At 40.6% G+C, this 72,089-nt stretch overlaps 1 protein-coding gene and 1 long non-coding RNA gene across 2 annotated transcripts; one reads left to right on the top strand and one right to left on the bottom strand.

Moving 5' to 3' along the window:
* Positions 1–17,234: 17,234 nt before the first annotated feature.
* Positions 17,235–53,478, bottom strand: LOC135263733 (gap junction delta-2 protein-like). Its single transcript, XM_064352073.1, has 2 exons — positions 52,153–53,478; positions 17,235–22,906 (listed from the first exon to the last, which is right to left on the bottom strand). The coding sequence occupies exons 1-2, from the start codon at positions 52,221–52,223 to the stop codon at positions 22,063–22,065; spliced, it is 915 nt and encodes a 304-aa protein (XP_064208143.1). The 5' UTR covers positions 52,224–53,478; the 3' UTR covers positions 17,235–22,062.
* Positions 37,927–40,133, top strand: LOC135263735 (uncharacterized). Its single transcript, XR_010332531.1, has 3 exons — positions 37,927–38,070; positions 39,134–39,277; positions 39,941–40,133. It is a non-coding gene; the product is annotated as an uncharacterized LOC135263735 (long non-coding RNA).
* Positions 53,479–72,089: the final 18,611 nt, after the last annotated feature.

Below are 72,089 nucleotides of genomic sequence, written 5' to 3'. Positions count from 1 at the left end.
TGGAAAGCTGCAGTGTATGAGCAAATCACCTTTCCTGCTCGGGAAAGCAAGCTTCATCCAGAGCAGATGAATTCACAGTCAGCAGACCTTCCCCTTGATCATCACTGATCTCTTCTTAAGAACTAGAACTGTGGCTGCTGTGATTAAAAACCTCAAGCTACTATATGTTCCCATCAATGATGAAACAGATTGAAGAAACTTGTGTGTCCAAGAAATTAGTCACTGGCCCAAAGCGCATCACACCTTGATGCACTGGCTAGGAAATTCTCGTTACTTTACGTAGGAAAGGTTTAATGATTTGAAAGACAAGTAGTGGGTGAAAAATCCCTTCGACTTTGAAACCACAGATTCAAGTACAGATAAATGTAACTCCTGATGAGGCACCCGAAATGCTGCAGATGACCAGTGACAGCATGCTGAAAACTCGCCCCAAACCTGAGGAATTGTCTTTATTCTAGATTAAAACTGTGGTGGTGATATCTGCAAGTTCAGTGGTAACCAACCCTGTTCCTGGGGATCTACCATGCTGTAGGTTTTTATTTCAACCCTAATTTGGTACACCTGACTACTAACTAGCAGCTCACAAGATCTCTAGCTGTTGAATGAAATGTGCTTTGTTAGAGTTGGATCTCCAGGAACAGGGTTGATTACTATTATGCTAGATGAATGTAAAATTTCCCTTGGAGTGTAAAAGGTTGTCCTGTCTCTATGCACCAAAAGATGACATACTGTAGAGTAGCAGTTGGTGATGTGGCCTAAAAATATCACAATATTTTCTGACATTTTGTCGAAAATATACATCAGGCTATGTCCACATTTTCTCACAAAGGCGTTCTAGAATGTGAATTTCGCGCTCTAACCCTTGTCTCTCTAGACCAATGCCTATGGTTTTTATACCACTGAACTCTCATATGGGCATTCATCATTGTAATGAGGGGTTTATGCACTGCAACCCTACTACAATAACCCTCTCTATGTGTGTCAACACAGTCTGAGCACATCCTGCATTGGCATTCTCAATCACTCGAGGAAGGGTTGCTAGCACTAGCCAGTTGAGCAGTCTTTGTGACTGAACTATATGTATATTAACCTATAAAGCGTATTTATTTACAAGATGCTGGTCATGTGAAAATTCCATGTGTATCTAAAATTACAATGGGCAGTGGAGCCTTCTCTCATAGAGCTCCTGTCTTATCTCCCTATTACATGTAGGCTTCAGACACACTCTCTGTCTTAAAACTTACCTTTAGTCAGTTCTTTAGTTAGCAATTCATTTACATTACATTACATTACATTACAGGCATATGGCAGACGCTCTTATCCAGAGCGACGTACAACAATGTGTATAACTATAACCAGGAACAAGTATGTCGAAAACCCTAGAGAGAAGTACCGTTCCAAGTGCAGGGAACAACCGCATAGTTCAACTTGGACCCTGAAGGTTAAATTGATTAACACTAACACAAACGAGAACAGTAACAACGCAGTCTATGCAAAAATACAAGGAGTAGTTAAGACAAGTGCGTTAACTAAGTCACCTAGGAAACAGCTACCTAGTTACAACCCTAAGCTTACAGTTAATTAAGAGATTACAGGGAGGTAGGGAGTGATGGGGACAGGTGCAGCCTGAAGAGGTGAGTCTTCAGTTGTCGCTTGAAGTGGGTCAGTGTCTCAGCTGTTCTGACCTCCACGGGGAGACATGAGGGGCGATATAGCTCAGGAGGTAAGACCGATTGTCTGGCAGTTGGAGGGTTGCCGGTTCAAACCCCGCCCTGGGCATGTCGAAGTGTCCTTGAGCAAGACACCTAACCCCTAACTGCTCTGGCGAATGAGAGGCATCAATTGTAAAGCGCTTTGGATAAAAGCGCTATATAAATGCAGTCCATTTACCATTTACCATTTACATGTTCGGGAAGCGCAGATGCGAAGAGGGGGAGGTGCTAGGCGTCCTGAGGTAGCAGAACGAAGGGGTCTGGCTGGCATGTAGGGTCTGAAGATCTTGTGGAGGTATGCTGGGGCTGATCCCTTGACTGCCTTTCCTATACTCCTCTAAATGGCCAAGTATAATCATGAAGTCTATGAAATTAAACACAGATGTCAGGGCTTGGTAGGGAGCTTAGCATTAAGTGTCAAGCTCGCATCAATAGAGCAGACACGCTAGTTAGCTCAGCCTCAAGTGTAAAGCTGACCTTTTGCAGAGCTGACACACTAGGTAGCTCAGTTTAAGTGTCAAGCTCGCTTTACGAAGAGAACATGCTAGTTACCTTAGCTTCAAGTGTCAAGCTGGTCCTACAGAGTTGACATACTTGGTAGCTTAGCATCAAGTGTCAAGCTTGCCTTAACCTTACCTTCTCTGTTTCTGTTTCCATGGGGCTCCCGCCCCTTATCTCGGCCTAACTTCAAAGACCACTCCAGCCTGTTTGCCCAGCCTGAATCCATGGGATCACTCCAGTCTTGTCCTTTTCTTTATAGTCATGGACTGCTTCAGCCCTGTTCTTTCCCTAGCCCATGCCTTGACACTGTCTGGTGCCCCAGATCCATCATCCGACTCCTCTTAACTGCACTATACCAAGCTATACCATTTGGTTTTCTATTATTCCTGTTACCTTTCACCTCAGCTGTAACCCGGATGACACAAATTGGCATCATTAATCACTACCATTCATTGTCAACAAATATCTCAGTTTTTTCCAAAGCTGAGTCAGTTTACTTTTTTCATCAATGAGGGAGGGTCTGAACTTTGAGTGACATGTATCTGGAGCCAAACTGGTGCTTAACTATGTCAGCAAAACACGCCCAAAAATTTGTGTTGGCAAAGCAATGGATGTGTCACTTGCGGACATAATATACTCATTCATGATACAAAAGGTTGTGAAAGTTTTTTCCCAGTTTGAATTTGTTTTGAAATGGCTCCAATGATGCATTTGAAAATCTGGCTGACATCTCCACCTGGATGGCCAGCCACCATCTGAAGCTCAACCTCAACAAAACAGAGCTGCTCTTCTTCCCGTGCAAGACCTCCTTACTCTGTGAGCTCTCAATCACGGTTGATGGCACCACAGTGACTGCCTCTCACTCTGCCAAGAGCTTGGGGGTGTTCCTGGATGACTAACTGGACCTCAAGGAGCACATCAAGGCAACATCACGGTCCTGCAGATTCCTTCTGTACAACATCAGAAGGATTCGACCATACCTGACGACGCACTCCATGCACTCGTCCAGGCTACGGTGACCTCTCGCCTTGATTACTGCAACTCTCTCCTTGCAAGCCTGCCAGCTTGTGCCATACAGCCACTACAGATGATTCAGAATGCCGCTGCCCGACTCATCTACAACCTTCCCAAATTCTCCCACGTCACTCCTCTGCTGCGATCACTCCACTGGCTACCAGTCGCTGCCAGGATCCGGTTCAAAACCCTGACCCTTGCCTACACTGCAGCCAACAGGACAGCCCCCATCTACTTGCAGGACATGACTTGATTCTAAGTGCCTGCTCGACCACTCCGCTCTGCGGCAGCAGGGCGCCTTGTAACCCCTCCCACCCGCCCAAAGGGATCACAGAGCTTCTCCAGCCTAGCTCCCTCCCCCTTTTTTTCAATGACACTTGCTAAATATTGTCCTATCCCAGCACTTTTTGGTAATTTGTATTTGTCCTAGTACTGTAGCTTATTCTTCTGCCTAGTTGGCTTTGCAGAGGTTAGGTCTGAATAGTGTTCACTGTGTGAACTAAACTGTGTTCTTGGCTAGAAATAGCTGTACAAAATAAGTATTGCACCTTACTGAACCTGTGTTTAGCAGTTGTCTATGACTATGAAATGCACTTTTTGTATGTCGCTTTGGATAAAAGCCAAATAAATGTAATGTAATGTAATGAAAAGAGACATGGATGCTAAAAAAGCTCTTGAAGCTATTCTAACATCCTGTGAGGAGGATTCTGGTTCTGCAAGAGTGCACTTTCTGGGGATGAAGAATTATTTTTCTTTGGCATGGATCCATTTTAAGACGATATCGGGTGAGTTTGTTTATTCTTTAGATCAGTCATTATGCAGAGAAATCGCTTAACCATTTTTATTCATAGTATTTGCGTTTCTCTGCAAAAACAGGAAAATATGCTGGTATAATAAAACAATGATGGTAAATATATATATAGTATGCACCGTAATGTAACAAACTTTCTTGTGTATACAGCAGTGGTTTTTCATTACAATTACTAATATTGAATATAAATATAAGACACAATTTATGCTGTAGTCTGTCAATGTCCAAATAAACAGTACTCAGCGCGCAGCACACAGGTAGCTAGGATGGCGAGTTGATATTTCCCTCGTAGGTAACGGGAGCGACGTCTGCTGCTACTACTCCTAAACCACTGGCTCCCTGGTCTCAGTGGCTCAGAGGAACATACCGGATTCCAGTAAGGATTCAAGGGGATACACACCAGGCTTTGCTGGATTCAGGGTGCAGACAAACCATGATACATCAAAGCCTGGTTCAACCCAAGGCACTGCTAGAAGCGTCATGGGTTTCGATAAGGTGTGTGCATGGGGATGTTCATGATTACTCGGCGGTATCATTAGAAATTTATTTCAATGGAAAAAAGCATAGCGTAAAGCCTGCGGTTAGAGTAGTCTCAGAATAATACTCTTTGCCTTCGATCAAGTGATGGTAATTGATTGTCACCAGGTGCGCCCTGATGCCACAGCAGCTCACCCTTATTTTGCAATTATTAAGGATAAACTATATTGAGTGAGTTGTGACACTCAAACAGGTGAAGAAATAACCCAGTAGTTGGTCCCGAAAAGCCGTGGGGAAATTCTGGTCACCTCTGGGCGAATAAAACACTGAGTGTTTATAGAGAATAGAGATCCCGTTTGAATGTGTGAGTATGGATCTCATCAAGCCATTGGACCAAATTGCAAGGGGTTATCGCTTTGTGTTAGTGTTGGTGGACTATGCAACACTATACCCCAAGGCATTGCCATAGTGCAGCATATCGGCTAACAGTGTTGCACAAGCATTGTTTCTGATACTCTCCTGAGTTGGAATCCCTAAAGAGACTCTAACTGATCAAGGCACTTCCTTTGTCACGCACACTGCGCAAACTGTATGAATTTTTAGGAATTAAATCGATCCGGACATCCATCTACCTTCTGGAAAGGCAGACTGGTGGAATGATTTAATAAAACTTTAAAAACAATGAGCTGTAAGTTCGTACATGAGGATAGTAAAAATTGGGATAAGTGGTTGAACTCTCTATTATTTGGAGTGGGTGAGGTTCTCCAGGCCTCCACAGGATTTTGTCCCTTTGAGATGCTTTTTGGTTGCCGACCATGTGGTATAATGGAGTTGGATAAAGAAAGCTGGGAGGACGGTCCGACCGTGAGTAAAAACAAAATTCAATATAATACGTTCTGGACCTGCGAGCAAAACTCCACACATTGGGACAGTTGTCATGTGAGCGTTTGCTCCAGGCACAAGAACTACAGCAGCACTCATATAATAGAGGGGGTCAACTGAGGCAGTTTGCGCCAGGAGATTAGGTACTTGTATTACTCCCCTCGTCTAGCTCAAAATTACTTGCCAAGTGGCAAGGGCCGTTTGTGGTTACACGGTGAATTGGAGATGTTGATTATGAGGTTGTGCAATCAGACAGGGGTGGTGCAACAAAAATTTACCATCTAAATTTGTTGAAAGCATGGAGAGAGCCGATTCCTGTCTTTCTGGTTACTTCGGAAAGTAGAGAGAGATGAGTTGGGGCCTGAGGTAACAAAAGCAGCCAACTCCAACTCAGTCCTTTTTGACAACCATATCTTGTCAAACCAGAGAGCAGATGTGGCCTTGTTGCATAAACGCTTTTCTGATGTGTTCTTGCCTGAGCATGAAAAGAAAATTGTGCAGGCTGGATTAGAGACTATGTTAGAAATGGGAGTAGTAGAAGAATCAACCAGTGCATGGTGCAACCCCATTGTGTTAGTACGTAAGCAGGATGGGTCTGTACGGTTCAATGTTTATTATTGCAAGGTGAATGAGATCTCACATTTTGAAGCTTATCTCATGCCTGGGGTCGATGACCTCCTGGATCGGTTGGGCACTGCTCATTTTTTCACAATGCTGGATTTGACCAAGGGCTACTGGCAGATCCCCTTGTCTCTGGAGTCAAAGGAAAAAATGGGCTTCTCCACTCTGTATGGTATATACCAATTTGTCACACTTCCTTTCGGGCTGTTCGGGGAACCTGCTACATTTCAACACCAGATGGACTGGGTATTACGCCCTCACTCTGCATATGCTGTGGCCTACCTGGATGATGTGATCATCCATAGTGACACCTGGGAGCAGCATGTGGAGCAGGTGGGGGCGGTGCTCAAATCTCTCAGGTGTGTATAGCTAACCCGAAGAAGTGTGCACTTGGATGGAGGGAGGTACGGTATCTGTAGGACCACTTGGGTGGTGGCCAGGTGCGTCTCCAGGTGGATAAGATGGCAGCAATTGCGGCCTGCCCACGGCCTAAGACAAAAAAGAGGTGAGACGGTTCTTGGGGCTGGCAGGCTATTATAGGAGATTTATTCCAGCTTTCTCTGAGCGGACCAGTCCCCTGACCAATCTGGCCCAAAAGGGTGCCTCAGATCCGGTCCAGTGGACGGAACAATGGAGAAGGAGTGTCTGGACATCAAGTGGGTGGTCGGCACTCTCCGTTATTAACTCCTGGGGTGCTCTTTCACCTTCTGCTCGGATCACGCTCCCCTTCAGTGACTCCACCCGATGAAAGATTAAAACACGCGGATCACTCGTTGGTATCTAGCATTACAACCCTATAAATTTACGGTGATCTATAGGCTGGGAACGCAGATGGTGGTGGTGGACTTCTTCTCCCAGTTGGGGGGGCGGGAATCTGTTATTGTATGGATGGCTCCCCAGGATGGTTGTAGTGCCAGCTGCAGGCGGAGAGATGGGGGAGTGGTTTAGCCTGCTGGCAGTCGCAGCTGTGGGCAGTTACGTGATTAGTGTTCACCTTTATCTGTGCTGTCTGCAGTGAGACTGGTGTTGACCACAGATGCACATGGTCACGTATAGGAACTGCAACAGCAACAATGACAACTACAACAACTGCAACGGTAACGGTGACCATGACATTGACAGTGTTGTGGTTTGCTGAATCAATAAACATGTGCATCGTACCCTGTCGATGCCTGTGTGGTTCTATGGGACTAATAATAATAATAATAATGATAATAATAATAATAAGTGAAATAAACTAATCTTAACTTAAATGCGTTGATATATATGTGCTTAGTGATATAACTTTTTTCACTACTTATTTGAAGCGCTTTTTTCTTTTTGACAGTTTCCCTATCACAGATTATGTGCCAGGAAAACAAACTTCTGTTGTGACCTGTAGCAGGTGACAATGTTGCCAACAGTGCTAAAAGCTCTCTGAGAAGGAGAACTTGTGGCCGAAATAAAGAGGTACTTCAGAAGACTGCTCAGGCGGGTACTAAGTGCCAAGTTTTCTTGTCGGCACCAAGGACCTGTTTTTGCTGCATCGTTATTTTGTTGCAAAGTTGTGCAGAGTCCATAGGACTAGTTTGGGATTTGTAACAGTGTTACTTTGCTTGATATGATTTTGCGTCCGGTCGGTAGTTCTAGATTGGTGTGTCACTTTGAGGTGCGCTACTTTTTAAATTTTGTAGCATTTGTCCACGTACCACCTACTCGTGACTTTCTGTTAATCACAGACTACTATAAAATCGATGTGGTCTGCTCTGAGACAAAACTGGTCATTAAAGCTAAGGTAACGGAGGGGTTGCTCGAACCACAGATACGGTCTGTGAAAATTAACCCTTGGGAATCAACCCTTATTATGTCAGAGAGCCATGAATCTACGTAGTCTATTACTTAAAATATTGCTTTATTTAACAAAATGCAAAAATGTATCTGTAAAATTTCATTTTTTGGAAATCTCAAATTTGCTCTTTTCTACTGACACACTAATGCAGAAAACAAAAAATAAACATCTAAGACCAAATATATACTATATATTGTATTTAAAAATTTAGGGTGCCTAAGACATTTGCACAGTACTGTAGGTTTTATTGACCATTTTAATTTGTTTTGGAACTGCTCTTCCTTTTTTAGATTTGACGGAGCCCACCCCAACAGGCTGGGTAGCCGAATGCTAGCTGCTAATTTGCAGCACGCTGTTCAAACCCATCAACATGACTGACTGTTTACATTCCACACACGCCCCCTGGAATTTCCATCTTCTTCTCCGGTTACATCTGAGGTCACTGTTTTCAGTGCTAGCCCCCCCTACTGTCACCCCCTGTGATTAACACATCTTGTGTCCACGGACAGCTGGCACTGAGACTCACCAACTGCCCATTGCTCCCCCTGTCGGTCGTCTTCCGCCTCTAAAATTCCACTCATCTACAACAATAGGCCGTATTATTATGGATGGCCTCGGCGGGGAGCTAATATCGGCAACCTACGTCGGATCAGCTGTGTTCCAAGTAATCTTCGGCTGGACATTAGTATAAACATAGCACTTTTAAATGTGAGATCTTTATCAAACAAGAGTTTCTTAATTAATGGTTTTATTTCTGAGAGGAAGTTACATTATATATTTCTCACCAAAACCTGGCTAAAAATTGACGGCATTGCAACTCTTGTTGAACCTTGTCCTCCCAACTACGATTTTTTTCAATCAGTGAGACAGGAGAAGAGAGGTGGGGGAATAGCTGCAATTTTTTCTGATCAGTTTAGCTGCACTAAAATTGATTTGGGTAAATTCTCTTCATTTGAATATCTTGCCATTGTGCTAAAAGCTGAATCAAACGTGCTTATTTTAACATCATACAGACCACCAAAGCAATTGGCAGTATTTCTTTCTGAATTCTCCGAGATTATGTCTACCATCATTATTAGCTATGATTGAATAATTCTTAATGGAGACATGAACATTCATCTTAATAATAGCTGACTTGAAGGCCATGGAATTTATAAATCTCCTAGACAACCTAGGATTGACACAACATATAACGGAAGCTACCCACCAACGGGGAAATACACTTGATCTGGTAGCATCGCATGGAATAACCATTCACAAAGTCTCAGTGTCTGACATTGCTGTTTCCGACCATTACTGTGTGCTCTTTGACACTATGTTAAGTAGGACTACACATAGTAACAAAAGAGAATTTATAGTCAAAAGTACTGTACGCAGCAGACGAAGTTTACAACTTTGACCAGTGAGCACTTGAAATGTGATGCCTTAACAATAACTAGAAATGCTGACGTGTGCTCCGAAAAATTCGTGAATACATACGATTAAATATGTAAAGGGAACGGATAGGGGAACTAATTAGAGATCACTCATCATTAAGAGAGATATATTATAACAAGCTATTCGCGAAGAAAACCCACTTGAAGATTGGATATAGCAGAATTAGGAGTTTAATGATCGATTATAATCCCGACGACCCAATCTTAGCCGACCTTATGTCAAAATGAGTAATTTGACATTTTAAGTAATACACATAGAGCATGAGAATCTATATCACAAAGCTTTAACAATCCGCACAGATTCGACAGAATTATAGCACAGTGTAAATCGTCAACCTGCTGCCTCGACCCTGTCCCTACAAAATTTTTTAAAAAAGTTGTTAATAGTTTCCACGTCAGTTCTAAAGATAATTAACACATCTCTCGAGACTGAAATTTTTCCCAACGCATTCAAAACTGCTGTTTTGAAACCGCTACTGAAGAAACCAAATTTAGACTACAATGTCCTAAGTAATTACAGGTATCCAGTTTACCCTACATGAGCAAGATATTTGAGAAAGTAGTCTTTAATCAACTAAACAACTTTTTAAATGAGAATGATACTTTGGAGATATTCCAATCTGGTTGTAGATTTAACCACAGCACAGAGACTGCACTAACCAAAATAGTTAGCGATCTTAGACTCAGTGTTGCCGCAAACAAGGTCTCGGTTCTCATTCTTTTAGATTTGAGTGCAGCTTTGGACTCCATCGACCATAGCATCCTGTTAGACCTTCTCGAAAAGTGGGTTGGCCTCTCTGAACGTGTCCTAAACTGGTTCCGAACATACCTTACAGAGAGGCAATTCTGTATTAGTTTAGGAGGCTACGAGTCAGAGAGATATGACGTCTCTTTCGGGTTTGCACAAGGAAGCTGTCTTGGCCCCCTCCTTTCTTCAATATGCATGCTGCCCTTAGGTAGTATTATCAGAGAACACAATGTCAGCTTTCACAGCTATGCTGATGATACGCAATTGTACATTTACGTGGAGCCGAACGATCTGAGCGCCTTATGCTCCCTGACTGCCTGTCTATCTGCAATCAATCAATGGATGAACAATAACTTTCTGAAACTAAATGAGGATAAGACAGAGATTATCCTGGTTGGCCCCAAGAACAAAAGAGATATGGTAAATGGTAAATGGACTGCATTTATATAGCGCTTTTATCCAAAGCGCTTTACAATTGATGCCTCTCATTTGCCAGAGCAGTTAGGGGTTAGGGGTTAGGTGTCTTGCTCAAGGACACTTCGACACGCCCAGGGCGGGGTATAATCTCAAAAGTCTAGGAAATCTTGCCCATCAGATGAAATCGGAAGTAACAAGCCTCGGGATATATCTGGATGCTGACTTAAGTTTTAAATCCAACATAAATAAGGTGACCAAGATAGCATTCTTCCACCAATATTCCAGCTAATTAATGCTTTTATATCAAGCAGACTTGATTACTGTAATGCTATTTTTACTGGCCTTCCTGAATATACAATTGAGAAGCTGCAGCCAATTCAGAACTCTTCAGCTAGGCTATTGATGAAAACAAGGAAGAGAGAGCATATAACCCCTGTCTTGGCTGCACTGCACTGGCTCCCTGTGTCTTTCAGAATTGATTTTAAAATTTTGTCACTTGTTTTTAAGGCTCTTAATGGCTTAGCACCCCCATACATTTTAGAGTCCCTGGTGTCCTATGTCCCCTCACAAGCCCTTAAGTCCTCTGAGACAGGTCTTTTAAATGTAACAAAGGTTCCCCAAAAGAAAATTGGGGAAGCCGCCTTCATCCACTACGTGCCTAAATTGTGGAACCTCCTGCCAAAAGGTATCTTTTTAACCTGGCATACAATTAATGATACCCTTTTCTACTCCTTTTAATTATTTATTTATTTATTTATTTGTTTTTTTTTGTTGTTGTTTTATTCATTGTTGTGATATAGTTCATTGTGATTTGGTGATATGGTTTTATCTGATATTCTGATATTTATCTGGCTTTTTCTGATATTGTGGTATGACTGTGTTGATCTGTCAAAGCAGTATGAGCTACATACTCTGTATGAAAGGTGCTATATAAATAAAATTATTATTATTATTATTATTATTATTATTTACAGATGTTCCGAGTTAGAAACTGGGGTAATCGCTGTCTGTCACTACAATATGCACTTTCTACAACTAAAAAGTAACACGAAGGCCACTATTAGTAACTTAACATGTTATAGAAGAGCTTGTTAAGAAGTTGCAGACAACAGACAACATGGACTATAGGCAGTAGGCAACTCCAAGCTGTAGGCCAAGACTAACCAAGACTAAGACTAACCAAGGCTAACTTAAAAAGATGCACATCATAAATATATAGTCCGGCATCTTTCTAATATCGCTACTCTGTGATGGTCCCGGCATTCTCATAACAGGCATCCTTTAGAATGGTTGCCAAGCGATGGCGTGCGTCATCTCTCGGGTCCATCATTGGACTGGCATCTCTGCGACGGGACCGTGACGGCATTATCTATATCTGTAGGGGAGACAGAAACAAACCTGGCAACAACAAAATATAAAGCACAAAAGGCACGGGGACGTAACAGTATTAACATGTACTAAAGTGATGGAAAGCGAAAAATGTGGAGAAAGATAGGAACTGCTCATTATCCAAAGCACTTCACCTTATTATTGAAACACAATGGAGGTAGTGTTATGGCTTGAGAGGAAAAAGTGCACTGTTCTTGACTGGCCAAGTCAACCACTCAACCTGAATCTAAGTCAACCAAACAGGGCTGACATTAACACTTTCCACCCACAAATTTTGGCTGGTGAAAATGCTGAGTGGCTAGTGACTTTGGAAAAACACTAACCCCAGTGGCTGGTGGGCCAAAAAGTTAATGTCAAGCCCTGCAACCAAAGCATCTGGTGATATCTATGTGTCTTTAGGCAGATATCCACAGACTTTAGGCAGTCATCAATGCCAAGTATTTGTAGCCTAGTTCTAAATATGACAACTTGTTTTGATTAACTTTTGAGTATGTTAATTTCTCCAATTTCTTTGGTCCTCTAAAATGGGGGACCCATGTATCAAAAGAGCTACAAGTCCTAAATGGATCATTGGATATGGGTGTAAATACCTTTAATGTCAGCAGTCTGCACTTTAGCTTCACATTAATTACTTCAAATTGTTTCATACAATTCAACCTTTTCCTGCAAACCAAGAATGCACTCTGCTCAGCCCCGACCTACCCTTATGACCAACCACTTCTTCACGTCTTCCAGTTAACCACCGTCTCATCCTGCTAGTCTTCTCTCATTCAGGACCAAAGCCTGGGAACTGTCTTCTATCTCTCAATTTTTAAGAAGCATGTAAAACACACCTTTTCATACTAGCATACATGTAACACATTTTTGTAGTGTTCCAGCTGTATGGAGCACTGTGGTAAACTGTATCCAAGGCTTCTAACATACAGTAGTTGAGGATGCATGCATATAATGTGTCTATATTTTCTAAAACAAAACTTGGCTCAAAAAGTCTTGTCTTGTCTTAAAACAATATTTATTTTCCAAAATTCTGAAATTGTTTGCAAGAATGGAGAGTTTGAAATGATTCACATCAAAGGGATCACCACTTTTTAACAGCCAAACCCCCACACTTGACGATGATGCCTTTGTTGCTTTGGATTACTTGGCTAATCATACCTCGGGGAGAAAACATTGTCTTTATGGACCATGCAGATTTTTTTTGTGGATTGCTGATGTTTGCACGTAACCCTAAAGGCAGTATATGTAATTGGACAAATGGCTTCTCAGTTATCTTGGGCATTTGTGTGTTGTTGTATCATTAATTAATACAGAAGAAAGCTAATAAAAGGTCTAGAGTTGATTCATGGTGTGGAATTTGCATTTGGAGTCGGTTGCTGTTGTTTCTTAACACGAGGACCAAAGAAATGTCAATGGTAGTCGAGCAGGCCATTATGAGGCTGCAAAATCAGTATAAATTCATCAGACACAGCCAAAACATTGTATCAAAATCAACTGTTTGGTACATTGTTACAAAGCATGAATGCACTGGTGATCTCTGCAATAACAAACAACTTGTTAGACCACAGAAGACCACTACAGCGCGTGACCGGAGGAAACTTTCAATTGTGAAGAAAAACCATCGAACAGATAAGGAGTACTCTCCATGATATAAACATAGATGTGTTATACAGCCTATAATCTAGAAGGCATTCATTTGCAACAATACAAACCCCATTTTCCTCCTTGAAATAACAAATAACCAGTATAATAATTTAATTTTCTTCCATTCCATAATTATTCAAAAAAAAAAAAATCTTTATAACATGCATGTTTGTAGAACACTGCAGATAATACAGCATTGCAGATGTACATATGTAGACACTGTCATGGAGGTTTTGATCTTGGACCGCAAGAACCCAAATCCAGTTAATGAACATGGTAATTGCGGCTGAAAAAGAGAGACTGAAATTGCCATGGCAAGGACAATGACAAGGATGAAGAAACTTTAGAGTCCCCTTGCTTATTGTGTTCATATTATTCTGTCTGTAGGCCTGATACAATGTTTATCTTTAGTGGTCTGGTAAACATTTACTGAAGTGGTTGATTGTAACAACCCAGGACCTAGATATTCCTGTCATGAAAATGTATTTGGTATATTTATCTTCATTACAGTATTATTATTATATAACAGCACTATACTGAACCATACAATTTGGTCTATGATTCCTGTTAGCTATCATCTCAACTGTAAACTGCTTAACCCGTTTTATTTGCTGTGAATGATGCCTTATAGCATTTCTGCAACGTTCAATTTTACCAGGCTGGCCAGTGGAGGATGGGCTCCCCCTCTCTAGCCAAGTTCATTTCTCCCCACTGGGAGTTTTTTTTGTTTGTTTTTTTTTTTACCTCATGTGCTTGCAGGCCTGACATGCATTCAAGGTGACAAAGGTTTGTGCCGAACTGAGTTTATGGTGAATAGTTCAAGTTGAATGATATTAAATGTACATTCCATTTCCAGTTAGTTCGACAACAACACATTTTAAATAAAATGTATGCGACTAAACAGATGGTCATTTTCACAGTGGCTTCCGTGATATTAGAGGACTTCACTGATAGTGGTCCTGACATGACAGATATTATATCTCTGTATTGTCGCGTAGCACAACTAATGAAGAGGTATGCAGAACTGAGTGATGTTCCGAGGAAGTCATCTCTTGATATGATGATTTAACTTTTCGCTCACATTTCAGGTTAAAACGGGCAACCTTTGTTTTATCTGCGTCTTTTCTGTCAGCAGTCATTTTTGTTCAGGGCACACTACCACTTCAGAATATTAGATAAGTTAGCTAACATTTGTGGTGAACAGAAAAAAAGTTTTAATATGTTTGAATATGTTCGTGAAAGTTAGCGGTTACCCTCTTGAATGCACGTTTGGTGTTTGCTCTGTTTGCACTTTTTGCTCTAGTCTCTTGCCTTGCTACTCTGTAAGGCATCTTTGTGACCATTCTCTGTAAACAGTGCTATACAAATAAAATTGAATTGAACTGAATATTACAGGGGGTCCACATTTAGCAGATTTTACTGGGCTTTAAGATTCCATCAGTGGCTGGAACAGGTGTACAGAACACTTCTTCAGAATGCATAAATGCCAGATATAAGGCAGGAGGCTGAGTATCCTATTAATCTGCCATCAGACCCCTGCAACTCATTCAGAATGCTGCAGCTCGTCTGGCCTTCAACCTTCCCAGACAATCCCACGTCATCCCCTGCTCACTACCCTCCACTGGCTGCCCGTTATGGCTCGCATCAAATTCAAAACATTGGTCCTAGCATACCAGGCAGTCAAGGGATCAGCCCCAGCATACCTCCACAAGATCTTCAAACCCTACATGCCAGCCAGACCCCTCTGTTCCACTACCTCAGGACGCCTGGTCCCTCCGCCTCTTCGCACTTGCACTTCCCGGTCACGTCTCCTGTCTGTCTTGGCTCCACGATGGTGGAATGACCTTCCCGTGGAAGTCAGAACAGCTGAGACCCTGACCACCTTCAAACGACGACTAAAGACTCACCTCTTCAGGCTGTACCTCTCCCCATCCCTCCCTACCTCCCTGTAGTCTCTAATTGACTATATAATCTTAGGGTTGTAGCTAGGTAAGCTGTTTATCCTGTTTATCCATTTCTCCTCGTAAAAATCTTTTACTTACCTCAAGTGCATTCTGGTACGACCATGTGTGGGTTGAATGAATGCATTAGACTATTTTATTCTTACTCACTACATGCACAGAGGGATACAGAGAATGTATCTGGCAGAAAATGAAGTAGCAAACCAACTTATTGTGTATACACAATACACAAAAATACATTTTTATACATGGTAAGAAACAAAATTTGACACCAAAATTTTCGATGGATTTCAGTTCCAGTTGGTTTCATCATGATTCAGTTGATACTGAATTTATGGACTTGAATTTATGAATTTATGGCCTAGTGGGAAAAGTGGAAACCAAAGTAATCTGCATAAAGGCCTTGGCTCACATCCTAGGGGAAAGGGTCTCACTTGTTTTATGGGCACCAAACCACATTATCTCCAAAGCAGGATCATCATCAGACATGCCTTAAGCTTGGTGTAACATTGTTCTCTATTCAGGCTATAGAGACAGTACTGGACTTTATCTCATAGTTTTTATTTCGACTCTTCAGGTTGCCTGATTACAATTAAAATTATGTGACTGTCTAATCATAACATATTCAGCCTGCAATCCCATTTTGATGGTTGATAAAAAATAATAAGCTTAATTGATAAAACTGATAACAGCTTGACTGACTGGACGATTATATGCAAGTATGAGTGGTTTGCTGAAAACCAGGACTGTGTAGAATGCAGGAACATGCTTGGAGCATCCCTTCAGCAAAGGAACAGACTTAGAACACACCAGAATGGCACCTGTACCTCACTCAAGTTATGTGTTACTTTAATGCTTACACTGTTTTTATCTTGTGTAATTGGTACCTACACTACAGTTGCCTCTGTAACTCTAGTGTTCACAGGCTGTTATCTGTACAACATAAATCCAATAAGGTTAGCTCACTCAAAATATGTTAGGAAACTCAAGGACTTAAACAAATTGAGTAAAGCTACTCTAAATATTTCATTTTATTGTAGTAAGGTTACTTCAGTTAATCTAACACATATCAGAGTTTGTTCATGTAAGATTAAGATTAACTATTAACATTTAATTCAGTTAACCTCCAACTTAATACTTATTTCATATATTTTAAAATTCCTTGAGTTAACCAGTTTTGGTTGTATTAGCTTGTATCAATAGCCATTTTTACCTGAAATTTACCTAGTTCATCTATTCAAAAGATCTGAACTGAACTTAGTATGGCAGGAGGAAGAGGAGGTGGTACATTGTTGTGATATCAGACCAGTGTCTTCGTTTTCGTACAGTAGCATACACATTTGCATTCAGGCATTTAGAACAGGAGCTTAAGTACTAATTGTCAAAATGTTAATTGTCCTTGTTGTCATATTTGTATTTTAGAATGTAGGGCCAGTTGGACTTTGTATAAAAACCCAGTAAATATTGTTCTAAGTCAGGAGTCTCCAATTCTGGTCCTGGAGAACCACAGGGTTTGATGGTCTTCATTGTTACTCAGCACTAAACTGATCAACGGAAGCAGCAGATTACACTGTTAAATCATCTCCCCTGATTTCTTGAGTCTGAATTGATTACAGATTTTAAGATGCTTACAAAAGCCAGCTGACCTCTGCGGCTTTCCAGGATCAGGGTTGCTGACACTTTCTGATAGTTGGACACTTGGAGGTTGGGGCACTAGGATATGGCAATGTGACTAAAATTGAACAACAAAATTATACTGAATAAGGTCGTGAACATAGCAAATGCAGACACGGCAATCATTTTACATATCCTCATATTTTATTCTAGGAAGAGGAACAGTTCTGAAGATAGGACAACATTGCAGCATCCACTCGCTCTGGTGCAAACTTCAGCTCAGCCTCTGTGTCTCTGTTTGTGAAATGAGATCTGAGGATTAGCTGATTAAATAATTGCCCATAAAGCCAGAGTGATTGTAGTTCAATCACTTAATTGATAAAGGATTATAGGGTGAGCATTGGGATATCCAGGCAGCCTCGTTGCAGTATTTTACTGCACCCTTTGGGCTGTCAGGACATAGCTGAACATTTTGTCTCTCTATTTATTTAGGTTTTACTGTAAAAAATCATGCAAATTCTATCCATATTCCATGCACTAAGCATAGCACTTTTTTCAAAATCCTAAGTTAGTACCATACATTGCATATTATTTTAGGCCAGGGAGGCCAGAAATTTTGCTCTGAAAAGCATTTTTTAAATTTCACACCTATTTCCAAAGTTCAGACTTGAAAAGCGTACATTTTTACATTTAAAAAGACCTTAATTTTTCTTATTAATTTACAGTACTGTGCAATAAAAATGAACCAATCCATAAAACCAAGTTAAAGAAGTTACATTGCATAATTTCCTTTTCATACACATAATATGTTATCCTAAAATGTTTAAAAAAGGGCTGTTGACATCATGAAGAGCAGTACAACTAGCCCTGTACTGCTTTCAGCGATAAGACTCATGGAGGGGGGAGAAGAGAGAGGAAACAGATGGAGAGAGCGTACCTCATAATCAGGTCCCACATTTTGTTGAGACCTCATTAAAGAAATCAAGAACAGAGTCCAACTGAGTCACACACCTGCTGAACATAGGCAGCACCCACTGGGAGGGGTCTCATCAGGACAACGCACACCTGGTGAGACAAACATGAGGATCACTTGGCTATGGTCCTCTGTGGCTGTGAATCAAACCTGGCTCTTGTTTCAGATAGACCCCCCGGAGTGCCAGTTTACCTCCATCAGTGAGACAACAGGAACAGCATCGAAACCTGTGTATTTTGATCTGTACACAAGTCAGTTTTCTGATATGATCTGGCACGACACCTTTAGAAAAAACATCAAACACTGCATTCAGTGCTAATGTTTGAATATATGCTGAAATTCATTTGAGAGATTTCAGTGCCTGACTTCCAGGCATGTTCAATACCTGATTAATTTATTTAGATAATTCATTTTTTGTCATTGCTTTTCTTTCAACTACAGGAACTCACACTCAAGAATATCAAGTAAACACTGCTCTTACCGGTCACTGGCCCTGTTAGGCCCTGTTCTCTGCATTATCAAATGACAATAATGTCATGTGATTGGTGCGAACAGTGCAGTACAAAACAGAGTCGTGTGATTGGAGCAGAGAGTCCAGTGTAAAGTAGACTTGTATGATTTAAGCTGGCAGTGCAGCATAAAACAGGTTCTTGCTATTGGAGCAGTAAAACAGCTTTTTAGCCCAAACTAGCAAGTCACAGCAGGTTTCTCAGTACCCTCATCCCTGTGTGTTCTTATGGAAATACATGTCATAAGTGGTCTCAGTGTCACAAAACCGACGAGGCACTTTTAGCTCTCATCACCATCTTTCATCTCTCTCGCTCTTCCCCCCATAACACTTCATCACTGAACTCAAAGGTACATACACATCTGTGTGTGTGTGTGTGTGCATCTGTGTACATTTGTGTGTGTGGGGGTGGGATTTGGTAGATGCGTATATACACACATATATATATGTGTGTGGGTGGGTTGAAATTTGGTGTTTATGTATATACAGTGCAGTCCAACATTATTTGGACAAAGACAATTTATATAATGTTGGCTCTGTATGCCAGCACATTTGATTAGAAATGAAACAGTACATATGAGATTAAAGTGCAGACTGTCAACTTTAATTGAGAGCACCATCCATATTGGATGAAACTTGTAGGAATTACACCCATGATTATACATTAGGTAATTCTCCATTTTATGGGACCAAAAGTAATTGGACAATAGGCTGCTGAGCTGTTTCTTGGCTAGTTGCATGTCATTGCATCATTAGTTCTTGCACAAGAAAGCAAAAAAAAAGGTCCAGTTAATTTTAGGTGGGGGATTTCCATTTAGAGTCTGTTACTGTTGTCTCTCAATATGAGGCCCAAAGAAGCGTCGATGCCAGTAAAGCAGGCAAAGAAATCTGAATAAATCGATCAGAGACAGCCAAAACAATGGGTGTGTCAACATTATCTGTGTGATACATTGTTAGGAAAGAAGACCGCACAGGTGAGCTCAGAAATAGCGAACTGACTGGGAGACCATGGTAGACCAAATAATACTTTGACCGAAGAAAAAGCCTTTTCAACCCCTGTCAAACCAATCAAAAAGTTGTACCATAGTGATGGTGAGGAGAAAAATGTGGAGAAAGAAAGTAACTGCTCAAGATCCAAAGCATCCCCCTCATCTGTGAAACATGTTGGAGGTAGTGTTATGGCTTGGGCATATATGGTTACCACTGGAGCTGGCCTACTTGTCTCCATTGATGTAACTGCTTACGACTGCAGCAGGATGAATTCTGGAGTGTATGGAAACATCTTATCTGCTCAGATAAAACTAAATGCCTAAAAACTCATTGGACAGCGCTTCACCTTGCAACTGGGCAATGACTCCAAACATAGTGCTAAAATAACCAAGGAGTTTTTCAGGGCCAAACAGTGGAATGCACTTAACGGGCTAAGTCAATCACCCGAGCTGAATCCAAGTGAACATCCATTTCACTTGCTGAAGACAAGTCTGAAGACAAAAAGCCCTCTACCCATACAGTACAGGAAGTGCAGAGGACTGCAGTACATGCTTGGCGGAGCATCACCAGAGAAGATAGCCTGTGGCTGGTGATGGCCTTGGGTCACAGGCTTCTGCCAGTCATTGAATGCAAAAGATTTGTAACCAAGTACTAATATGACCACTTTATTAAAGTGTTAATTTGTCCAATTACTTTTGGCCACCCTAAAATGGGGAAACAATTTAGAAAAAGGGCTGCGATACCTACACAGTTCACCCAAGATGGTTGTGAATACCCACAAATTAAAGCTGACAGTCTGCATGTTAACCTCATATTAACTGTTTCATTTCAAATCCAATGTGCTGGTGAACCAAACCAAAACAACAAAAATTGTGTCCCTGTCCACATACTTAGACTGCTCTGTATATACACATACACACACAGAAGGAAATGCTTCAGGGGATGAACCTAAAATATTTGGCTTACCCAATGAAGCACTTTTTTTCAGTGGATATATATTTGTGTGTGTGTGTATCCTCACTGCTGAAGAACTAATAGTGTACATTTCAGCACATGCTAATGCTAATGCTAATATGCATGTACAAGCACTTTTATGTGAACAGATCTCCTAGCTGTTTCCCTGGTGAGAAAAGAACCCCAGCTCAGCATGCTCGTTGCCGTGAAGGACAACACGTCATCAGAAACTGTGCTGCCTGCATCATCCTGCAGCATGCTGCATGCGACAGCATCCCAATGCAGCTGTGTAAGACTGGGAGTACTGAAAATTTGCAGTTAGGCCAATCAGTGCCCAGCAGCAGAGTTGGAGGCAGGGCCTATTGTATTGTGCTTTTGGGTCCCTCTTTTACAGTGCAGCTGCTTTATTGCATAAACACAGAAGCTTTTTTATAGATATTATTGCTGGGGCTGCAGAGTCCTCCCAAAGTGAATTATCCAATGTCTGCATGTAAGAGTGCTACACATTAATCATGTACATGATTTCTTTTTTTTAACACATGCCATTAATACACATCATAGGAGCAGGATGCAAATGAACAAAGTCTTTTTTAGAAATTATATCTAATGACACAGTCTGTCCATTCCATTAGTAGTTTGAAAACATGCTCTTTTCAAAAGATCATTCAAAATTACAAATTGTTTGGAATATAATTAATTTCAGACCAAGAATTAAACAAAAACCTAAACCACGTAGATACTTCAAACCCCATGGAACAGCACCCCCTCCCCCAACTTCTACCCCATTAAATAAATAAGATTTAATATATTGGTAAATTATTAGGTTGTATGCTGCCATTTAAATTATGGCACTAACTCTGGCACAGAAGAAATAAATATTTCTGAGTGCATGACAGCAAATAGTAAAGGAATCAATATGTTTCCTGCTCAACTGAAAAAGAAGAGCTGACTAAGATTTTAATTTTTAAAGACTAATGTAATCTCACACCTACAGAAAGACTCTCACAGGGAAGAGTGCTGGGGCAAGAGTGCAGGGGAGAGGAGCTATCCATTGCTCTTCTGTTCTTTTGTTTTTACTTTTATTCTCCAGCAGAGTAAAAGAACTGTAGTATTTTTCTCTGTTCCACCTGTGGAGGTATAGTGAGGAAGCGGATCAGACCAAATTCCCACAAGCATCTTCACTTGGACACAATCCGTTATCATGTTCTGGGTTACAAAAGATTATGATGCTGCTGAGCTACTATAATGGAAACACATCTAACAGGGCTTTTCTGAAAGTTTACTGTTTAAAGATTAAAAGAGAAACTTTGATGTTATGTGATTCATGAATGGTTGGCTATTTCATTTCAATCACTGTTCCACACCAGTGAAATAACTCCAGCTACCCTCATTATTTATCAAAGAATTTCTATTCCTTTTGTCCTTCTGACTGCCTGAATTAACACCCAGACACTCTATTTATCTTGCTCATGTGAACTATACTGCAGAAATGTTACACCCACAAAATAAATTAATTCCAGGCTTACAAACACGGCAGCTTGGAGGCGCGAACAGGGCAAGAACATGCCAGCGAGGAAGCAAGCCGTCAAACGTAAGCTGACTCACTGGACTGGGTCCGACCCAGGTTGGGAGCCTGGGACAGGTGAGAGACATCCTTTTTGCGCACCTCACAGATAGACTTGCGTCGTGCCTGTACACCACGGATGGCGGTTTTAATCTTGCGCCAACCCAGGTGGTTAAGCTCAGCCAAGTTGAGCAGCACGCAGATCCCGCTGACCGCAAACATGAAGACGAGAAACACTGTCTTCTCAGTGGGTCGCGACACATAGCACTCCACCTCCTTTACACAGGGGTAGCGATCACACTCAAACATGCCTGGCACATTAAAGCCATACAGGAAATACTGCCCGGCCAGGAAACCAATTTCCAGTGCATTGCGGAACACAACCTGGATGACATAGAAGCGGGAGATGCCCTCCTGGCGGCGCACCTTGGCGCTCTTGCCGTGTGTGAGGCCACGGGGTGCATTGGGTATCTCCTTCACCTCCAGACAGTCATGTTCCTCCTTGCCCCCACTCTCTGGGTTGTGCACCAGGATGCCGTTGATGTTGCGCAGTTTTCGGGCACCCTCATGCCGGCCGTGGTCCCGCTCCATGTAGGGGTGCAGGAAGGAGTAGCTGCGGTCACGCTGCTTGGCGGCCTGATGCACGGAGTAGGTGATGAAGCACAGACTGGGTGTGCACACCAGAATGATCTGGAAGACCCAATAGCGGATGTGGGAGATGGGGAAGGCCTTGTCATAGCAGGCCTGGTTGCAGCCAGGCTGCATAGTATTGCAGATGAACATGATCTGCTCATCCTCATATACTTTCTCACCCACAATGCCCACAATCAGGATACGGAAGATCACCACCACTGTCAGCAGAATCCTGCAAAGAGATGGAGACAGAGAGAAGGGAACACCAGAAAAGGAGGAGTGAGAAGAGTTTTAATGAGAAGAATGGAGGGACAGAAGAGGAACTTTAGCTAACGTTCTGCTACTTCTCATAAACAGTACGTACGCAGTGTTTGTATGCGAGTGAAATTCTCTTTCTCTCATTACCACAACAGCCACTATATTGTAGTCCATAATAGTGTTTTTTCCGATAGCTAAATGTTTACTTCGATACCGATACCAGTTTGATACCACATCCATACCACGGTAAATCACTGATAACAAATAATTTTCATAAAATTAAATGTAAACTTAACATATCTTTTCACATATGTTCATTAAAGGGATATTACACTTTGGTATAACATAAGTAATTTTGTGGTGGCTACACTGTTGTATTTACACAGCAAGAATACTAGCAACATCAGCCGTCCTAGCTGACAGTTGACAGCATTGCTAATTTCTTCCAGTTGTCAGGCTCCCAATTCCCTCCCACTCATTTCCAGGACCTCACTGAAATTAACATTTTTAAAACACAAACATACCGTATAGGATAATATATCAATGCAATGTTTTAGTTAATCAAAGGTATCTGTTTTGTGAGCTGATAAGCTGTATTCAGGTTTAGGTTAGTTATAAACATAAGAACTGTTTTGCTACTGGGGGAAAAATGAAGCCAACTACTACTGCAAATAAACTCACTTTGGATAGTGTTTATCATGCCAATTTGTGAAAACATCAAAAAGATTTAAAAATGAATAGCTAACTTCATCTGCAAGGACCTATGTCTTTATAATGTGGTTGAAAATGAGGGATCTGATCACATGGTTAAAACTATGAAACTACAGTACGTAACTCTACTTCTTCACATTGCTTCTTCACAAACAAAGCTGTGTCAAACCTGTACAAAGAAGTAAAAGTGCAAGTCGAGGAGGCCCTGAAAACAGCTGAAAGAGTTGCATTTACTTACAGGTATGATGGTTTGTCATTGAGGGCTAGGGAGTCATATATCACAATAACAGCACACTACATCAAGCACAGGTGGAAAATAGAATCTAATTTCCTGCAAGCCAGAATAATGAGTCATGCTTCCCATGTTGTCGACATGCTGGAGAGGGTCACAGAAGAGTGGAATATTGCAGAAAAAAATCCTGGCAATACTGTCTGACAGTGCTGCCAATATAGCTTTTGCATGCCAGCTAGCCAACTACCAACATGTCTGTCATTTTGCACAAACTAAATCTAGCGTTACCAGTGCACCCTGAAACTGGTTGCTCTTGCTTGGCTTCCTGGAAGAGTGAGGTGGATTGAAACATTTTTGTTTTCCCAGCACACAAGCTGAGAACTGATGTTTCAGTTTGCTGAACCAGTGTGAACAATTTTCAGCTTTTGTTAAACACATTTTATTATACATTTTAGTTTCACCATGTAGAAATCACAGAACTTTTGTATAAATAGTCCCCCCATTTTGTGGCATCATAGTGTTTGGGACAAATGGCGTCACAGGTATTTCTGAATAGTCAGGTGTGATCAATTTCTTCCTTAGTGCAGGAATAAGATTTCAGCTTTTTGTTGGCCTTTGCAGTCTGTTATAGGTGTTTTCAACACGAGGCCCAGAGTTGTGCAAATGAATGTCAAGGAAGCCATTATGTGCCTGAGAAATTGAAAAAAAAGAAAAAAAAAAAGTGAGAGACATAGGCCAACCCTGAGGCTACCCAAAATCAATTCAGAACATCATTAAGAAGAAAGAGGTCAAAAATCATAAAGAGCTTGGTAAGCCAAGCTTCTATAGTTGATGACTGAAGAACCACAATGAAGAAAAACCCCAAAGAGCTGGTCGGTGTGGATATGTCAGTGACTACAGAAATACAGAGCCGACAATGCATGATGTAAACCACTAGTTTGCTGCCAAAATAGGATGACCAGGTTACAAAAGCTAAGAAGCACCTAAAAGTGCCTGCAGAGTTCTGGGAAAAGGTCTTGTGGATAAATGAGACTAAGATTCACTTGCCAATGGGAACAGCCCAAGATCCAAAGTACACCCCTCATCTGTGAAACATGGTGGTGGGGCGTGTTATGGTTTGGGCTTGTATGGCTGCTATAGATACTGGCTCACTTGTCTTCAACTGCTGATAGCAACAGCAGATGAATTCTGAAGTGTACAGGAGCAGCTTATCTGCAAAGGTTGAATCAAATGCCTCCAAATTCATTGTATTTACTGTAGAGGTCTTCCTTGGTGTACCAGGCTCTTTGTGATTTCTGAGCTCACCAGTGCTCTTTCCCCTTAATTATTATTATTCCAAACAGTTGGTTTGGTTGGCCTAAGGTTTGGCCTATGTCTCTGATTGTATTTTTCTTATTTGTCAGCCTCATAATGGCTTCCTTGACTTTCAATGGCACAACTCTAATCCAATAATGCCAATAGCAGACTCCAAAGCCAATCAAAAGGCTAGAATCAAAACTAATACTGAAAGCTCTTTGGGGCATAGGAGCATGATTGTATTGTACATTTAAAATTTACAGATTTGCTCCCCATTTTGTTTCAGGGAATAATAATAATAAATATAGCTGCAAGCAGCAATGAAGGAGCCAAGCACTACAGGGGCACCAGGTAGACAAGTAATCAGAACAACCCCTGAACAAGACACCAGTCCATCACAGGGTGAACAGACACATTGACACGCACTCTTACACTTACAGCTATGGGCAATATAGCATGTCCAATTGACATTACCTGAATGTTTTTGGACTGTGGTAGAAAACCAGAATACCCAGAGGAAACCCACATGAACACAGGGACAAGTACAAACTGAACGCGGACGCCCCCCAACTTGAAACTTCCATATTGTTAGGCAGTAGTGCTACCCATTTGCACCACTGTACTGCCCCCCACTACATATATGTCAAGCTTAAACATAAGCAGTGCCATAAAATTCAGTGTGCCGTCTTGGAGCATTGCAATAAGAAGTGCCAACACTGTTGGAAGAGTGCAATTTTTGGGTATTTGAAAAAACCGTGGGAATAATGGCAGAGAACATACCATAACATATGACCCCTCATTTTTCAACACCTTTTTTTGGTAAAAGACTTTTTGAAGATCAAATCATAATTTTTTAAGAAATTAATTTCATTTGACTTGAATTTAACAAAACACACTGAATAAAATAAGGTATGCTGATATATTTTCTACATGTTTTAAATGAAATTGTCACATTTAAAAGAAAATAAAATGCAATCACGTTTTCAAAACAAACTAAAAATAAAAAAAAACTAGTCTACTGGGATTTCTAATACCATTGAACCATCTCCTTGTGAAAAGCAACCATTTTACAGATAAATGGCACCATCTGCTGTTGTTAATGTATAATGACATTAAAAAGTCTAGTCCCCCACTTTTCAGACGCAATTTCTGAAAAAAAAAAAGAATGCCGTCTTATATTCAGGCCAATACGGTAAGTCCAAGTGCTTCTTCAACACTATTTAGTGTATTCGTTGTGGCAGTAGGTCAAAAGGTGCAGGAGATGTGCCCATTTTAAGTGCTACAAACTGATCGTTTATAGTTTTGCTTAAAATTCAAAATGGCAGATAATCTAAGCAACATGGAAGTTATGGGTCCTTGGGGCAAATTTGTTCCTTATGTGTGCAAAATTTCATGATTCTGCAGTTTCAATCGGTTGCTATAGCGCCCCCCCTTTGGCTAAGCGATGTGAAATTAGTTTCATGGCCTGTTGGCATAATCCTCTACCATTCAGTTTTGTAGAAACCGACCAGTCGGTTATAGGGGCTGCCATAGACTTCAATGCAGAAAGCATTTGAAGCATTTTTCAAAAAAGTCTAATTTTCAGAAGATCTAATGGGCAGAGCTTATGGGTCCTTATGGGAAACGTGTTACGCTTGACGAGTTTCACATATGTCCAAAATTTCATGACTGTAGCTCAAATGGGGCAGGAGATATGTTTGTTCAAAGTTATCTAAAAACCACACCTATTAGCTCATGATAGCGCCACCTATGGCCAATCGGCTTCATATTTACACCCTGTGCATTTGGAGTGCCCCTATAGCAATGTGCCAAGTTTCAAAAAAATTGGCATAGTGGTTATGCCTAAACCGGAAATGAGCTCTCTAGTGCCACCATTTTGTTTGATCGGGCCAACAATGGAGGGTTAGCCTCCACTTATGTGTGCTGATATGCCTAAAAAGTTTTGTGGTGTTAGGTCAAACTGAATTTATACACCTTTATCTTAAAAGTCACGCCCTCCACAATATTCATTAGCTCATAGTGGCTATATCGTTTGCCCTAGCAATTCTGTGAATAACTTTTGGTCAGAACCGTCTGTAGATGATACATACCAAATTTGGTGGTGATAGGATCAACAATCTAGGACTAGTTTGCAAAAATAGGTTTTTTGAAAAATTCAAAATGGCAGAAAATCCAATATAGCGGACTTTAACGGCAATGGGTGCATCGAAATGACCCAAGGATTCAGGGGGGAAAAACATCACAACCCTAGGACAAACGGTTCAAAAGTTATAAGCAAAAATGTACCTTGAAATTTGCCCTGTTGATGGCGCTACAGAGACGGATGGATTGACCCCAAATTTGATGCCTGGATACATTTATCCTTTATCAATTTGCCAAATTTCCTCAAAATCCACCAAGGGGTTCTATGGGCTGCCATAGACTCCCATGGCTGAAAGTATAATAATAATACTAACAATTACAATAGGTGCCCAGCACCTTTAGTGCTTGGCCCCTAATAATAATAATAATAATAATAATAATAATAATAATAAAAGAACAAAAACAATAATGCTGCTTAATATAACCGCAAGCAGTAATTAATGGGGTTCAAGCAGTTTGTGGAAATGAAAAACTTTTAAGCTGTAAGCTGTCTCTTTAAACAGTCTGGAAGATTCCAGAAATTGATGTAATGACTTTTTTGAAGCTTTTTATTGGCCAATTGTCATAATTAGGAGTTAACTGGGACTTAATTGGCACCTGTGGCTGTGTGGGCCTACCTTTAGAGCCACTGCCTTTTTGCACTTGATACCATGGGAAAATCCAAGCAACTCAACCAAGATCTCAGAAAAAAAAGTCACAAGTCCGGTTTCTCCTTAGGAGCTATTTCCAAACAACTGAAGGTACCACGAACATCTGTACAAACAATTTTATGCAAATATAAACATCTTGGGACCACACAGACACTGCGTTGTTCAGGAAGGAGGCACAAATTAACTCCCAGGGCTGAACACACTTTGGTCTGAAAAGTTCAACTGGACCCCAAGATAACAACAAACGAACAGGTGAAAGAGTTGGAAGCATCAGGTACCACAGTATCTACATCCACTATTAAGAGAATCCTACATTGCCATGGCCTGAAAGGCTGTCGCGCAAGGAAGAAGCCTCTACTCCAAGACCGGCATTTAAAGCCCGAATGAATTTTGCTGGTGATCACCAGGATGAAGGCCTTTTGGAGGAGTGTTCTCTGGTCTGAACTGATCCCATCCCAACTGTGAAGCATGGAGGTGGCAGCAGCATGGCGTGGGGGTGTTTGGCTGGAAAAGGGACTGGTGCACTTCAGAAAATAGATGATATCATGAGGTAGGAGGATTATCTAGAAATACTGTAGCAACACCTCAAGACATCAGCTAGAAAGTTAAAACTTAGTTGTAACTGGGTCTTCCAGCAGGACAATGATCCTAATCATATTTCCAAAGTTGTAACAAAATGTCTTAAAGCAACAAAGTGAAAGTATTGGAGTGGTCTCAAAGCCCTGACCTGAATCCCATAGAAAATTTGTGGACTGAACTGAAAAAGCATGTCTGAGCAAGGATGCCCTCAAACCTGACTGAGTTACACCAGTTCTGTCAGAAGGAATGGGGAAAAAAAGTATTGTAAGAAGCTTGTGGAAGGCTAAACCGAAGCGTTTGATTCAAGTTAAGCAATTAAAAGGCAATGCCACCAAATACTAACAAAGTGTATGTAAACTTTTGACCCACTGAAAATATGATATAGTACATAAAAGCTGAAATAAATCTGTCTCTTATTATTTTGAAACAACCTCTTATGGAAATAAAGTCGATACCCTAATTGACTTAACACGGGAAATGTATGGTAACATGAAATGTGAGCTGTGAAAAATTGAGTTTGAATGTCTTTAGCCTATTTAGCCTGTACATTTTTGGCCTCAACTTTATTGTTCATACTTTTTACAATGTATGGAATATATCTCTTGTATATTTTCCAATCTATTGATAAGATATTTTTTGGAATTTCCTTAGATTTTCTTGCTTAGACCTTTTCAACATGTTATCTTGGCTCAAAAGTTCCAGAACTTCTCAATTTTGTTCATATGAAATGCTGATGTCCATCCATCCTTCCATCCATCACCCATACTCACTTATTCTTGGTCAAGGTCACACACACCATTCACTCACACATTCATACCTATGGGCAATTTAGATGAACCTAAGATGCATGTCTTTGGACTGTGGGATGAAACTGGAGTACCCAAAGGAAACCCATGCAGACCCGGGGAGGACATGCAAACTCCACATAGAAAGACCCAGGCTGGGATTCAAACCCAGAACAGTGCTACCCACTGTACCACCATACCGACCCGCTGATGTATTAATTTTGGTTTATTGTAAATTAAATGGACTGCAGCATTCGGAATGAGCTGGGGGGACTGTGGCACATGCAGGGCAAGGAGAGAGTTTCAGCAGTCTAGTTGGGGCAGCACAAGGGCCTGAATTAATGAGCCAGGCACTTGTGTAGTAAGGAAAAGATTTTGTGGATGTTGTAAAGAAGAAACCACACCCTCATGCTCTAAATAAGCCACACCCTACCATTCACAGTAAACCATATTCTCTTGGTATTAATAAACTATAGCATGCCTTCAATTGTAAATTAAGCACATCTCATGTTCTAAATAAATCACACCATCCTGTTCTAAATAAACCAGGCTTATGGCTTCTGTGTTTTGTATAAATATGCTTTGCAACCTTATTTCTTTAATGAAAAAAGCACAAGATTGGCAGCAGTATCTGGCAGCCTTGCTAAAGCCCTGAAGAATGCATACATACCCCATCTGCCCATTATTACACACAAGTAGCTGGATAATACTTATTTTGCCTTTATTTTTATTCATAGTATCATAACATGACAGTGATTGATTGTTTAACTGTTTTGTGAAATAAAAGCTGTAATGTTTTGGTGGAGATTCATCCCATCCCACACCCAGTAGTCAGAGCATAATGCAGCATAAGTTTAGTGGTTATTAATAAAAACTGGTCTCAGATTAATATCACTGTTTATGGCCTTCACATGACCATGCAGGTCATTGGAATTGACGCAAGCATAAATCTGTTAGCTGTTAGAACCAAGGCCAACTGAGGGGGGATTCTGCATTTCTCCCTCCCACACCAATCTCCCATGGGCAGTTACCACGGAAACTGCATACTTAACCGCTAGGATGAGGGGAATGGAAACGATAGGGGAATGTGGCACTGTGCCGATGCAGATAAGCCATAAGCAATGCAAGAGACACCTATTGTGACCGCAGTCCTCCATTTTATATTAAAATGAATTCGCATCTATACGCACGCTTGTTATCACCACATAAGGCTTTTTGCTGCAATCCCCTACAAGTGCTTTGCAAATGCAGCTAGCCTTAACAGTCTACACAAAAAATATTTTCCATAATTTGAAAGCATTTCAAAGCTACACAGCACATGCAACATACTACACATGATCAGCAGCCATAACAGATTGTTCAAAAGCTGAAAATGAACAAACCTACGTATGCAGATGTTGTTGGTTTGATTCCAAGTTGGAGCACTGCTGTTCTACCCTTGAGCAAGGCACTTAGCTTGAATTGCTTCAGTAACCAGTCCAGCTGTATAAATGGATTGTACAGTATATGTATATAAACATTTAATCTATGTCACTCTGAATAAGCGTGTGTGCAAAATGATATAATGTAATATAATGTAAGCAACCATGCCAAAATAACATGTATATATACACACACATATATATATATATACATCCTCAGATATCTGGAGAAGAGTACATATTATTACCTCCAAATGTATGATTTTTTTCGCCCTTTTGCTAAAGTACAAGAATGCTCATGAAATATAAACACCATATTGCGGCTATGAAATGAAAGCCACTGAGAAACATTTATATTTATACTTCGCAAAAATGTATACAAAATCTCAGATTGTGCTTATGATGATACTGCATGACTGCCTTTCAAGTACTCAGTCTGATTGGTGCTGCTTGTTTGCCAGAAGCTTATTTACGGTGGAACAACAAATTGCCAGTGTGTGAGTGGTCACCACAGAGCCAGATACGATATATTTTTTTCCAAATGCGAGTGTGAGAAGATGGGGGAGAAGGCGCATCCCATGCGGATATTCATGGAGAGAGTGACAGCCAGACAGAGAGAACAGAATAGGAGATGAAAGCCTAAAGAACATACCCGATGATGAAGAAAAGGATGAGATGAAGAGAGAGACAGGAGGAGTGGAGAGGCAGTATGAGGTTTTCTGGGAAGTAGCAGTGAGAACCATGTGTTTGCAGCTTTAAATATAGCAGTGTGATGCTGGAGGACTGTTCACACACCACCTGGGTCCTATGCGTTCACCAGTCTATGCTTGTATGTGTGTGAATCTGTGTGTTTCTATGCATGAGTGAATTTCTGTGCATGTGTGCACCTTTGTGCTGTGCCCATGCACATTGGTATGCAAGTTGTTTTTAGGCACAGGCAAACTAGGTGGTTGTCTAGAGCGACAGCACCTGGGAGTGGTGGCAACGAGGATGGAGAAGAAAAATATTTAGATCAATTTATCTGACGCCCATCTGCTTTTTATGTCCCTCAAAGTGGAGTCCAATGCACCCATTTCATTTATAAATGAACCAATGTTCGCAATATACTGCACACCTCACAGTTTTGCTCAAATTGACCTATTTTTTGGAAGGTAAAATACCATAGAGCTGAATGCATATTTTCAGTATTGCTTAGAGTAGATTCACTTGCAGAAAACTGAAGTACATTTAGCTACCTAGTTACAGTTCAGCCCAAATAACATAATTCACCATGACAATGACCTAATTTAACCAACTAGCCTTCATCTCATTATTAAATGTGTTTATTAAAATATTTTATTTATTTTATCACCATTCTTATAGCAAGTGCATATATATATACAGTGAGCTCCATAATGTTAGGGACAAAGACATTTTTTTTCTTTAGCTCTGTACTGCAAAATTTTTGAATTTTTTAATGAAGCAATTCACATGTGGTTAAAATGCACATTTTCAGCTTAAATTTTTTTTTTTTTTTAAATGCATTGTGGTTTCCCTATGTAGATATTAGAGCACTTTTTTATGGAGCTCACTATATACCTAGAACTCTTCATATCACTCCGCAGAAAGTGCCACAGCTATCAATTTGACCATCGTCACTTTAACTTGAGAAAACCAATAAATCTGCCATCATACACACTTGTGTTGCCTAGTAAACCTAATCGGTATCACAGTTGTTACTGTATGACTTATGCTAGAGTCTCAATTAGATGTCGAGGAGGAAATGAATGTTGATGACACTGACAGTGTTGGGAGAGTGACAGTGGGACTCTTCCTGCTGTCAACACAGTGGTTCTGTGTACAGCTGTTCTGTCAGGAGAGATTCTGCAATGCAATGATTTGTAAAGTAGGAGCTATCCTGTGTTTGTGTGTTTGAAAGTATTTCTCAGAGTTTCCAGAAGTGTTCCTTTTCCCAGGGCTTAGAGTGAGCTCTGATTCCCCTGGATGGTGTTATCAGCAGGCTCTGCACTCAGCAGTAGTACTGGGATTTTCTATGAATTTCCTGCAGGACTTGAAGAAGTAGCTTCTTATTATTCATGCCAATCAGGTATAGCCATGTCACAAATTGTAATTGTTAGTCATTGAGTCATTGAGTTCATTTTTGAAGTGACAGTGTGAGCTTATGGAAGGATGCTATGTGCTTTGAACATTGTTGAGCATAGTTTATCAGCATGCTCTTCCACTTAAAATATGAGAGAACTATAAGCTTTAACAGAGGTAAAATTGTTTAGTACAAAATAAAGAGCACAGAGGCCAAACGTTTACATACACCTAAGCTAAAGACATTCAAACTCAATTTTTCACAACTCCACACATTTCAAGTTACCATACATGTCCTGTGTTAAGTCAGTTATGGTATCTACTTTATTTCCAAAAGAGGTCATTTCAAAATAATAGCTAAGAGACAGATTTATTTATTGTGGAGGTCCACAATTTTTTTTTCTGAGGTCTTGACTGAGTTGCTTGGATTCTCCCATGGTATCAAGGGTCAAAAGGCCACAGGTGCCAATTAACTCAAATTAAATTCCTAATTATGACAACTGGCCAATCAGAAGCTTCTAAAAAGTCAAAAATCTTCCAGACTGTTTAAAGAGATAGTCAACTTGGTGTATGTAAACCTTTTACCTACTGGAATTCTGATATAGTGATTTAAAGCTGAAATAAATCTGTCTCTAATCGATTGTTTTTGTGAAAAAACTGAGTTTGAATATCTTCAGCCTAGGTGTATGTAAACTTTTGGCCTCAACCCCTTACATTTTAAAGTTTCTATGAGTCTTAGGAACTCATATGTGGTCATCTGTGACTTCCATGCCAACAAGCTATTTTTGAAGGCTTGTCAGAAGAAAGCCAATACTGTCAAAAACCACAAATATAAGCACCTGAAATTTGCTGAATTTCATTTAACTTTGATTAGAACCTGGTTCTGTGGTCAGATGATTGAACACTAGGGCTTTTTGGTCAAAAATAAGGGTAATTTTGTCGTGAAAAAGGAATGTTCTTGCAGATAAGAACATAATACCGACTGAAATATACAGGTGGATTAGTGATATTGTGGAGCTGTTTTGCTACCAAAGGCCTTGGGAAACATGGCATCATGGAATCAAGTACCAGGAGATTTTAGACCAAAATCTGGCTGCCTCTGCCAGATGGCTGAAACTGGGTTATGGTTGGATTTTTAGTAGGACGATGTTTGAGCATTCCTCTAAATCCACAAAATGGTATTCTTCTAAATCCATAAAAATGGACCACAGAATCAAGCTCTTGCAATGGCCATTCCGGTCCTCTGACTGACACTCCCTTGAAAACCTGTGGGGTAAGCTGAAGAGGATAGTCCACAAGTGAAGAACACAGACTCTGAAGTATCTGCTGAGATTCTGCATGGAAGAATGGTCTCAGATCTCATGCTATGTGTTCTCCCACCTCAACAAACATTATAGGAGAAGACTGTCATCTTGGCAAAGGGAGGGTGCACAAAGTATTAATACAAGGGTGTCAATAATTGCAACACAAGTTTGTTTTTTTCTTATGAACAGTGGCATCATAAGTATTTATTATATTGCTGAGCATAGAAAATGTTAATAAAAAATAATTTTATCCAGCATTGTATATTAATTGGGACCGATTTATTCATGTTTATTAATAACTGGCTCATTGTGCCATTTTGGAGCTCTTACCAATGAATGCTGAACGTAGCAGACAGGTGATCACACAAGACTTTTTGATGGGATAGAGAGAGAGAGAGAGAGAGAGAGGGAGAGAGAGAGAGAGAGCAGGGCACTCACTGCTCGCACAGATCAGTGCTGTCTTTTCAGCTCCCCTGTGCATGCATTGATTGCTGTATGTGAGTGATAAGACAGACAATTTTTTGTTAATGACTAACATTAATAATTCATTTAAATACTATTGTAGTAATATGATTAATAAAGAAGTTGTTGGGTTTCTTTAGTTAGCAATATTATATATACAGGGTTTTTTTCCCCAGAAAGCCGCTACAAATAAAATGCAGCGAAGTGAAACTCAGCCAAGGGAAGGTGAGGCCCTGTTCCAGTCTGAAAATATGCTTGCTTCTTCATGCTCACTTTGCCCTTGATTGGAGGAGGGAATGCTCAAAGTGACCCAGATGTAAGATGGCCACCACAAACAATGGTATTCCAATCCAAAATAAGCATCCATACTCCCTCAATCCCTCGTTATTCCTTCCTCCAACAAAGTCAACAAAATACATCCCTCCAAGTGGTGTTATTGCCCAGAATGCATCGCGCTGCTCCCTTCATTCTTCTGATTTCTGTTTTAATTGACACTATCTTTTTTTCTCGGTAGAATGTCGGACACTTACAAGTGTAAGAACTGTAACTATAAATGTTAACCTTGGTTTGTCAATATGAAATATGTGAAAGCTATGTTATTTTTTTGGGGAGAATATCATTTTTGCAGGTATGCCCCATACCTATTCAGTTCCCGAGAGTTTGGCACTTTTCAGGGTTTCCTACAGAAATAACCACATAAGCAACATACACCAAATCCTAGGCTTGTCTTGGTGTTTGGTATAACCTGGCAGCATTGGCTATGGTGCACACACCTACACAGATGGACAGGTGACAAATCAATGAAAAAACCTGAATAAATGAGTGGAGAAATATAACAAATGCAGATACTTCCATACAGGTATACTGCATGATACAATTAAGCTATTAACATCCTATCATGGTCTGCGGCAAGGATAACAATGCTGAGCAGGACCAGTTGACCTCGATTTTGAATAAAGAGGAAAAGACCTAAGAGACGTTTAAAGCAGGTTCATTATTGGATGGCAGGAGCTTCAGTCACAAAGACAACTCAAATGGCTAGTGTTTCAATAGGAACAGTGACTAAAATGTCATCTGAATTTAGATCTATGGGCCAGAGGGGATAACTAATAAAGCTGAACATGAATGAACATTAAGGGCCATATTTTCGAAGGATTTGTGAGGCTTCAATGTGACAAATAGCATGTATCCACATTTACTAAGGTGCCACACTAGAGGTTTGCACTGGAAAAACAAGAGAGAATTTGTGTGTTTTGATTAAAGCATATGTATTTTAGGGTGTTCTGATGTTAAGCCGCAAAAATATGGGAGGAGAGAAAGGAAATGTATGCATATGACCTGCTAAAGGTGATTTATTATGGCTGGGGGCTGTTGCAGGAAAGGTAATTGCATCTGTTTTTTTAAGTTACTGTCTTTCCAGCACAAAATCAGCGTGGCCATTTGTAAGAGGAGACATTGTCAGAATGTTAGAGTAGGGGAGAGTTGGCGTATATGTAACAGTTTTCAGATTTAGCTCTTTTATTCATTAAATGTTTAGGCTACTGTGAAATGTTACTTCAAACAGCTTTGATATATCAGTAGTCATTAGCCGTTTCAGTTACATTTATAACTTAATTGAGTCGGATACAATTAAAACCAAGGTCCGATGTTACATTCATATCACCTACTCGGTATGAGTGTATCAGAGGTGGGGGATAACTGTACCAGTAAATGAAAATGCCCAATAATTATCCTAATTCACCTTTTTCTGGCATATTCTAACAGTATTCAAGAAAACACAATTCCATTGGTAACGTAAGAGCAGCCACATCCTAAGATTATGAAGCATGGGGCTTTATTCACGAAAAAGGTGCATAAACATTGACGCACAAAAGCAATTTCGTAACTTACCATGAAGTGAGTTGTGCTAACGTCCAAACAGATGAGGAAAGCTGGTTTTGTTTGTTTCACCCAAGTAAGATTTTACAAAGCAAAAAACCATACGGACCTGTCATATTATAAATGCCTGTGACCAGAGAGCTGTTGCTTTTCCATTTATCACAGCATCCAGAAGATGAGGCTATGTCAATACAGCAAAATTAGCTGAATATATTTAACATTAACACTGAACTAACTTAAAAAGTTAAATTAATTTCAGTGAATTTATTTAATAAATATTGGGGGCGACATAGCTCAGGAGGTAAGAGTGGTTGTCTGGCAGTTGGAGGGTTGTCGGTTCGATCCCCACCCTGGGCATGTCGAAGTATCCCTGAGCAAGACACCTAACCTCTAACTGCTCTGGTGAATGAGAGGCATCAATTGTAAAGCGCTTTGGATAAATACCATCCCAATCCTGCGAGAATACACTTTGAAAACCATACTAACATTTCAAGGATAGGTAACTTTTTAAAATGATGCATTATTTGATTTATTGCAAATAGAAATAAAGCCTCATACCAAAAATGACTGTTTTTTGTTTTACTTAGCTCGCTAAAAAACAGATTTTTTTTTTTTTTAGAAAAATTTCCCACAAAGGTCATCATGTTGCTCTCTTCCTTTGGGAGGCGGTAGATGACTGAATTGCACATGTACAAACATGCAGTGGCTACGACAGCTGCATTACATTTATGGCGACTCTTCCACTGTTTGCAAAAGGAGAGAATCTTCAAAAATCTTTTTAAAACACGACTCCATCTTTAGAAACGGTTGCCAGTTAAAGAAGCTGAGAGACGATGATTCTGGAGGTGGTTGGCTATTGCAGTGGGTCCCAACCTCAGTCCTGGAGTACCCCTGTGTATGCTGGTTTTCGTTCCAACCACAAATGCAATTCCAGAATTATAACAAGTTGTAAATTTTTCTTAATTAGGTGCTCTTTGTGTTCAGAGGGATTATTTACCCTCTTCAACCACATTGTCAGAAATAGCTAAGCTTTCCATGCAGAATAAAATTCCCATGTTCACGCTGTGCTTATTGTGCTACATTGCAAACAATTACATTAAAAGGTAAATTATTTTTAATGGATCAAATTAAAGACTGAAGGGAGTCAATAGGCTTCTAATTGGTCAAAGTGTGGACACCTGGCCACTAAAACTAACCATCTGGAAGATAACAAAGTGTTCAAAGACAAAGCGAATGATAATGAGCCAAACCTGCATTGTGTCAATACATTTCAGGAAATTAAACGTGATGCTACATGTTCAGGGGTCTATTGATTAATCTCAGTCTTTCAATTGGTCCAAAAAGTTTGTTACCTCTTCTATGTAATTGTTTGCAATAAAGTACAATAAGCACAATATGAACATGGTAACTTTATTGTTTATGGCAATTTGTGACATGATGCGGCATAAGTGGGTTAATAATCCCTCTAAACATGAAAAGCACCTAATTAAGGAAAATGAACAACTTGTTAAAATTCTGGTATTGCAATTGTGGTTGAAACGAAAACCAGCATACACAGGGGTACTCCAGGACTGAGGTTGGGAACCACTGGGCTATTGGGTACGGAATTAAACAACTTGAAACAACTTGCTTTCCTGCAATGCGTAAGACACACCTTAAATTCCAGCAATGTGTTTAAATGAACTCACTGCAACTGTGCTCATTTACATAACCAGTCTTAATAAATACCCTGCTCAATTGAAAATGTGCGATGATGCAGAATTTTGTGGCACTGACTGTAATTTGCAGTATACTCAGTAAATATGGCCTAATGGCGTCCTCACTAATGTTGCATCTACAATTTTCTGGGCAAGTGAAATAATGTAATGTAAACTCTTTTTTCAAGCTTTGACTTTCATATAGGCTAGCACTGCTAACTGCTGTTAGGCCATAATGATCAGCGCTATGTATGGATGAAAAAGGGTGAGGCTTTTAATCCGAAGAACACCATCCCAACTGTGAAGCATGAGGGTGGCAGCATCATGTTGTGGGGGTGTTATTTAGAAATACTGAAGCAACACCTCAAGACATCAGCTAGAAAGTTAAAACTTGGTCACAACTGGGTCTTCCAGCAAGACAATTATTCTAAGAATACCTCCAAAATTGTAACAAAATGGCTTAAAGACAACAAAGTGAAAGTATTGGAGTGGCCATCACAAAGCCCTGACCTGAATCCCATAGGGTATTTGTAGACTGAGCTGAAAAAGCATGTCTGAGCAAGGAGGCCCACAAACCTGACTGAGTTACACCAGTTCTGTCAGGAGGAATGAGCAGAAATTCCAGCAAAGTATTGTGAGAAGCTTGTGGAAGGCTACCCCAAGCATTTGATTCAAGTTAAGCAATTAAAAGGCAATTCCACCAAATACTAACAAAGTGTATGTAAACCTTTGACCTACTGAAAATCTGACATAGTACATAAAAGCTGGAATAAATCTCTCAGCTATTATTTTGAAATGACCTCTTATGGAAATAAAGTAGATACTCTAATTGACTTAACACAGGAAATGTATGGTAACATGAAATGTGTGAAGTTGTGAAAAATTGAGTTTGAATTTTTTTAGCCTAGGTGTACGTAAACTTCTGGCCTCAACTGTAGCTTTTATCACAAAATTTGCTTGAACAGATCAAACCTGAAAAGGCTATGGGGAGACTGGCCTGAAGGCTCTGATGCCAACAATAATAGGAGGAACTTGGTGGGTGGTACATTTCCTGTGAGCACTTAACCACTTCCTGAGAGGCTACACGACCTGTGCACCACCTAGAGCAGGTATAGTTGGCACTAGGCAGATAGTTATGGTAGGTCACTTATGACAATTCAAATGATGATAGTGTGAGTGTTGTATTTTAAGTGTTTACCCAGAGGAAAAATCTTTTGCTCAGGATAGTCTTTCCTTTAACTCTTGGGAAAGTAGTAAGATCTCAATTGTACATCTTTTTGAGAACACTTCAATCTGAATTGTTGCTCCTAGAACCCCCTTAGAAGAAAAGATGAGATAATGAGAGGATGAATTTGAGACTTCAGTAAGATGAATGAATATTGAATTGAGATGCAGTTGTTTTTCATGAGGTCACTATGAGAAAACTGAGACATATTCGAGAAGAATCATGAGATCCTAGGAGTCATAGCTGAGTTTTCTTTGAGCTCTTTCTCTGATCTCATGGTCCCATGTTCAGGAGACCTAAATTAGACTTATTTAAGATCATTTAGAGATCTCTTGTTTTGATCAGAGTAAGACATAAATGAGATTATATGTGGTTGTTTCTCCTGAGTTGAATTTGAGAAGTAGGAGAAAAAGCCTTTGGTCTCACCTTAGTATTAAAAATGGCTCATTTGTGTCTACGAGAAATGAAAGAAACAACTATGAGATCTCTTATTGGATTTTGCTTTCTTATGGGTATTGTTATGACACTTTCCCTTTCTGTTGTCTAGCTCCTCCCAAATTTGTGCAGACCAGCGGAGAGAGAAGATTGGATAATTGGAGGCACCTGTGATGCAGTCTACGTAATTGGCTTGGTGCTAAGTCTCATCGTCTCTTTCTCCCAGATTTCCTCCCTCATGTCAGACCTTTTGGCTGTGGGTCTTGGCATGGGCCTGGTACATTTCCTACTACAATTCTTGTATCATACCCCTTGTAAATAAACGTACTTTTATCGGCAATCTAACATCGTTGTCATCATCATATATGTTGTGGGTTTTGAAAGCCACAATCTGTAACATAATTATAATCTTTTTTAAATAAAACTTTTTATTTCACACTAATGACATGTATTTCATTCGTGTCAGACAGTGTCATCAGAAGCAGATGGGAATACAGTGCAGAAGGCAAAGGCCTGAGCATTCCTCCGTATTTATGAAGGATGGAGCAGTCATCAAATTCTTCATGACATGCTGATTCAGCTCAGCAGTCTGTCCTTGACCCTGCAAAGGTTCTCTGTGACTGTGGCTGTGGTCCATTCCTGCATGTCCGCCACTCAGGCTGTAATACTCAAGTACAAATCTTGGTACAAATACCTAATAGATTGTATTAATCATGAAGTATGCATGTTTAATATGAACAATTTAAACATTATGTGATCATAAAATTCAGTCACTTAAATTGTTTTGTTCTCTCTTTTTTTTAATAATGTGTAGACCAGGGCCTATGCTGAAGACAGTATTGGGACAAACCACTATAAAGGTCTCACTCTAAAACCATGTGATTACTGCTACCTGAATCCGTCCTCATAGACCTGCTGTCAAAGATTGTGTATAACTGGTTCGGAGACGTGAGCCATGGCATCCTGCATGCCATGCGAATAATGTGCTTCCAATACTAGCTAGATGCAGAGAGAAATGCTGGGAATTAGTGTTTTGTTGGTTTTGTATACAGAATGCCCTGGCCATACACAACATTACAATTTACTCAGCTTATCTAATTTTCATCTAATACATCTGCTATCTTCTGTTGTAGACTCTGATATGGAGGAACTCATCATACACTTCAAACCCGTACTCCTGGCATCTGGGGTGAATGTGGAACACATCCTGGACCATCAGTCAACTCAAGGTCTGCACAGCATCACTAAAAAGTCGACGGCTTAGTCAGGAGTGCTCTGACATCCTCCACCTGGTCAACGTCATCTCGTGCATCCCTGCTTCAACCACTGATTGTGAGCAGGGATTCAGCACCATGAAACAAGTGAAGACTGGCAGTCATGCCAGAAGAGCCAGAACCTGCTGACTGACTTTGGAAAATTACTAGACATGGTGACTGGTGAGCCAAAAAGTTAATGACAAGCCCTGCTTGCAACAATGACAAAAACCACCATTTGGAACACAGTTATATGCTTATTAGGTCAGGCCCAGTGCTGTACTGGTAAAAAAAAAAGGTGGGCCTGCTCACACTGCACAGCCTTGGTTGGTGGCATCATGAATTGGCCACCATTTTGTGTTATATTTACTCATCTATTCCGTTACCACTTGGCTGATTCTTATGAAACTTAATATATTGCTTGAGGATGGCACCCAATAACGCAACACCAAATTTGGTGGCACTCTAATAGTTGGTTGAAATTGCAATTATAAACAGTCATAACTCCTGTTGGGTTTTACCTAGAGACTTGAAAATAATGTCAGTAGATATCACTCCTCACAAAGAACAAATTTGCCTCAAGGAAACATATGACTACTATACAGTGCTTTCGGAAAGTATTCAGACCCCTTCACTTTTTATATTATAATTTTTTTAAATAAAATTTATTAAATTCATTTTTATTCTCATCAATCTATACATAATACCCCATGATGACACAACAAAAACAGCTTAATAAATTTTAGCAAATTTATTAAACATAAAAAACTGAAATACCACATTTACATATGTATTCAGACCCTTTACTCAGTACTTTGAGGCACCTTTGGCAGCGATTACAGCCTTGAGTCTTCTTGGGTATGCCGCTACAAGCCTGGCACATCTGTATTTGGGGTATTTCTCCCATTCTTCTCTGCAGATCTGCTCAAGCTCTGTCAGGTTGGATGGGGAGCGTTGCTGCACAGCTATTTTCAGGTCTCTCAAAAAATGTTCGATCAGGTTCAAGTCCGGGCTCTGGTTGAGCCACTCAAGGACATTCACAGACTTGTCCCAAAGCCACTCCTGCATTTTCTTGGCTGTGTGCTTAAGGTCGTTGTCCTGTTGGAAGGTAAACCTTCGCCCCAGTCTAAGGTTCTGAGAGCTCTGGCAGAGGTTTTCATCAAGGATCTCTCTTTAATTTGCTCCGTTCATCTTTCCCTCGATCCTGACTAGTCTCCCGGAGCCTGTCACTGAAAAACATCCCCACAGAATGATGCTGCCACCACCATGCTTCATCGTAGGGATGGTATTGACCAGGTGATGAGCGGTGCCTGGTTTCCTCCAGACGCTTGGCATTGTGGCCAAAGAGTTCAATCTTGGTTTCATCAGACCAGAGAATCTTGTTTCTCATGGTCTGAGAGTCCTTTAGATGCCTTTTGGCAAACTCCAAGCAGGCTCTCATGTGCCTTTTACTAAGGAGTGGCTTCCGTCTGGCCACTCTACCATAAACGCCTGATTGGTAGAGTGCTGCAGAGATGGTTGTCCTTCTGGAAGGTTCTGCAATTTCCACAGAGGAATGCTGGAGCTCTGTCAGAGTGGCCAATGGGTTCTTGGTCACCTCCCAGACTAAGGCCCTTCTCCCCAGGTTGCTCAGTTTGGCCAGGTGGCCAGCTCTAGGAAGAGGTGGTTCCAAACTTCTTCCATTTTAGAATGATGCAGACTACAGTGTTCTTCAGGACCTTCAATGCTGCAGAAAGTTTTTTGTACTCTTCCCCAGATCTGTACCTCAACACAATCCTGTCTCTGAGGACAATTCCTTGAACTTCATGGCTTGTCAACTGTGGGACCTTATATAGACAGGTGTGTACCTTTCCAAATAATGTCCAATCAATTGAATTTACCACAGGTGGGCTCCAATCAAGTTTTAGAAACATCTCAAGTATGGAGGCACATGAGCTCAATTTTGAGTGTCATAGCAGGGTCTGAATATTTATGTAAATGTGATATTTCAGTTTTTTATTTTTAATAAATTTGCTAAGATTTCAAAACAAAAAAAGGCTTTGTCATTATGGGGTATTGTGTGTAGATTAATGAGCATACAAATGAATTCAATCAATTTTAGAATGAGGCTGTAACAACAAAATGTGGAAAAAGTGAATGGATCTGAATACATTCCAAAGGTACTATATTGTATTTTCTACCATTTTGAATTTTATGAAAACACTTAAAATGCTTCTCCTGTCAATTCGTATAAAATTCCAGCCATAACTAGACCTTTTCGACTGAAGGGAAGAGAGTTTTCTCTAGCATAACTAAAATTATGGTACTACCTTAAGTGCCACTCTAAATTCCTATGCCTTGCAGCAGGCCACAAACGACCCAAGGACAATACGTTTGAAGTATATATAAGCCTATAGCCTATACGTGTGTCTATGTATGTGCATGTTCTTCTCTCTGTCTTTTTATGCCTTTCTAGAAACCCAAACTGGGGAGTTTGGGCTTTCACCTCATTCTCCCCCTTACCATCCTGAACTGGGAGGATTGGCCTTTCACCTCATTCTCCCCCCCTCCATGCTGTACTGGGAGTCCTGGCCATCCACTTCCTCCTCCCTCTGCCATCCTGCCATGCTCAGGACTCTGAAAGCAACTGATAGATCGAAGACTAAACAATTATTTCTGATTTAAAAGCCTGTTCAGACTAAGCAGCCACCAGGTCACCAGGTGCCTATGAGCCTATATCTCATAAAAAAACACGTTTTCAATGTACAGTACCAGTCAAAAGTTTGGACATACCTGACTGAATGTATGTTTCTCATGATCTTAAAGACATTTTGATCTAAAGGATTATGCTGAAATTTTCTAAATTAGTTTCTTAGGCATCAACTTCACTATTATATTTTTCTATGTATTAATGTCTTCACAAAACAAAAATTTTAATTAATTATCTGTAATGAAGAACGTTTGCCCGACCCTGATGCTGCATTCAAGACACCTCGGAACTAGCAAAAAACGAGGTGCGACTTGTGAAATAAGCAACTGAACGGTCGTAGAACTCGGAATTATAGGTTGGAAATTCGAGCATCATTTCTGTGCTCCGACTTTTCCGACTTCCAGATTAGTGACGTCACATTAAGATAAATGGCGGCATTTGTAGTTCGTGGTAAGAAAGAAAAATGGTGTATTTAGGCTTTTCATGCATTTTCATTTGGGTGTGTGATTATGTGATATGCGTTAATATCTTTTATGTTTCCCATTCATTATAGCAATATGTGAAATTTAAAAGTTACGATATCCATCAGCAACTTTTTTCGCTGGCCAGCTTAGCTAGAAAACTTATTTTGCTCAGAAATAAATGCTGCAAATGATATAACGAAACACCTGACAGTGATACCATATTTACATTTCAGTACTACTGCAGCCTAACTAGTTTCACGGTTTCACTCTATTTACTCATTTAATATATTCCTTAACAATAAAATAAAGCAGCGTTTTCTGTGGGAATCCATGTTTTCCCGAGTAAAACAGCGTGAACGCAGTTTTTCATTGTCTCAGCATATTGTTCAGAAGAAGGGAGTTGCCCTGTCGTCCGACAATGTAAACAGACTTGTCTGTTTAAGCAACTGGCTCGGTGCAAAGAAATAGAAGTATAGCCTAACTGCTGTATCCAAAGAAATGGAAGTATAGCCTAACTGCAATATCCTAGTTTGAGTCCTAATTCTGTATTATACTCCCTTTCCACTGTTTCCTGCTCACTTTATTTATTGTTTGTTTTATTTTGTATCATCCTGTTTTGATCCCACATAGTAGAAAGGGATGTTTTTGTGAGCCTTTATTTTCCCCATGTGAGGTTGGACACAATTACGTTGTGTGATTTGCTTTAGAAGTGCGAGGGATCCAGGGAATGATCTTTGAGTAACGGGAAATTTAGCTGACCAATGTACTTGTTGTACAATGTGTCTGTTGTTGGAGTGCATTGAGGTCCATCGCTTTGTGTTAATGCTTAAAAAAAAAAAACGAGATGTTTTAGTGAACCTTTATAAGCGTAAAGTTGGACACACTACATTGTGTGAGTACTCCTATTACTAAGTACTAATGTTAAATTTAGCAGGTCAATATGCCCATCTGTTGTTGCCTGTTGGGCTTGGGTTTGCCATGTTATGATTTGAGAATATTTTGTTATGCTAAATGCAGTATCTTTGAGGGTTTATGGACAATATTTGTCATTCTTTTGGGTTGTTAATTGATTTCTAATAATAAATAAAGCAAGCATATTTGTCCACTCCCATGTTGGTAAGAGTATTAAACACCTGAAAAATATCCCTTTAAGGTACATTTTGAACAGATAAAAAATGTGATTAATTTGTGATTAATCACGATTAACTATGGACAATCGTGCGATTAATTGCGATTAAATATTTTAATCGATTGACAGCCCTAAAAAAAATATGTTTTTTGAAATTCACCCCCAACAAGTAGTTTTCATTTAGAAATTCAGTGAAATTTAGACGTGGAGAATGTTGAAGCACAATGATTAAATCATCATTTTAAAGGTACACATAGTAAATGTGTGCCTTTAAGAGTTAATCTGTGAAATGTCTTTCCTCATTGATGCCTAATGTCTACCAGTTGTGTTATGACAAGGTAGGGTGGGTGTTAAATAGCCCTATTGGGTAGAAGGCCATAATTTCTGGTGGTAGTAGTCCGTAATATGACAAGAACAGCTGAACTTAGCAAAGAGAAACGACAGTCCATCATTACTTTAAGAAATTAATGACAGTCAATTTGGAAAATTACAAGACCTTTGAAAGTTTATTCAAGTGTAGTGGCAAAAACCATGAAGAGCTATGATGAAACAGGTTCTCATGAGGATCACCACAGGAAAGGCAGACCAAGAGTTACCTCTGCTGCACAGGACATGGGGGAGGAGGCATGATGGCGTGGGGGTGCTTTGCTGGTGACACTCTTGCCGATTTATTTAGAATTGAAGGCACACTTAACCAGCATGGCTACCACAGCATTCTGCAGCGATACGCCATTCCATCTGGTTTGCGCTTAGTTGGGCCGTCATTTGTTTTTCAACAGGACAATGACCCAAAACAAACCTCCAGGCTGTGTAAGAGCTATCCGACAAAGAACGAGAGTGATGGATGTATCAGCAGCCGTACCACCACGCATTCCTGGCGACTGGCTGAAGCTAAGCAAGTGTGGGCTTGGTTAGTACTTGAATGGGAGACCACCAGGGAATACTGAGTTGCAGCTGGAAGTGGTGTTGGCCAGCAGGGGGCAATCTTCCTTCTGGTCAAATAAACCCCAATGCCCCAGTGCAGTGACAGGGACACTGTGCTGTAGGAGATGCCGTCTTTCGGATGAGATGTTAAACTGAGGTCCTGACTCACTGTGGTCATTAACGATCCCATGACACTTATCGCGAAGAGTAGGGGGTTCCCCAATGTCCTGGCTAAAATCCCAAATCTGGCTCTCACAAAAACCTAATCCACCTAATCATCCCCTGATTCAATTGGCTAAAAAAAAAAAGTCCTCTCCCTCCAGTGGAGCTGCTCAGTGGCCAAAAATAGAGGATTGTGTTTTTATATTTTATATATGTACAATTTTTTTATTTAATAAATGCGCATATTAACTGAATTCTTCTCTACCTAAGGTATTTTTTTTTTACAACCACAGGCGGCCTAATACTTTTGGCTTGTACTGTATGTGATTATAGGGTCAGTGCCATCTTGAATTGGCTGCCATTTTGTATTTTATTCACTCATCCATTACTTTTGAGTTCTTCCTTACCCACTTGGCTGATTATTATCATATTGATAGGGGATGGCACTGGAAAACCAGTATATGGGGATTGACCACTTGGTGGCACTATAATAGTCAGTTTAAGCTACAATTATTAAATAAACATAACTCATGCACTGTTTGACCTAGAGACTTGAAAACAATGTCAATAGATGTCCCTGCTCACAAAGAACAAATATTCCTCAAGGAAACATAAGACCACCATATTGTATTTTCAATCATTTAGAATGTTTTGAAAAACACTTACCATGCTTCTGCTCCTACAAAAATTAACCAATTTGTATGAAATTTGGGATTTTGTTTAAACTCACAAACCTGTATATAGGTATTACTTCTGTTTTTGTTATGTAAAAATGTGGCCGAACGACAAGCCAATGAATTTGCAGTGGGTGTGGCTTCTCACAAAAAACAGTTCGGCATAAAGCTATGAAACTCGGTATGTGTATTGACAGTTAGATCTGGGGCTCATTCCAATCATTTATTTCATCGATCTTTGCTTCCTTTCCTTGCACCCTTTCCTAGTATGGAAGGCTAAACGTCAAAATTATGTGAAATTGATGTCTGGGGCTCATTCCACTCATTTGTTTTATTCATCCTTGTGTCCTAGGTCCTTGACCGACCCGGAAATCGTTTGAGGACATTCCAACCATAGAGCATACATTGGAACTGGGGAGGGTTGGAGGGGCCTGGCAGTGAAACAGCCTCTACTGCCTATGTTGAGGACAGAATTCAATGCAGAAAACCAAGGGGTTTTAACTAAAAAAAAAACCTCATCTGTCATTTTTAATTTTTATTATTAAATTTCATTATGTATAGCAGTTTTTGTGAAACAAAAGTTGTTTTGGTCCAGAAGCCTTGGGAAAATATTTATTAAAATGTACATATTTTATTACATATATATTACAGTCTGCTTTTCATGTGAAATGTAACAATCATTTTATTTTGCCTTGAAAAGTCTGATAATCCCCATTCATTTTAATTGGAGCTCCAATGTTTTACCCTCAGCATGAGCAGTACAGGCTTACTTCCAGGACTTCACAAACTTAGGTGAGCTGCAGGCATGCTTGCCTGTCTAGTTAAGTATGCATGTCTATGATTCCAACCAATGAAATACTCCTTGAAGGAACTAGGAAGCTCCCGAAGGACGCTTGAGCAAGGAAACATGGGTGCATCTTCTGTTGAAGCATTTTTCGGAATGCATGACATATAAATGATGGGCCTGTGGATCCAACTCGTCCCATGTGCCAAGTCTGTAATTGATGTGGCTTCAAACTGATGCTTAAAACAGCAAGGACAATCTATTTGCCTACATTACATTATATTACAGGCATTTAGCAGATGCTCTTATCCAGAGCGACGTACAACAAGTGCATCAGTTCAAGGTGCAGAGGTGCAGAAAAACACACTAGAGTGAAGTAAAGATCGTAGTGCCAGAAGTGACCACATAGATCAGGACTCCAACCCTGTAGGGTAACCTGTTCAGCAAACAAACAAAACAATCCTGCCAAGTACAAAGTCAGCACTGAAATCACATTTGCCTAATATTTGTTTCCAAGATTCCTTTGTACTCCCATCCATTCCATGCACCGTTGTCAAGCAAATCTCTTGTTGGTAGTTCTACTTGGACCGTTGTTATGCAAAAACTCTGGTTGGTAGCTCTATTTGCACCGTTGTTAAGCAAAAAACCTCTGGTCGTTAATTCTATGAAACCAACAACTGTATCAAGGAAAAAATAGTTCATTCTTGTTTTATACCATACAATCAGCACCAATTTTGGTCATTTTTGTCATTACATTATTTAAGAAATCTACATAACCTCAAATCTCAAAACCATAACTCAATCAAATTAGTCACCCTAGCCCGTCTTGCTTTTTAAAATGGTGCGGTCATGCAGTGTAGACATAGCATTTTTCCAAGACCCTCTGAACATGCCAGCTAGAGCTTTATGATAGGTTCGCCGTCACCTAGCCAATATTAAAATTCAGCTGGGCTTTGGGTCAAAATGGTCTCACAGAATGCTTTTTATCCTGGCTAGCTTGCTAGCTAACTACTGAATTATATTCAAAAATACAGCATGTTACAATAGAAATCCCATTTCAATTCTGTGTGTACACATCTAGTGAAGCTTTAAAGGTACAATGGAAGGGTTGAGATTGCAGTCACATAGCATTTTCAAGTCTCTGTGGTGTACACATCTCGAGTTATGAAGCTTTAAATAGGGTACCCCCTAAATGGGAAAGGATGGGCCAGATTTGGCACAAAAGGGTTAATTGGTAGTGAGTATGCACGGCTGAATTTTATTTTATCAGTGTCTAACCTTACAAAATGTAAAAGATGGAACTGTGCATATGGCTGTTGAATATTACAGAAAAAAGAGGAAATACAGTTAAAGGTCACTAACATTAAAAAGATTGCATGAGTACAAATAAACTGGCAAGTAACTTATCAAGAAGTCTGAGTTTGCCATCCCCCCATGCAAAGACATGTACAGGTATTTAGGCTACTGTCTGTTGGAGGCAGCACATGGGTTGTTTAAAACTGCCAGTGTAGGCTACCCTTGCCCATAATCCAAATTCAACCCCTTGCCCCAATAATTCCCCTGGAGTGCCCTCAGTATTATAACTCACTGACATCATCATCGAGGGCCACTCACAAAGATTGTACAAAGAACTCTGGGAAGCCTACATTATTGCTGGCTCAGTCATTTCTGTTGTCTATCACAGAAATATTTCAACATATTTTAAAATTGTATGTGTATTTTAATGTATTTTTAAAAGGCTCTAAATACTAAAGTATTTTATTTCCCTGGAAAGTATTTATTTAAAGGAATGTATTTTAAATACTATTTGGGAAGGTATTTTGTTTTCCATGAAAATATGTATTTCATATGTATTTCACTACATTTTCAAATACAAATACATATTTGTATTTGACCCAGGTCTGGTTATAATCGTCAATATAGTAGTGGAATGAATACATAGTAATGTTTGTATTTCATTACACAAACCATAAACAACACTTAATCCATCAAAATAGTGTGAATTCATTGGTTTCAGTTTCACTTGACCATCAATTGCACGTTATGTTTCATGGAAATAATCACCCCCAGTGCATTTTCACTTTCACCTCCTGACCATCATCTTCATCCTTAGAATGAAGTATCATGGCATTCAGTGATAGTTCTACTAATAATGTTTATCACTGAAACATGTTTCTGAAGTATTAGAATTGCATGCTCTGTGCTTTGTGCCTGTTTTCAGAAGCTAGTACTGTTGGTGACGAAACAGCTGAAATTTAGTTAAATTTAATTGTGGTTTTCAAATGCAAACCTGATTTTATTGTCAGTCGATTTGTCGTAATTGAGAGACACAAATCTTCACAGCATAAAATAAGAGAATGATCCTACATTCAGAGAGTTATTTAACAGAGGGAGTGTTTTAATTTTTTTATTTAACCAGGTAAAAGTGATTAAGAACAAATTCTCATTTACAACACTGTTGTTTTATGATGCCAATTGACGTCATCCGGGTTCAAATAATTAATGTGGGTATTGCTTATCACAAAAATGCAAATAATTGCAAAATGGCACAATAGAAATTGATAAAATTCCGTAGCTATATTGACACTCCTATCAAGAGCCAAACACAAAAATATTGACCCAATTGAATATAGTGGTGCAACAGAGCACAATAATTTTTAGATTCATAAATTCATGAAAAATCACTGCTGTCTTTTAAAGATATGTTGGTAAAAATCGACCTTCAGTGGAGGACATGGAACACTGGAAATGTTCTATGAGAGATTCAGAAGAATGGAAGGCAGCAGCTCAAAACCAACCACAATTGTACTACAACAGTTATACTATTTACTGCTGTATATTGTGTAGTTTGTGTTCAACAAAAGTGTTGCATTAACAACACAGGCATTGTTACGTCATGCCCCAGATCTAACTGTTTCTCTCCCTTCAATTTACCTCTTCCCACCAAGACTTGCAATATTTCTGTGGGAGAACTCCGTACATGACCTTTCCTCTCTGCATTCTCCATAACACTGTAACACACCACCTGGATAAATGTGCCATCTGCAACACAAATAACTCCTGCATCCATCTATACTGACAACTAGGTATACAGCCTCAGAAATACACAAACACACACTCACACTCGGAAAAACCCAAGCTTACACTCTGCTACACGGACACTTACATTCAAAAATAAACAAACACAATGTGCCACACACTCACACTCAGAAATGCATAAACACACCACTCTACTACACAAACACTCACAGACACAAACTCTGCCACACGGCACACTCACACACTGCACACAATCAGAAAAGTACAAGTGCACAAACACCCACCCACCATACACACATTGCATCACAGATGCACACACTCAGAAAAACACATACTTGACCTCTCTGGTTCTTGCTTTCGCTCTCAAACACACAAATACATGCAGATATTCAAACATGAGCTAGTGAGCTCATACAACACAGTGAAAGATCACTTCCTTACAAGAGAGGGAGAAAAATCACTTCACTCGCGTAAGGCAGTATGAAAGGGGAGAGTGAGAGCTGTATAGTCGGGTGAGAGAAAGGTTTGTACAGCAGGACAGATCCCATGTAATGTGAATATTGTTTGTGTCACTGACAAACATTAAGAACTTAGAGTCAGTGATACATCATTTAAGTGAAAAAACACTTCCATAATATAAAAGGCTGCAGTAACACTGCCCCTACAGTAACACTGTCTCTGCAGTAATGCTGGCACTACAGTAATGCTGCCCTTATGGTAATGCTGTTTCCATGGTAACATTTTCTCTACAGTAATGCTGTCACTCAAGTAAGCACATTCAGTCTCCTTTTCGCACTGATACACTGATGTGACAGACAAAATTGTCTCTGTCCAGTCAGTGATAGCCTCCTGCCCTTATAATGGCTGCTATTGATTATGTGCTATTGACTCATCTTCAATTGATTATTTTCTATCAATTACCTGCTGCTGGCTCATTTCTGGAGAAGGAGAACAGAAGAAAGGGAGGGATTCCCAGAGCCGCAGTGAAGCTGGTGCTTCTTGCAACCAATCAAAATGTATCTTAGTGTATTCCTCACATTTGCACATGGTGAACAGTCAGCCTGTCCAAACATCAGGGCACAGAGAGAGTATGTGCCAGGATAACCCACACTCATCTATAATGCAAATACATGCACACAAACACATACACACATGCATATGAGTCTGTATGTTCAAGGATTAGAGCTATAGCAAAAGGGTGCTTACCGGCCGATCATGGTAGAGTGTTGCTGTACAGCAGCCTCTAGCAACCGCTCCAGAATGGTCCACTCTCCCATGGTCACTGAAGAATGTGGGCCACTGGCTGAAACAGGAATGTTCTAGAGCCCTTGTCTCCTAGGCTCACAGGCACACCCAAAGCAGAGCATCCACTCCACCCTGAACCCCTCTCGGTGCTCTTACTACTCTTTCTCTGTAGGCTCCCAGTTGGCTCGACATTGGGCTAGCATTCAGGTGTGCGCCTCTTCTGATAATATGCCAAGGGCCGTGGACGCTTTCACAACCTTTACACGACTCTGTCCTCTCCCTCCCCTGTACTGGTGATACTACCACAGTCCCACAATTCCTGTCCCCCCCCCCCCCCCTTCTCTCTGCCCCACTCCCCCAGCCCTAGATCCCAGGCCCTCCCCACATTTACAATGCACCAGTTCCTTTCACTGTGAACCGCGTACTCCTGTGCTGAGCGTCTACGTTCCTCGAATGTTCACTATATTCTCTTTTCTCACCACATTGATTTCTCTGCTCACCTGCATACAAATTGCATGTACACACATACAAACCTACATCCTCTCTCATCCTGTCATCTCCACACTACACACACACACTCAATTGTGTAACCCAGACCATAGCTCTTACCCAGCCCCAGCCAAGCCAGCAAAACCCTTACACACGCAGTAACACACACACGCACATACACATACACGCACACACACACACACACACACACACACACAGACACTTACACACACGCCAGCTCTTCAGTGTCCTATATTGTCCCTGTTATATTCCACCCAGTCTGTGCAGTCATACATGTAGTGGAAAGCAGAAATCAGTGTCTGTCCTATTAGACTCAGCTATCTGCTCCATCCTCCCTCCTGCCCTTGCTCTCTCCCTCCTTGTTCATCTTCATCTCTCCTCTTTTTCCCTCCTGCTTTCCATGTATCTTCCTCTATTCTGTTCTTTCTCTCTGTCAACCTCTGTGATTGCACCACCCTCCCTCCTCTCTATCTGTCTCTCTCTCTCTCGTCTTGCTCGCTTCCTCTCTTTGGCTCTCTCTCTCTCTGGTAATACTGCGCTTGGGCTGCTTGTCTGCTGCGTCTCTGATGCTTCTCCTTTGTGTGGTTCTCTCTCTCTGCCTCTCTCTGTACTCTGCTTCAATGTCAGAATCAGGGATTTTGCAGCCCTCCCTCCTTCCTTCTGCAGTCCTCTCACCCAGTATGTGGTCTGAGCTGATTTCTCTCTCCCCCTCCCTCTCTCATCACCTTCCCTTCCACCTGGTCTCTCATGCTTGTGCGCACAGGCGCAGGCTCTTCTGTGTGTCAGGCGGATTAGAGTGGAATTGCAGCTCTGCTCCCTCCCCCATCTCTCTGCTCTTCTCGCCTCCCTCCCCCATTCCCCCTGTATCCTGTCTATTTCACACCTCTATATCTGCTACCATCCCTCCAGCTGTTCCCACACCTTTACTTAGCTCTACCATGTTGTACTTTTAATTTACTGTCCCTGAGCTACCATTTCTTCTTCCCTTCCTCTTGTAGCTCAGGGCATGCAGCAGTATATTTTTCACAAAGCTTGATGACATTGAAACTCTAATTTTATTAGATTACTGATTTTGCTACTGTGTTCTGGATACTCAATTATCTGGATACACCGCACTCTGTATCACCTATACATGCAAACCGATATTCACATTCCCTCCATCTTACTTACACACACACACACACACTCATGTCCTCCCATCTGAGTTTGAATCTGAGGTTTCTCATTAGTGAATGAAAGCTTTAGGGTCTTTAGGGTTTTGCAAGCACATGCAGATTTGCTGTCAGACTGATGGTAGACACACAATTATGCAGAGTGTGAGAGTGTGGCTGCCTCTGGCCCCAGGCAGATGCTCCTTAAAATGGGGTTTTATTCAGGTCAGATTTGGAGTCAGAGCAACTACCTGAGAAGGACCAGAATGCTCAGTTTTCTTGTGCAGCAGTCCCAAACGGTCATGACATCACAGCTGTGTTTTTGAAACGTGACCACATGGCCTCAGCCAACTGATTGCAGCACTGCTTGCTGATTGGAAGGAGCTCATCACTGGCTTACACATGCGTGCACACACAGGAGCTGGTGCAGCAATGAAAGGGAATTCTGATTGCAGGCTGATTTCATTTGTGACGCATTTGTACTATACACTATACAGCCTTCACATTACTCAAGCAATAGTATTGTGTATTTTCTGAAACAATTTGCACTGTACTGCTGGTAAAGTGCTATACAAGTAAAGATATTATTATCAATCAGATCCATCCTTATATATAATCCACAACAGCTCAGTGCTTATTCACTGTGGTTTCCTATGTCCTAGAGTCAAAGGCATAAGAGAAATAAATTTTCATTGAACTCCAGAAATACATGATTTTTAGAAATGAATTAAACAATCTCACCATTCCCAGGCGTACAGGCTGGGATTCCCTCTGAGGTACAGCCTCACAGGATAAACTGTGTTTAACCCCTCTGAGCAATGCCCCTAGTGGACAGCATGCCGGCGTGCCTAGATTGCTCAGTTCAGATATTCTGTACTCCTGCAATCAAATTATGAGTTGAAAACACAAACTGTTTTCTACCTTTATTAGTAGATGATTCAGGACAACTATGGCGAATACAGAGTTTTTCAGTGCTACCATTGGTGCGCTGGTCATCCATTTTCCAAGCACCCCTTCCCTGCAGTCTCACCTGTAACTACACCTCCCACGCAAATATAGTGTCTATCTGTGCATACATGAAAACATTCTTTTACCCCTAAACATTTGTATTTCATTGTAGCAACAAGATAAAGCCAACAATAACTGAAGGTATGCCAGTACAGCTGGGAGAAACGCTGCTCACTGTACACTGAAATAAACAAGAGTAATTTAAAAAAAATATATACCATGTCATTCTACTGTCAATATCTGTGACTGAATATAGAATAAATATACAACCTTACCATTGGTTTTACACGTAGAGATGTCCCTTCCTGAGACTGAGTGGTCATGTATTGTCTTGAACAATCCGTTTGTGAAATAGACGCTGATTTGTGACGACTGGGTACCTTCCAAAATAACTGTGCGTAATACCACACTTTGTTTACGGTGTTGTCGTCTTTTGTAGCACAATCTGGCTTGAATAACAATTAATCGATCTAATAGGTGACAGAATAAGCTTTCTAACGATGTATAGTATGTCTAATTTTACTTTTGGAAAAGTGTTTTATAGCTAAGCGTAACTAAGCGTAAGTTTTGTCTCATTATAGCTGCATTGCACAGTCAGTCTGTGTTAGCAGTAAAGGACACTGCACTTGGCGAAATGTTATCGATGACTTTCATCAATACTTGGAAAATATTATTATTCTTGAGAAATTCTGAGCATGGCTAAGGCATACGCTTGCTGATAGACCTAGCTGATATATTGTTTTCTGGAGTAAGTTAGAACTGGGGAGCAACAGCATTGATCCTGTCTCTGTCTTTATCTACTGAACAGAGGAAACATTTCATCATCCAAATGTAAGTGTTACTGCTGAAAATATTTTGGTTATATGCGTTATTTTTGGAATTGAGTGTCTTTAAATAGGTTAGTGGTTTTTATAATGAGGATATTTCACACTGTAACATGAGCGTTCGTTTGTTTGCTAAGTAGTATTTGTGTTTAATGCACCGGATGTGACCTCAACTAGAACTTTGCCACAACGTGGTGGACGGTTGAATATTGTTTTAATGTTGTCCTATCCCCATACAAGAAAACATCACATACTGTAACATCACATTTAAGCCATTATTCACGTCTCTGTCATGCTCACATTTGGAGTTATAAAGCCTCAAATAGGGTACCCCCTAAATGGGCAAGGATTGGTCAGATTTGGCTATAAAACTTAAATTCATCCATCCCCTGAACTGATAAATGGACATGCCATAATTATGTGGTTCCTCAGTCTGAATGAAGATTGCTGTGTTTTCAATAGTGATGTGCGGGTTGGCTGTAAATCAGTGGACCCTGCAGTTTATCTGCAGATCGGGTGGGTCAGGTCACAAAAAACAACATTTTGATTAATCATGGATGGGTGTAAAATAAATGGTTATTTTAGCTCAAATAAAAATATATTTTTCATCTTCGAAGCTTCATTTGCTGTCTGCATGCAGTTGGCAGTGCTGGGGAGTAGCAGAACAACATGTAACAGAGCTGCTAGCTTAACTACCCAATAGCATGTGGTAGTGTGAACAAAGGCATATGCATATACCTAGATAACTGTATAAGAGCTAGAAAGGAAACTGTCATCTCAAAATGGTGCATTTTCCTTTGCCATGATTTTTTCTTTGATTGGCCAACATGACATGTCACATAAACGTGGTGATTTTGTCACTTTTGCACAGTGTAATGGCGACTGCTGTAATCTTTACTAGATCTTGTCAGAATATTTTTCAGCTATCTTCTTTTAGATTACCACCTTTGAGAAACAGAAATATAATTTGATCTGGCAAACTTTCTGTTCTATCTCTGCCTTCTTTCCCCTACAAGCACGGAATGCCATTGGGCAATTAGGGTCATGACGGAGGTCTTCTAAATGTATACAATGTCCTGGGATTCTCTCTCTTTTGAAAGTTTCATTACTCTGTTACCTTTCCTGGAGGAAACCCAGAGATCAAGCATGGCTAGAAAAATGCACAAAGATCATGTTGTTGTAAGTTTGAATACAATCTGTGACATTTAATTGAAATCATTGATAGAAAATCTTAAAGGGGAATTTCACTTTATAACGCTTCTGCTTCTCATGACTGATATTGTCCTTCTAATCAATGTGCTGCCCTTCTTTTTTCGATTAGTTATTTCATTATGTTAATATTTTACGCTGTTTTGTTGTTTTCCTTTACAAATGCAGGAAGTAGACCCAGGCAGTTTAGTGTTGAACTCGAGGATGCATATTATTGCGTGACTTCTGATGTGGGCGTACCTGCAGACAATAACATTAGGTTGGTCGTAAAAATAGTGTTGTATGACTACTAGCTAGCGAAACCGAACATGTCTGAGAACGAAGGAGATTTTGTTTTTGATCATGGGATTGTTGTGCCCTATCGATTTGAGCCGGAATACACAGAAGAGCTGGCTAATTTGCAGGCTGATCGTGCGAGACAGAAATCGTACGAGTCAGGAGTGGGCCGAGATCGAGGAACCACAGGCTATTCCCAGGACAAACGGCAACTGGTGGTAGACATCTTATGTATCACAGACAGATGCGATAGGGTTAGCCAGCCCGCTTAGTACCTACCTTGAGCGGTTCGACCAACGATGGGAAAACGGTGGGTACAGCTCCAGGCTTAAGACGGTCGCCTTGATAGTCGGTGGCTTCAAAGTGGTCGCTGCATATCCTTAATTCTCGTTTGCAAACTTCTTCGGCTGTTATCTTGTCTGGCACAAAGTTGCATCACATGGAAAACTATGAAAATGTGCTTTCAAGCTAAGTTTAGCGAGGGCATTATAACAACCGGATACAATGCACCTCATTATTACAGCGATATCGCATCAAACAAAAGCTAGCAGACGTTAGTTTGTTTGATGTCAATGCTACATTAACAGAATGTCTTAGTTTGCTTCTTCTCAATTTTGCCGCTAAACAAAATCGAAGAAGAAGAAAAAACCGGAAACTGTACTACAACGTGGACTTGCGCTAAAAAAATAGGTCTTTCTTTCTAACGTTAGACATTTAAAATGAAATAACTAATCGAAAAATGAAGGGCAACACATTCATTAGAAGAACAATATCAGTCATGAGAAGCAGAAGTGTTATAAAGTGAAATTCCCCTGGAATGCCTATAGAGATAATGCTTGTTGAGGCCTGATAACTTAAATCTACATTTTTTGGAGCCATTCCATTTTCAGGTGGAAACCAAGATTGATTTAGTTTTGTTACATCAAAAATATTTTGCCTGAAAATGAAGATTACAGCTGGCAGGATTTAATTGTCATTTGTCTACAAATAACTCCCCTGTTGTTGGAAGCAAATGTAAACTTCTATATTTTAGGGGTATTCCTTAGCTGAGTTGGATTACCTCCTAACATAATCATGGTTGGTCTTTTTATGAAGACAGACAATGACTCTTTTGATAATAATATCCTTGTGCTTAGCCCTGCTTCCAACAACATTAGCCGTTAATACTGTAATACGTTAATTTGCCAGGTTTCAGATAAGAAAATATGTCCTTGTCTGCCCCTGCCCCTACATCTTACCCAGTCAGGACAATTAAGCCGCCCCTTTCTCTAAAACATCTCTCCTTCCCCTCTTGGAACAACTTAAAAATGAAAAACTTAAAAATGGACTTTTCTACGCAGAGTTCTTCGGTGCTTAACTTCAACCGCTAAACATCTGTTGCAGTGGGCATCCAGGGGGTGATATCAACTGTTGCCATGTGAGAAATTTGAACCTTGCACCTGGGCCTGGTGTTTCTGTGTTAGTGTGTGCAGGGTCTGAGGTTTTTGCCTTACAGCTTCACTTGACATTTTTACGTCTTTTTTTGGAATATTTGGCTGTATTTCGGTTTTTGCACATTTGATATTGGTTTTCTTGGGATGAAAAAGATGTGGTTAGGTATTTTTCCTTCATTCATTTCTTGTGTGACTGTAACCTGTCCATGTCTGTAACATTCATTATTTGTTAAGATAGTTTGAACCTTTGTCTTTAGATTAGATGTTGAATATTTTTTGTGTAAATTCCTTCATTTTTATCTGGTTCCGAGTTGTACATTTTGATAAAGGTTGATCCAATAGGTTGCTCTGCCTATCAACTAATTTGGCAATTTAACTGATAATTAATATCTTCTATAATAATTACCAAATTAAATCTAATAAATGTATTTTATTTCCTTGATAAGTGAGAAGTTTAACTGTTGATTCACTTGTGTTGATTATTCAGAGTGCTGAACATCAAACAAGGGTGTTAACTGTTAAAACCACTAGATGACCGTTGGATAAACACGTTTTACATTACATTACATTACAGGCATTTGGCAGACGCTCTTATCCAGAGCGACGTACAATAAAGTGTATAACCATAACCAGGAACAAGTATGACGAAACCCCGGTCCAAGTGCAGGGAACAACCGCGTAGTTCAACTTGGACCCTGAAGGTTAAACTGATTAACACTAACAACGCGAACAGCAACAACGCAGTCTATGGAAAAAATACAAGCAGTAGTTAAGACAGTTAATGCACCTAAGTCACCTACGAAACAGCTGCCTAGTTACAACCCTAAGCCTACAGTCATTTACAGGGGGGTAGGGAGGGATGGGGAGAGGTGCAGCCTGAAGAGGTGAGTCTTCAGTCGTAGTTTGAAATAGGTCAGTGTCTCAGCTGTTCTGACCTCCACAGGGAGGACAGAACAGACAGGAGACGTGCTCTGGAAGTGCAGGTGCGAAGAGGGGGAGGTGCTAGGCGTCCTGAGGTAGCAGAACGGAGGGATCTGGCTGGCATGTAGGGTTTGAATATCTTGTGGAGGTATGCTGGGGCTGATCCCTTGACTGCCTGGTATGCTAGGACCAATGTTTTAAATTTGATGCGAGCTATAACAGGCAGCCAGTGGAGGGTAGTGAGCAGGGGAGTGACGTGGGAGTGTCTGGGGAGGTTGAAGACCAGACGAGCCGCAGCATTCTGAATGAGTTGCAGGGGTCTGGTGGCAGATACCGGTAGTCCAGCCAGAAGAGAGTTGCAGTAGTCCAGGCGGGTTAGAACCATTGCTTGGACCAGGAGCTGGGTTGAGTAGGTGGTGAGAAAGGGGCGGATTCTGCGGATGTTATACAGGAAAAATCTGCATGCCCGGCTTACTGCTGACGGATTAGCTCCGTCTTTCCCAGGTTGAGCTTCAGGTGGTGATTGTCCATCCAGCTCTGTATGTCCCTCAGGCAAGCGGAGATGCGGGCAGGGACCTGTGTGTCCGATGGGGAGAAGGAGAGAAAGAGTTGCGTGTCGTCGGCATAGGAGTGATAGGACAAGCCATGGGCAGATATTACAGGGCCAAGGGATCTGGTGTACAAGGAGAAGAGAACGGGACCGAGGACTGAGCCCTGGGGAACTCCGGTGGCGAGGGGACGGGGTGGTGATACCTTACCTGCCCAGGCAACCTGGAAGGAACGGTCAGAGAGGTAAGACTCAATCCAGTCAAGGACTGTGCCGCAGATCCCTGTTGCTGCCATGGAGGACAGGAGGATAGAGTGCTCCACAGTGTCAAATGCAGCGGAGAGGTCTAGAAGAATCAGGACAGAGGAGAGGGAGGCTGCTCGTGCGGCATGGAGTGACTCACTGACCGAGAGGAGTGCAGTCTCGGTCGAGGGGCCAGGCCTGAAGCCAGACTGGTGGGGATCAAGCAGGTTGTTCTGAGAGAAGAAAGCAGAGAGTTGGTTAGATGCAGCACGTTCAAGTGTTTTGGATAGGAAAGGGAGGAGAGATACCGGGCGGTAGTTCTGAATGACTGAAGGATCTAGCGTGGGTTTCTTCAGCAGCGGGGTGATGTGGGCCCTCTTGAAGGATGAGGGGAAACATCCAGCAGATAGGGAGGAGTTCACGAGGGAGGTGACAAAAGGGAGGATGTCTGGTGTGATTGCCTGGAGGAGAGATGAGGGGATAGGGTCGAGGGCGCAGGTGGTAGGGCGGTGGGTGAGCAGAAGCTGGGAGACTTCAGAGTCTGAGAGGAGAGAAAATGAGGAGAAACAGGGGGCGGAGGGCGCAGGGGGGGCGGAGGGCGCAAAGGAGCTGCGGATGTCTGCAATCTTTTCGTCAAAGAATGCTGCAAAGTCATCTGCAGTGAAAGAAGACTGGGGTGAAGGAGGTGGCACGCTGAGGAGAGAAGAGAAAATAGAGAAAAGTTGACGAGGGTTAGAAATGGAGTTATGAATTTTAGTTTGGTAGAATTTTGCCTTAGCGGCAGTGACAGCAGAAGAAAACTCTGTCAGGAGGGACTGATAGGCTGAGAGGTCAGATGGGTCCCTGGATTTGGCCCACTTCCTCTCAGCAGCGCGGAGGCTGGCCCTGGAGGTGCGTAGGATGTCAGACATCCATGGACTGGGAGGGGATGAACGTGCTGGTCTAGGGACGAAGGGGCATAGGGAGTCGAGTGCTGAGGAGAGAGATGAAGTTAGGGTGGAGGATGCAGAGTTAGTGGGGAGCTTGGAAAATGATTGAAGAGGGGGAAGGGAAGCAGTCACTCTGGGAGCAAGAGAAGAGGGTGATAGGGAGCGGAGGTTATGGCGGACAGTGACAGTGGGGATGGGAGGAGGAGAGGGAGGATGTGGAGAGAGGGGGAGGGAGAAGGAGATGAAGTGATGGTCAGACGTATGCAGGGGGGTAACCGTAAGATTGGAGCTGGAGCAGGTCCTCAGGAAGATCAGGTCTAGGAGGTTGCCTGCCTTGTGGGTTGGAGGAGAGTGTTGTAGGGAGAGGTCGAAGGAGTGGAGTAGTGGTAGGAAGTTAGCAGACTGGGAGGCCTGTAGGTGGATGTTAAAATCTCCCAGGAGGATCAGCGGGGTGTCGTCCTCAGGGAAGGAGCTGAGCAGGGTGTCTAGCTCATCCAGGAAGCTTCCCAGGGGCCCCGGGGGATGATAAATAACAATAATATAGAGGTTAGCAGGGTAGGTGATAGAGACAGGATGGAATTCAAAAGTGGATATAGACAGGTCAGGAAGGGGGAGAACAGAGAATTTCCAGGTGGGGGAGATCAGTAGACCAGTACCACCACTACGGCCAGATCGCCGGGAGTTGTGGGAGAAGGAGTAGGAGGACGAGAGGGCAGCAGGAGTGGCAGAGTTGTCTGGTGTGATCCAGGTCTCTGTGAGGGCAAGGAACTGCAGGGATAGGAGGGAGGCATAGGCGGAGATGAAGTCTGCCTTGCGCGTAGCAGACTGGCAGTTCCATAGCCCCCCAGTGACCGTGAAGTTCTCACAGGGGGTCAGCGGGGGGTAGCAGAGGTTAGAGGGGTTCCATTGTCGAGGGGGGCCACGTCGCTGGAAGCGCCTTCTGAGGGGGAGAGCACAGACTGGAATGGAGAGCTGGCTCATAAACTAGGAGGGAGCGTCGCTCCAAGTGTACCTAATTAGCAACTGAATACCTGAGTCGAATAACGCGCTGATTACACAGGTTCACAGTCTGTAATAGTGCAATAATCGCAATCTATCAATTTACTCAATCCTTACTGTCAAAACAGTTTATAATAAGGCTTTTGCTCCTTGCTAGGTATAATGGTCTTGTACACATCAGTACCTCATGCATTAATAATTAAGGATGGGTGTTTGTCACAGACGTCACAGGTGTTGCAGAACATTCCCCATTTCATGCAATTTCTGCAATTTTCCTCTGTTTTTAGAGCTTTCCGTAAGTTTTTGTAAATTTAGTGTGATAACTTTAAGAGCCAACAGTGTTATTTGTATATGCATGAGATGATGTGTACAGATTCTGGAATGCAAAATGTTTGATGGCCCCTGTCAACAATGTGATGACCCCTGTTGATGTGATGGAGTGAAGAGGCGCTCCATCAAAGACCCAACCTAGCAATGTACAAAAGGTTGTATACCAAAACTAACTTTAAAGAAGTAAAAACGGCAAATATTTTATTTTAGTAATGCATTTTCAGAATGCAGTATTCCTCTATGTTAAGTTAAAGGCAAAATAGCATGCTCATTCTTTCTGTGATGGACCAAATTAAGCAATGAAATGTATCACCCTATCAGTATATTTTGCTTGTAGGCAGGTTTTTCCAAGCAGCCGGTTACTGCCCGTAGATTCTTTTAAACTCCAAGCTCTGGTTACTGTTGTTACAGTTGTGTATGTTATTTAAACTGTTCCCCACTGCTGTGCATGAGATCTATAAATTCAATTAATTAACTAACTTTTTTAAATTCTGTGATTTCTTCAACTTTTGCCATGACTGCTCTGTGACTTCAGCCAATATCTTCCATGACAAACACCCAGCCTTAATAATAATCTTTTAAAAATTGACCTCCATATTATGATCAGCATCACTCAGAATTTTTGTAAGAGCCTTTCCGAAGCAGCAGGAACAAGAGGACATTTCCTGAATAGCAAGGCAGTGGACACTTACAGTGACTTCACTCTTATTTACAAATGCCTGTGATATAGGCAGCAGTAGGTCATGCCGAAGAGATTTTGAGAACAGCTGTGAGACAGATAGAAAAAGCAAGAGAGCAAAACAGAGGAGTGCATAACAACAGAAAGAGATACTTCACCAATCTTCAGACAGCCTACATTAGAACACAAACAGGTAAGTTGGGCCCAGTACAGACTTAGCCATTAAAGGACGCTGTGTCCTATAGGCTCCTGAATACGTATGAAAATTGTATAGTCTTTATTCAAAAATGTAAATACCATGCTAGTACTTCTTTTCTTGAGTGCAGTGTTCTCAGGTACCTAAGCAAATAGTTCTAACATTATTGTACAAGCTACGTTGGAGTTACCTGGATTGTATTTTCCTACTTTAAGCCACAAACCTCGGAGTGCCATACACTCTCATGAAAAGGTACAAACACTTGTCTTTGGGGTGGTACCCTATTGATACATAACATTATACCCCATAGCCAGTAATATATAATACTTTTTTTATTCTTACTGTATAACAAACTTATTTGAGAACATTATCATACTTTCAGGGTACATTGGCAAATGTGTTCACTAAAGAACAAAAATCTGTTTTCTGTTTGCAAGATTGGTTGTATGCTAGTTATAATCACAGCTTCTTATCAACCCCCGTGTATTGCTGCACTGCCAGCTTCATCTTCGCACTAGGGCTACCATACAGGCATTTCTACACATCACTTGCTTTGGCTAACTACTTAGCTGAGGGTGTTTTGGCCAGCATGGTAATAATGGTAAGACTGTCCAAACCAAATCCTACATGAATGACCACATAGTTACGCATACTTACCATTGTTTTCAATAAGATGTTGATACATACATATGACACCAGTTCCAGAACCGACTGGAAGTGGAAGACAACCGTTTTTGCGGAGGGAAACAGGTTTTGCAGTGACAGTGGTACGGCCCTTTGTTCTATTAGTGTGCCCTGACTGGGTTGAAAGTGCAGGATCTACAGATTTATTGGTCTTCTGTTATTGGTTTAGACTTGATCAGCTGTTGGCAAGTTTCATTTATTTATAAAGGTTTTTTAGCCTACTGTATATGTTGTGGATTGGTTTTGGCTTTGTTCTTAGGAAGGTTTATGTAACTTGTGAAAGCCAAAAGAAGTGGTTGCTGGGGATTGCTGTGTAGGGCTCAGGCAACATTTGCATGTAAACTTAAGTTTATTGCTCACTTTGAATTTTAAAAAATCGAATGAACTGCCAACATGATACTGGAATAAAAATAATGTATTCTTAAATAAACTGCCAACAAGATGTAATGATCATGTCATTTGTATGTAAATGCTATTATACTGTGTGTGTGTGTTTGTGTAGGTGGGACCAGAATGGTTAAACATGTGTGTGTGTCTTGGAGTGTTTGCAGGCCCAGTATGGCTGCTCTGCATGAGATCTGTAGGTACCAGAAATCCACAAAGTTGTTGATCTGTAAGGTACCTGTTGCCTGTTGAGGGAAATTGCCTAGGATTTCAAAACTAACCTGCCCTTCCACAGTGCTGCCATTGGAGCCCTGCAGGAAAAAACAGACCATACAAATTGTTGCATCCGTATGCTTTCCCTTCTGAGTCGCTCTGCGCCACTAGTGTATCGGGGCCTCTAAACATGGGTGTTCTTTTTGTTTTGTTTTTCCCTTAACATCCGTCCTGACTATGATTACGGATTGGGGCTTCCTGTGGGTTTCCGGAAGTGTATATAAAAATCCACACCAATCCCAGGAGGGAGAGGAATTTTTTGAATCGGTTTTCAATGTCGACATGAGAACTGCAGAATATACTATATCTTTTCCTCTGATCTTACCAAAAGCTATTGTTCCGTTAGTCTTTTTTACCTTTTTGGCAAAGAGTTAGAAAACTAACTCTTTAGAGGAGACTAGTTAGTTTTTTTGTGTTGCTTTGTTTTCTTTTTCATATCCTGCCTATGATCTACAGTGTTCTTGTACACTCTTGTAGGTATGATCTCCTTTAAATACATAAATATATATATCCATATTCGGCTGCCAATGCCAATCTAAACTTCTATCCTCCAAATTAAGTAATTGTGTCTGTGTTTCTGCTGTTATGGTAATTTCTCAGGATCTTTCAAGTTAACGTTCAGATATTCAAACTCCCGATTAGTGTAACACGAGGAGTTTTTGGGTTGTAACATGTTTTGGGGGGCTCGTCCGGGATTAGATTTGTAGGCTTGCCTGTTGGCTGTTACTGATATGTACACTGTTGAGCAAGCAGCTTCTTTTCATAGTCAGTAATTGTTACTAATTTGCATGTACACACTTTAAGAGTTGCATGTTACATTATTGGCTATTCTTCATGCTATTTCATGTGTTTTTGTGTTACTTGGGAACAAGGTATCTGGTTGGTCGGATTAATCAGGGGGGAAAATAATATTCCTGTAAATCGCATTTATTTTTTTTCTCCTCCACTCCCTATATTTTGTTTTTCTCAGTAAGTTTGTTGCTGAGACTTCCACTGAGCAGCTTAGCGCACAACCCCTAGTGGTGGGCACGCCGGCGTGCCTAGATTACTAAACTCAAACATTCGGTGCTACTGCAACCAAAGTGTGAGATAAAAACAGAAACGCGTTGTTTCAGTTTCAATAGTAGACGATACACGACAACTATGCCGAAAACGGAGTTTCGCAGCCCCACCATTGTCGCTCCGGTCGTTCATTTAACACGCACCCCCTCCCTGCAGTCTCATCTAAAAAACACCACCGACCGTTGACATAATGGACAATATTGTCTATCCTGGCATTAATAAAAATATTCTTTCACCACTAAAAAATCGTATTCCGTCATAGCAACAAGAAAAACCCGACAATAGCCCTAAGACATGCCTATACAGCAGTGAAAACGCTGCTCACTGAATAACGAAATAAACGAGAAAAAGTTTTTAAAAATGATACCATGTCATTCTACAGTCAATATCTGGGACTAAATATTGAATAAATATAAAACCTTACTGTTGGTTTTACGTGTAGAGATGTCCCTTTTGAGACTGCGTGGTCATATATTGTCTTAGACAATCCGTTTGGGAAATATACGCGCATCTGTGACGCCTGGGTATCTTCCAAAATAGCTGTGCGTAACACCACACCTGTTGTTTACGGCGTCGTCGCCCTTTTTAGTACAGTCTGACTTGATTGACAATTCATTTATTCAGTAGGCGAGAGTATAAGCTTTCTAACGATGTATAACATGTCTAATTCTGCTTTTGGAATAGCGTTTTATAGGTCAGTGTAACAGAAAATATTCATAGCATCGCTATCACTTACGCATTCACTCTGTTAGCAGACAAATACACCTGATGCACCTAACGAAACGTGTTCAAGGATATTTCGTAATTTTTTGGAAAATACTATTATTATTGAGGACTTCTGAACATAGCTAAGCCATATGTTTGCTGATAGACCTAGCTGACATCGTTTTCTGGAGCAAAACAGAAGCGAATAGAACAATATCATTGATACTGTCTCTGTCTCTATCTACTGAACATAGAGGAGATTTCATCATTGATATGTACTTATTACCGCTCAAAATATTTCGGTTATATAGGTTATTTTTGAAATTGAGTATCTTTAAATAGGTTAGTGGTGTTATATAATGTAAATATTTCACACTGTAATGTAAGCGTTAGATGGAAGTGTAATAGTTTTTGTGAAGCATGCAACAGTGATGACGTCAGAGCTGGAACATTGCCAAAACGTGGTGGACGGGTGAAAATTGTTTTCATGTTGTCTCATCCCCATACAAGAAAACATACGAGAGTACAGAGTATAGAAATACACACGAGTTAATTATTACACATTTAGGTACTGTACCGCATTGTGTGACAATATTTTTGCATTATTTTTTAAATCTGATAGCAATGTTTCATCTTAAACCCTCATAAGGGGCTCATTTATATGCTTTATAATGGACAAAAAACATTTTATTCAATTTTGGAGAGATTTTGGATATGTTTCTGGACACCTAGCTATTTTAGACCACTGTACTGACTGAAAGCTTGTAATTCCCATTTGAAAATTATGCAACAGTGATTTTCTTGAGTCAAAACAGTTGATTTGTAGTGAAATACATGGATATGTTATGATTTACAGCAATGCATAATTTAGACATTTTGGATAGATTTGGAGATGCTGGGTACACTGCTTAGTTTTAGCTTCATACATCTATAGTAGTTCTACACATCCACCCTTAGATTTTATGAACTTGTGGTCAAGAAGTTTTTGACCTAGCACATGTATAGTTTAACCTCCTGCATATATGCAATCTAGTGCAAGTGCAAGTATTTAATTGCAAACTTAAAAAGTGCAAATTTATTTTGGATTTTTTGTCAAAACAATTGCATTTGTGGCACTTTATTTCTTCCAAAATTATGAATATAAACTAATCTGTTAGTATTGTAAATTGTACAAATGTCTTGCTTCATTTAAGCCATTTTTCAAGTCTCTGTGGTCTGGAGTTATAAAGCTTTAAATAGGGTACCCCCTAAATGGGCAAGGATTGGCAAAATTTGGCTTGTGCCTTAAGATGTTAATCGTTGTAGGAAAGCGGACTTGTCGTCAATTGTGGAGCAATTGTAATTTCCGGGTTTGTCAAAAAAAAAGTGATCACTGAAACGGACTCGCCCAGTTTCTCCTTACAATCTAACTAGCAAGCGGCTAAGTTAAAACAACTTGAGCTTCAATTTGCGTTTAAAGAAATAAGCAACTTAAAAACATAATTAAAATAAATGTAAATAGAATCTAAAAAGAGGGCAGAAAGACTTGAACTAGAAAATGTTTTACGTTTTAAGGAAATTGAGCTACAGTTGAGGCCAAAGGTTTACATAGACCTAGGCTAAAGATATTCAACCTCGGGTTTTCACAACTCAGCACATTTCATGTTACTATACATTTATTTTGGCAAGTCAATTAGGCCATCTACTATGTTCACACCAGAGGTCATTTTAAAACAATCGATTAGAAATTTATTTCAGCTTTAATTCACTAGATCAGAAATCCAGTGGGTCAAAAGTTTACATACACCAAGTTGACTGTCTCTTTATCAGTCTGGAAGATTCCAGAAATTGATGTAATGACCTTTTAGAAGCTTCTGATTGGGCAGTTGTCATAATTAGGAGTTAACTGGGAGTTAATCGGCACCTGCGGCTCTATTTAAGAGTCTACCTTTTGAGCCACTGCCTTTTTGCCCTTGATACCATGGGAAAATCCAAGCAACTCAGCCAAAATCTCAGAAAGTTCGGTTTCTCCTTAGGAGCAATTTCCAAACAACTGAAGGTACTACGAGCATCTGTACAAACAATTGTATGCAAATATAAAAATCTTGGGGGAACACAGACACTACATCGTTCAGGAAGGAGGCACAAATTAACTCCCAGGGCTGAATGAACTTTGATCCGAAATAAAGTAGATACCCTAATTGACTTAACACAGGAAATATATGGCAACATGAAATGTGTGGAGTTGTGAAAACTGAGTTTAGCCTAGATCTCTGTAAACTTTTGGCTTCAACTGTAGATGCTTACAGGCAGGGTGTTACGTCCCCTGCCTCTGCTTGCCTGGGTAGTGCAGGTGGAGGTAGTTGCTTAATTACTTAATTGCCTGATTGCTTCCACCTGCCTGTGGCCCAATATAAGCCCAGTAGTATGAGGTAGGGGAGTTTTTTTTCTTTTGGGTCTTGTGATTTGTGGGGAGAGCTTTGGTTTTGTGAACTTTGTGGGTTTTTGTTTCTAATTTAGATTAATAAATGTCTGGGTTTGTTTTTAGATCAGTTTCTGTCTTGTTTTTGATCCATCCGGACTTTGTTTGTTGCGGCCAGTCGAGCCAGCCGTAACACAGGGTGTTTCTCCACCTTCAAAAACTTTTGACGTCAGCAAACACATTTGGTTGGTACCCCGTTTTAATAAGAGGTGGATAAGTACTTTTCCCACTTCACGATTTCTTCGCAAGAGAGTGTGGACACTGTTAGTACAGTGCGTTCTAACCAGCAAAGCTCAAGTGGTTTACTCCTCTTTAACACTGGAGGAGAGTTCTGATTATGATGTTGTAAAATATGCTATTTTAAAAGCTTTTGAACTTGTCCCTGAGGCTTACTGCAAAATGTTTTGACTGTTTAGGAAACAAGACAATCAAACATAAAATTTTGCTCAGGATAAGGAGCCATTATTTGATAGGTGGTGCTTGTCAAAATGTCACAGAACTCAATCAACTCCGTGACTTGATCCTTCTTGAGGAATATAAAAACTGCATGCCAGAATGTACCGCCACCTATATAAGTGAACAAAAAGTCACAAAGGTCACTAAGGCGGCTGTGCTGACCGAGGAATTTGTGCTGAAACACAAAAATGTGTTTTTTTCTGAACTGCCTTCGTGTTTTTTTTAGGGATACTATGAAAAGTCCCGAAAAAGTAGGTACTCTTACCCCAGAAAAGGAGGAATTTATATAATGATTCGCATTCATTGTAAAAAGAAAGGTCATGTTATTATATAAGAAATGCAAAATCTCAATTGCTGGTGAATACCTCGCCTTCAGATTTCTCTTTAGTGAGTAATGCGTCTCCTGTGGAAAAGGGGAATTTACGTGAGGATTACACCCCCTTTCTTATGGAGGGAGTAGTGTCACTATGTAGTGATCCTTCTGTACAGCAACCTATTACAGTTCTGAGAAATACAGGTGCTGCTCAGTCTCTTGTTTTGGAAAATCACTGCCACTGTCAGAAAAATCCTCACTTGGTTGTAGTGTTCTTTTGCAAGGTATTTACATTTTTTTGTGTTGCCTTGTTTTCTTTTTCATCTCCAGCCTATGATCTACACTCTTCTTGTACACTCAGGTATGATCTTGTTTAAATATATAAATATATATGTATCCATATTAGGCTGCCAATATCATTTGCCTGCATCCTCCAAATAAAATCATTGGGCCTCATTCACTAATATCTTTTCACTAAGTTTTTTCTTAAATTTGTTCTTGTGAAAGGTCCTAAGAAAAGTCTACGTCAGATTCACGGTGTGTTCTTAAACTGCAGAATTGTTCGTACCTGTGTTTTTAAAATGATGAATCCCATTGTCCTCGTAAATGGAAAGTGCGTGCCAGTTGTGTCTAATTAGCATAGGTAAACTCCCTGCCAATCCTCGTAAAAGGGCATGAGACTGCAGGGCCATGTGCACACAGAAATCGAAAAGAAAAGTTGAGAGCGAAGTCAATAATGCCCAAATGAAAATCTAAAGACTCCAAATGTAAGAAAAACTGCAGTAGTTCTGAAGCGGAGGTATTGCTGCAGGAAGTGAACAGCAAACGACCTGTCATATTTAGTAGCGTCAGTAGTGGATATAAAATAACACAAAAAAAAGATGCACGGGATGCTATTACTCGTTCATTGAATGCTGTATCCGGAGAAGGGTGCACAACTGATGAAGAAAAAAAAATCGTTTGATATCAAATCTAAGGCAAAAAAAAAAATGCTGGTGGGAGTGGGCGCAAGGAATTGCGTGTTATGCATTCAAACGACAAAGCGCTTCTCGTCACATTAATACCGCTATTCAAATCAACCGACAGTAAACTGCATCGGATAAAACACAACACAAAAACACTGTGACGCCTCTGAATAAGTGTTCTCTTCTTCAACATGTCCATGTGTTTAAAAAGTGTTACCTGTTAAGTGCTTAGTTTGTATTCAAAATTTAAACATTTGCTTTAGCAGTATAGATCAAACATTGCATAATTTAAACCCCTAAAAATAAAAGGTCACTACAATGGTTTGATTTTTATCATTTATTTACAGATGAATTCCTGCTGAGGCAACCACCCTCTGAGGCGGAACTTGGCACCTTAACGCTTTGTAAAAAAATGAAAATAATTATTAAAATATATTATCAATGATAAAAATATTATTGCAATTTAAATCCTAAATTGTATACTGTAGAATTGAAGAAAACGCAATAACCAATTATTTTGCACAAACATGCCAGCACTCAAATGTGCGTAAGTGTGCTCTTGAGTGTGCGTAGATTCTGTTCTTACCTAAGAACAAATCCCAAATAAGAAAACATTGGTGAACATTATAATCTTCGTGAAAACTGCGTAAGTGGTAAGAACAGTTAGTGAATGAGACCCATTGTGTCGCCTATAATCAAGTCTGTGTTTCTTGGTTCTGTTATGGTAATTTCTCAGGTTCTTGCAAGTTAATATGTTTGGATATTTAAGCTCCCGGTTAGTGTAACAGGAGGAGTTTTCAGGTTGTAACACACACCTTCACACCTGTACACGTACACACACACACACACACACACACAGCCTTAATAGCATTAGCCACTGAAATTGTTTGTCTTGGAGTAATAGCATCAGGCATTTACAATGACATGTATTTTCATGTATCTCGCCAATCACAGTAAGAATGATCGGGCGTTGATAAATGCGGCGGCTTAAAACAATCGTCATTTAAATATCACGCCCTATATATTCTCTGTTTAGAGGCCTCGCCCCTAGAGTTTACGACATGGAGAAGCGTAATACGGCCAAGAAGAGCAATTTCTCCAACCTAGAATTAGAATCTGAACCAATTAGTTCTATTTGGCAGCCTGAAAAAAGTGGCATAGAAGGAAGTCAGTGTGGAAGGAAATCACTGCTGCGGTCAACAGCGTTGCCGTAGACAATCAAACTCCAGCTGAGGTTGGAATATTTAATTTATACATCCGTGATATGTATAGCCTATATAAATATATATATATATATATATATAGTCATTAGCTTATATCGTAATTTTTTACATTTAGGT

Source organism: Anguilla rostrata, chromosome 9 (genome assembly GCF_018555375.3).
Source record: "Anguilla rostrata isolate EN2019 chromosome 9, ASM1855537v3, whole genome shotgun sequence".
NCBI lineage: Eukaryota > Metazoa > Chordata > Actinopteri > Anguilliformes > Anguillidae > Anguilla > Anguilla rostrata.
The sequence above is the reverse complement of the archived record's forward strand: the minus strand, read 5'-3'. Positions and strand labels throughout refer to the sequence as shown.

Excerpts from the sequence above, each read along its gene's own strand:
- LOC135263733 (XM_064352073.1), bottom strand. The coding sequence starts at position 52,223 with ATGGGAGAGTGGACCATTCTGGAGCGGTTGCTAGAGGCTGCTGTACAG. Across the intron at positions 22,907-52,152 it reads CACTCTACCATGATCGGCCG|GATTCTGCTGACAGTGGTGG; the intron begins GTAAGCACCCTT and ends ATCTCTTTGCAG.